The following is a 72,089-nucleotide window of genomic DNA, read 5'->3' as shown; positions in this document are numbered from 1 at the left end:
CTGACGTAGTTCAAAACTTTAAAGTTTTGAAACGTTGTGAACAAAGCGAACTCTACAGCCTTGAATCAATACTGATTGAGGATGAACGACATAAGTTAAATACGCAAATTACATCAAATGGAAAAGTAAAACTGTAAACAATTTATTAATAAACATATCTTTACTTAAGTTTTACTTGCTAAATCTCTAAATTTTGTGTTTATTTTAACTAATCGACCAAAATTTAAACCTCGTTATAAATAAACAAGAAAAATTGTTATTGCCCGTTTGTCAATGTCATTTGCAATTAAACTAACCTCTCGCTTATTTACGCACATTGTGTCTACAGAAAATATGCGTAAAAATACGAGATATCGTAAAGATACGAGAGGTACTAAAAATATTTACTATAATGGCTGTTTTTTGATATTGCTTCTAGTTAAAAGCAGACTGCGGACTTTCTCACTTTTAACAATTTGTTTACTTTATTTATAAATACGAAAACAAAAGATTAAACTATACGCATTTAAAAATAAAAGATTTAAGTTTATATAAAGTAATAATACTTGTACAAATGCTTTACTAATTTTAATAATAAGTACTTTTATCTTTATCTTTATTGTTTATATTTGATTTATTTTACATTTAACATTTTAATTCTATTTAAATTATCAGATTCAATTTATAATTAAGCATTTGTTTACAATTATAAAATGTTTTGATGTCTATATTAAATTTTTTTTATATAGCCTTTTACAAAAGTATGCATTTGATGCTGTTATGGATTTGTTCTTTTGATAAAAACTGTTTAATAAAATATGTTTATTTGACTACAACCTTTATTAGTTTTACCTTGCCTACATAAGGTTAAATTTGTCTTATACTTTCGTTATTTAACACAGTCATAATTCCTACAGAGTTTTAGTTTTATCTTTTATTATTAACAAAATTTTTGATATACTGAGGTTTAACTAAATGTTTATCAATTAGTCATGGAACATAAGTTTACAAAGTTTAAAGATATAGAGAGGCGAGTTAGCAATGAAAACATATTTTAAATTAAAAATATACAATAAACCTAATTTGTGAAATATTAAAAAATATTGTTTGTTTTTGAATTTTTTAGAATTCAAAAAAGCGTAACTAAACGAAAGTGCGTAACGTCATGAGTGCGTAAAGATATGAGAGGTTACTGTAGTATTCCCTAACACTCTAGATGTTAAAAATTTTCTTATCTAAATATTTTGATTGTTAAGTTTTTTTGTACTCCAAGTAGTTCTTTACTAAAAAGCTAAGTATGTTATAAAAATATTTGACATACTTTGTTGTTCTAAAATACTCTTTTTGAAAGAGAATTTTTTGTTTAAAATACTTTTTTGAATTCCTGATTCAGTTTAAAAATTATCTTGTTGTTAGAGATCATGAACTTTCAGAAAATTACAAATTTCCTCTTTTTCTAATTAACTTCTCATGGCACATTTTTTTATTGTTACTGTTAGAATTAAAAAAAAATATTAAGTAGAAAGTTTCTTTTACATAGTAAAATTATAGTAAAAAATGTAGTTTCTCAAACAAAGTAAAATTTAAAATATATTGGGGTTTATTTTTGACACCATGGTCTTTTAAAACAATGGTTATTTTTTGTTTTTCTGTATCTGTTAAAAAAATTTCTCTATAATTTGAATTTATTGGTTTTATCTTTAGGTTAAATATTTTTTATTCAATTTGAACTCCATGTTGAATATTTCGGCACATTTTTTTTCTTTGGCAGCACTTATGGCTACAAAATTTATTTGCAAAATTATGTCTCAAGTATCAAAAAAAATTGTTTGATCTTACTTTTATTTAGTTTGTTAAATACGTCCCTTGATAGTTAACCTTTTAAGACGGTATATCGCTTTTTTTCATCCAAAATAATAAACGGTACTTAAAGTTTTAAAAGTAAATGAAATAATAAATAATTTTGTATGGATTACTGTTCTTTTGACAAAATTATTATCAATTAACGTTTTAGAGTAGCATTATTTGTTGATTTTATGTTTGTACAAATGTAAATGTTTTATTATCAATTTATTTATTTGTTCTAGAGGAATATTAAAAATTATTTCAGTAAACAGCTTACATTTTTTCTGTAACGAAATTAATTAGGATACATTATTGAAACATACAGTTATTACTACAATTGTAAAATTTATAGATTCTAGTGATTTTACCAGCATTTTACATTTTTTGTACTTTTGAGACGAAGTTTTTACAATTTTAACTTAATTTTAACTTTATTGTATATGGTTATTTTAATGTTTTTTATAAAAGTTTATAGTTACAAAAACATTTGTATCTTTTAGCTTATTTTGATAAAAATTTTTATTATTTGGCAGATTATTTTTAAGTTAGAACTTATAATTAGTGTGATATGTATAAATAAAATTCTTTGATTTTTTATAAAGGTAAATAGTGGTTTGTAGATTGGTGACCAAAATGACATGTTTCACAAAAGGTTTGTTGACCAAACTACATGTGTTCTATTTTAACTGAGTTTAATTAAGTAAATTTTTACAAAAAAATGTGTCAATCTGAAGATTTTTTACCATCTTACATCTGATTAAGCAACAAACGTTGATGTGTTATCACCACCAGTTCGGGGCTTAATCAAGGGCAAGGTGCAAAGTTGTTAGACACTTTAAGTGGATTTCATGGGATTCGAACCCACAACTGATGGTTTACCAGCCTGGCACTCTAACACACAGAGCTAAACGGCCACTCAATTATTTACAACTTAGTGAGCTTATAAACACACAAATAACTAATGTTAAGTAGAAAGGAATAAAATAGAAGAGAAAAAAAAAGAGCAAAAGTTCTTAGAAGTACCTCACAAAATTTCAAATTAAATTTATTTGATATATTTTACTGTACACAGATCGACGTAAACTTTAAATGACATCTGTTGTGAGAAACATGCTTAGAACAAGTTAAAATTAAATATCCTACAATTTAAAATTATAAAAAACACCTCAAAAAAATTTTCAACAAAATTAAATAAGATATATATATAAGTTTTTTTGTATAGAGGTTTGTTAAGTTCTTTTTTTTTGTTTTTATTAAAAATGGTATGCTTTTTTTATAGTTCAATTTTTGCCTTAGAAAGTATTCAAAAAATAAAATTTTTAGATTTTTTTTATTTGATGTTGTTATTATTCAATGTTTTTTTTTAATTTTTAAGTGCATACTGTTTAAAGGTTACAGTACTTATTTTTATATTATTATTTATAAAAGTTAAGTTAAGTTTATGGTTCAACTCACCTCTTTAAAATGTACTAACAATTGCAAAGTATTTTTTTTATTTTTTCGTTCAAGTATAAACTTTTTTAAATATTTCAGTTAACTATTTAAAACAATAATAATTTTTAGCATTAAATACTGATAAAATTCAACTTATAACTTTTTTTAAGCTTATTACAATTTTACCTTCTTTGAAAAACTTGTGACCTATATTTCAAATATTTTAATGCATGCTTTAAATTTTGTTCATCTCGTTTTTTAAATAAGTTAAAGTTAATTTCTTTTTTAGAACTGCTAACTTAAAAAAAATTTAAACTTTGTTGTCAATTTATTTGAGGTGTTTTATAATAGATTAAATTCTCGAAATACCTAATTTTAACTTAGTTCGGACATGTTTATTTAAAGTTTATGTCGATCTATACCCAGTAAAATATATTAAATAAGTTTAATTTGTAATTTTGTGAGGTAATTTTAAGAACTTTTGCTTTTTTTTTTTACTTAATTCCTTTTTCCTTTTGATCAGTTACTTGTGTTTATTATTTATCAAGAGTTTTATTTTAGTTGTCAATCTACAGACTCCTAATTCACTGTTTTAGCTTCATAAAACCTTTATAAAAGAGAAAAAAACAAGAAGTTTTTTACACATATAAGAATAATTGTAAAAAATAACTTGATAGCAATTTACAAAGTAAAAAATCTCTACTAAATTGGCAAAAAATATAATTAGTTTTTGCCTATAAAATCTTCTAAAAAAACAGATACTAATGAGTTTAAACAATAAAAAATTAATATCAATAAGTGCAAATAACGTTAAATGCTGTTAAAAATATTTAAATCTTTTATTTTCACAAAGGATTTTAGTACTATACTGTCTCTTTTAGTAAAATATCAACCTAACTTTTAAGGGACGTATTTAACAAACCATCTCAAGTTAAGAAGAAAAAAACATTTAACATTCTGGTTAATCCTTAATAAGTAAATTATTAAATATTTGATATTTGAGTCAGAATTTGGAAAATAAATAGTGTATTCATAAGTTCTGCCAAATAAAAAGAACATGTCTTTGCTTTTTATTTAATTTGAAATGGATAATAATAAAAAAACATATAAACTAAGCATAAAATGAAAAACTTTGTTTTAAAGAACTATTTTTTTCGAGTTTTTTAAACAAAAACAGAATAAGAAGCCTAAATGACTTTTTTTTCAAACAGCCTTTGCATCAAAAATAAACTCAAGTACATTTTGAATTTTACTTTGTTTAAAATTCAATTAAATGTTCTATTGAACACAAAAAAAAACATATTGTCAGTAATAGTAAGAAATATATGCCATGGTGATGAGAGGCTAAATTAAAAAAGAGAAGTTTTGAAATCATCTGGGAATCCATGACTGTTGTTACTATAGTTTAGAAAATACTTTAATTTAATTTCCAATTTAGGGTATTTACAATACAAGCATACGCATATGCTATGCAATGCACCAATGCAAAGGCTCAACAATTTTTTTTACATTTACCAAATTTACCAGTTATCACAAATTTTCAGTTCAAAATCAACTAGAATGGCCATTTGAAATTATTATATGTTTAGAACCTTGAGTTTCGATCTTGCAATGTTCAAATAAGAGAGCTTTCAAGCTCATAAATCCAGTAAAAAAAAGTAATTTATTAAATTTAAATAATCTCTATAAATCACATTTTTCAAAGAGAGCAACATAGCTTTTAATTGGACAGTTGTCATTGATTCGAAAACAAAATGAAAAAATTGTTATAAAAATTTTATTCTCCCTGGATCTGAAAACTTCTTGCTTGAAGTCACTGAAAAGTGTTTGCATGATTGAATTGTCTATTTTTTTAATAGATTGTTAACTTTTATAGTTTTAGCATACGTATACAATACACTTTTATAGGGAATTAGAGCAGGTGTTGGAACACTGTGGCCTATGAAGAGTAAAAGAGCAGCTGGCAAACATTTTTATTTTAGGTTTAGCTGTGAAAAGTATAACCTGTGGTCTTCCAAATCTATGGAGCAAAAGTTGCCTTAACAAATTTGAAACTTACAGCACCTATTCTGAGGTTTTTATTTTAGCCTGAACAAACAAGAAGTAAAATATTAATACTTTGATTAATCCAACTCAAGTGATCAGAGTACAAGGCCTATAACTAAAAGTTACAGTGATACAAAAAGTTTTTGATCATTTTAAGTGTTTTTTAATTCACAAAATGCAAGTACTTGTCAAAACAAAAAAAAAAAACTTATCTTAAGGGAGTAAAAAGCTCACCTGATATTTTGGGTCTGCTATTAAGTATAAAAACTGAAATCTGTATTAGCATTTGAATTTTTTCAAAATTAATCATACAACCACCAAATGCCTGCTGAACTTTGCTCTATAATTTTCCTACATGTGGTTTTTGAGGTTTTGACCTTGTGACCAAATGACTTGCTCAAAACAGGATTGCCACAAACTCTGGATTACTAAGGATGTTTTTAAGATCTTAAGATGACTTGGGACAACTTGGGATGTTAACATTTCAAAATAAAAAATCAAGAGCCAGAGTAGTTTTGTTTTATTTATGTAAATCATTCAGGATAATTTTAAGATATTTTAAAATCACAAGCCAGTTTTTTTGGATCCTGAATAAGAATCGGTTGATGTAGTTTCAATTTTTTGAAATAATTATAATTTTGTTGACAAACTCGCTTTTTTTTTATTTCAATATGCTTATTTGGAATTTTATTTTGCTTTGCCTCTAACTCTTTACTACTTTTATAAATAACATTGTAGTTTTTATTTTGAGTATTTTAATTAACATTTGCACTTGTATTATACTAGAATAGGTAAGAAATATAAAAGTTTAACTAAGCATTATAATTTTTTAACAAAATGTGTAATGCATATTAATAACTTTTAAAGTTTAGTAAAATAATACTGTTTTATATGTCTTTAATTCATAGTGTTTCTTATACCTTATAGATACTTCTTTCAGTAAACAAAACTAAAATGAGTAAAGAAAGACTAGTGTATTTAAAAGAAAAAATAACTCAGGTTAATTCAGAATAGTTTGTGGCCACTCAAAACAGTTTTTAGTCACTCAAAATAGTATTTTTAGTCATAGAAGCGCAGCCATGTTAAAATGACCAAAAACAAAGCTGAAAAAACAAACAAAGTTTATAAAAGAATCTTTCAAAAAGTCCTAGATTGTTTCTTTTCTACTTCTGTTATATAGTTCATTCAAATAACTTTTAATATATTTGTTTTTTATGCCTTTTTATCTTTTTTTTTGTTCAATTGCTTTTAATTTATTTTATTTTATTCTTTGGTACTATGAAAAAACATTACTATGCTTAAAACATAGCTTGCAAAAACCTAAAAAACTTTTAAAATCAAAGTTTATGATTTTTTTTACTCTCTCTATTATATGTGCTCTAGCCTCAGAATAGAGTGAGTCTTTTTTTTTTTGAATTTTTGAGTTATAAGACCCTCAGTATACCTTAGGTTACCCAATACACCTTTGAGTTAACAAAAATACATGAAAAACATTAAAATGTTCAAGTCTTCAAATGACTTATTTGTTTTTTGATTGAAACTATACAATAAGAGATAAAAAACGTAAAAAGAATTGCTTCAGGAAATTTTGTGTACTTGTTAAAAGTAAGCTTTAACTTTGACATAAAATTTTTGTAAATTTCAAAATAATTTTTAACAGAAAATTAGCAAAAAATTCTTGTATTAAATTAACATAAATTTTGAAGTACTAGAAACATAAAATGAATAAAACCAGTTATAAAAAAAGAAAACTGTTTTATTTCTTAAAATATATAACTTTTAGTTTAGTTTATAGTCCTCAAAGTATTATTTACCACTTGCAGCCTACTTAGTATTCATATTAATAAAAAAAACATTTAATAAGTAGGTATTTTATTTTATAGTTCTAATTTGTTTTTAGTTTTGAAGTTACATCTCACTCACAGAATATTTAGGTCATTGAGTAAACATTTGAAGTTTTCAAAATTAAAAAACTTAAGTTATTATGAATATGTATTGATATTTTTTTAACTAGGAATTTCCAAGTAACCATTTTTGGAATAATAAAAACAAAGATAAGATAGACTTTTATATTTGAAATTAAATTAATTTCTTATGGAGAGTAAGGACCCTTTTATCACTAAAATAGCATTGGCACCTATATAAGTATAAACTATAAGTCACTTATATTACAAATGTTTTAGTTATCCTTTGATATATATATTTCTTGTAGAAATATTCAATACAAATGTATGGATTGCAATTTTGTGGTTGCTCTTTTAATTGTAAAACTCACTAAAATTTATTTACTTTTATTAATTTTTTAAGCTAAAAACTTTAACTTTTCCGTAAAATTTCTTTTTTAAGTTAAGAAAAAGAAATCTAAACTTAATAAACAATTCCTTTGATAATTGTTTAAATAATAATAATAGATTAAATTTAAACTTTGTAAAATAGTAGTTTTTTTGTGAAGCAATCATTTTACTTAACTTTTTCAGTTCTTCAAAGAACCTATTGAACTCACTGACTTTGATTACTTAAATTTTTAAAGTTACTCAGAATTTTGTTAAGCAGTAAAAAGTTATTGATAACTAATACAAAATTTTACAAGTTAAGATCAACTTTTAAAAAACAACAAAGACCTTTTAAGCTGTTAGAAAATTTATTTCTAAAAGTCTTTGTATAATTTTTAAACTTGATGAAAGATGATGTAAATATCTTGTTTACACTAACAGTTGTGCAGTTGATATGTTAATGTAATAACTAAAATGTTTTGCACATACTTAATTTTTCTTATGATGTTTACAAGCTTACAAAGTAGATACACCTTTTGAATAATTATATTTATATATGTGTGGTACTTAGTAATTAAAGGGATAACAACATAAATATTTGATAATTATATCAACATTTAAGACCAGAGTTTCCCAAGCTTTTTTTAAAATTTTCCACTTTATAGCAATTAAAAAGCTATTGCCCTCTCCAAGAAAAATATTCAAAAGCTACCATTTAAAACACTCAGACCTTTTTTTTTATCTTCATTTGAAACTTAAGAACATCTAGTATAAGTTTCAAAATTACTGATAAAAACACATGAGACGTTTTTTGCTCTCTAGTCTAAGTTTCGAAAATCCTAATAAAAACACCTAAAACCTTTCTTTTTTCTCTTCATCTGCAACTCAAGAATTTCTAGTGTAGGTTCCAAAATTTTAAAATTGCCCCCCTTTCGCCCCTTTACTAATTATTGCCTTCCCCCCCAACCTAGGGGCCCATATCGCCCACTTTGGGAAAAACCTGTTTTAGACTAATTTGCATCTCAGGATTTTTCGCTTCAAAAAGTAACAACCTTTTAACACATTGATAGAAAAAATTAAACTTTTTACTTGATACTAAATTTGATATTAAGTTTAAGATCCTAACATACTTTAAAGTTTTAATTGCAGACTAAAAGAAATAGTGGTTTAATTTATGCGTTATTTTAGTTATCTTTTAAGATACGATTTTGTACATATAGGAATTGTATAAGTAGCCTACTTCAAATGTACTTAAACTTAGAAGTTGTAAATGTCTTGAAGCATTTTATATTTTAAGTTTTTATAGAAAATATTTAATTGTTTAGTATAACACAAAATTTTAATTTTAAACTTTTTTAGTATAAACAGTCTTTTAGTATAAAATAATGTTTGAATTGGTGGAAAAGAAAAGCATAGAAAATAATTTGAAGTCTTTATGCATAAAAAAACTTGTTGACAAGTACTACGTTCTAAAAGATATTGCAACAGTACAGCGGCTCGACTTGCTCATTATTGCTTTTCAAAAAGTCACACCATTTCTATCAGCAAATTTCTATCCCAAATTCAAGCTCAATCACATTGGTGATTTTGAAAAATTCATATGGTTCGTGCACTATTTCGTTTGTAACTCTGATGAAGTAAACTTGTTTACAAAGGACTTCAACGCAACTACACTGACAAACCGCATTATAAAAAGCAAGGCACATGGGGAGGTTAAGTTCATTGGCCAAAAGTATTTGGGTGAGAACATAATTTTTGCTTTTTTACCCGTGGTTGAAAGATTTAATGACAGGATGCATCCTCTTCTGAATGTAGCTGACGGCCCAACAATCAACCAAATGTTCAAAACTAATAAAAAATTGCCAGCTAAAAAAAGGCACCTTAAATTTATGAGTGTGACAGTTGTTAACTGTGACTTTGTGCCTGATGTTATGTTTTGTTTAGTATTTTTTGATTTGCACAAAGGAACTTTGTTCAACTTTGGCCAAACATTGAAAGAATTGGGTTATCCAGGGATGATAATAGACAAGAATAGAACGTACAAAGGTTTGACAGAATGTTTAGTAGAATGCTTTTCTCAATATCTTTATTGTTTAAACTTTACAGGCATAAAAAATAACAGCCTTAACATCATTAGAATTGTTGAGAAAATAAAATGTAGTTCAAAAAAAGGTTGTGCTCTGAACAGAAAGACTTCTAAAGTTTTTGATAGGTCACTAAAACTCTATTCTCATCTAACAATAGCAGAAGTAAACATGCTTGATATATCAGATGAGCAAAAAAAGTCCCTTATTAAATGCTTGAACAAAAATCTAATCTTTCTCAAACTGACATTCATTCAACCGATAAGTTTTTTGTTGTACGTGGGTAAAAAACTGAAAAACCTTGAAAGGCTGCATGTTTATTACGTGGGTAATCAAGGAACCATACATTGGTTTGGTAGGGTTTTTTCAATTGAACGGAGTAAGTACTTTGATGAACTGAACGACAAGTGTTTGTCTGTTTTCAGCAACCTGAAGCACTTTGCCTTTGCCATCAGAAACCATGAAAAACTGACACAAGATAATCTATTGAAAACCATTTTGATCATATTGAAGTGTTGTAGAAAAACTTTGGTAACTTTTGAGTTTGAGTGTTATGGGCTTGATGACATCAAAGAACTAATTGATTTTATTTGTTCGAACTGCGGTACTTTGAAGGTCATCAGATTCAAAGATCTACCTTATTTGACTGACAATGATGTTATGAAGCTTGCTAAATTTGACAATGGCAATGAAATGTTAGTAAAAGTTCTGCAATGCGAAAAAGTTACTCAACAAGGTGAAGAGTCTGCTTTAAGGTATGTGGGAGAAAAAAAGTTGAACAAAAAGTTGATGTTTTATGAGAGGTACTGAACTGTCCACTGTACTGACACTGTAGATAATAAACTTGATATGGTTTTGTGAATATGCCAAGTATTGTTTTAATTAGAAAAATAATTGTAAAATATTTTTTAATGTTATGTTTAAAATGTATATAAAAAAAATAAGAGTAGTATGACTAAACTTCCTAGACTTTAAATTACTGAATCATGTAAAAATTAAAACAATTTTTTTGTATTGAGCTTCTACATATCAAATAAATTTAATTTTTTGAATTTACAAACTATAAAACAACATAAAAATAGTTTACTAAAAGAAACCATTCAGTTTTTACAAATATTTAAACATAAGTGATCCTATGTATGAAATGTAAAGTTTCAAACTAAATTTTTATTTCTTGATATATTACATTAGGGTGCTTATAAATATGACTACCTTTGAGTTTACAGTTTTTTGCAATCTGCAACTAATACATTAACGCTTTTTTAAAGTTTTCTTGTGTTTCCAGTTTCTTTTCAAAAGTCAAAAAGTGCCTTCATAAAAGTTTCATTAAATCATCCTATTTGTGTGTAATGTGTTTTTGTGGTAACTGTCACATGTAAAATAATTTCCAGCTAAAAACTCCAAGGTCGAATTTTGTGGGTCCCATACAGTTTCCATTGGAATGTTTTCAAAAAATCAAATTCTGTCAAGGGGAAATTTTGTTCAAATTGCTTTAAATTTGCACAAGGTGTTTTTGTGATAATTGCCAAATATAAAGTTATTTTTAGCTGAAAAATCAAAGGTAATTGTATTTATAAGCACCCTAATATATATTGTTCAGTATAAAATATAAGCAAAAAGTATGTTGTTTCAACTTTATCAATGCATAACAGATTCATTTTAGAATTATTAAAGTAAAAAATAGTTTTTGTTTTAATTGTTTTATAGCTTATTTAAACCACAGTTATTTTAACATTTAACAAAAGGGTTTAATTGAAATAATCATGATTTTTCAACTAGGGTATTGATTAACTACAATCAGTTTGTTAAAATAGTTTATAAACAGCTGCTATTTACAAACTAAGTTGAAAATTTAGTTTACAAATAATCATGATATAAAAGTAAAGTTCTTCTCCTCATCATTAAAAATATATTTTATGCTGCTATAAGTTTTATGGTACTAAGTAGTTAATTTAACTGTATAGAAATCTTTTTTATTGCATCAAACATAGTTATTTTTTGTTATAAATTGATAGAACTTTCTTCTGAGTGAAACTTGGTAATTACAACATACTTTCTTCAACATTTTAATTAATCTAACAAACTGATAGCACAATGTTTAGTCATTAACTGTTTTTCTCAAGTAAATCATAGTAGTAGTAGTAGTACAATGTTTAATCAACGACGGTTGTAAAACACTTTATCATTAGCAAAACATTCTTGAACATATATTGCAGTAGTTTTAGTTTCGTTTAATTTTCACATACTACTTTAGCTACACAATTACACGGTTCACTATTAAATACTCTGTCTAAATGTGCTTTTAATCATATGTCTATCTTGCAGAAGCGTTAGTATAATGTCTGAAAGTTTAAGTAAAACACTTTCATCATTTTGCTGTTGTTTTATACTGTTTTACAAAAATGGGGTTAAAGAGATTATATATAAAGCTTAAGTTTGTTCTCACAAACTTTAAAAAACAAAAACTTGGAAACCAAAGGAATTGTTTTCAATGCTTCAACACTGTATATAATGATTTTATACTTTTCTTGGTTCACTTGTATATTTTCTAATGCTGAACTCACTATACAACACAGATAGAACTAATAAAATATGAAACAAACATTTCACTTGCTCCTACAACTTGGTGTTTTCAAATCTGAAGATGACTTTTCGTTTGTTTGTTCTTCATAGAAAAGGTATGAGTTCTTTTGCTTGCAATACGATGAATTTTATCAGATACTGAAAATGGAGACTTAATTGAAATGTTAGTATTTTGTTACGTATCTTTTATGTAAGTAAAATACTCAAGGTTTTTTGTATAATCAAAAGTTAAATCATATAGGCCTAGCAAGTTTAATGTTTGTAGAACAAGTAATTTAAAAACTTTACTTACTAGTTTTGTAGTCATATGCATCATTTATAAATAAACTTTTGTATAGAAAAGTTTTATTTTTAGACAGTATTTAAAAATTTCAGATAAGATATTCAAATATATGATTTTTTTGTTTTTTTTAAATAAAACATTTTTATGGTTATATTTTTAAATTTACACACTTTTAACATACTGGTAAAATATAACAAAAATTTTTGGTAATTTTAGTTTAAATATTTTTAAACCATTTATAGTATAATTTATGTTGAAAAAGTTAAAGTTGTTTTAAAATTCTAAAAGTTAAAAATTAATTTTTCTATATGATACTATAAATAAAACGTAACTATGCTTAAAAATATAGCTTGCAAAAACCTAAAAAACGTATCAAATCCAAGTTCATGTTTTTTTTTCTTTGTTCATTCTCTATTATACGTGCTCTTGCCTCAAAACAGTGATTTTTTTTTGAATTTTTGTGTTATATGAACCTCAGTCTTGCCCAAAAACACTTTTGTTTTTACAAAAATGCGTAGTAACTTAAATAAGCAAAAAATAAATATGTTGAAATGTTACAATTCTTCAAATGCTTGTTTAGTTTTTTAATTAAAACTATACCACACCAGATAAAAAACAACCAAAGAACAGATGTACACAACTTCTTATGGAATTTTTGTGTACTTGTTAAAGGCAAGCGTTAACTTTGACATGAATTTCTAAAATATTTCAAAAAATTTTTAACAGAAAATTAGCAAAAAATTTCCGTATTAGACTTACATAACTTTTGAAATATTTGAAGCAGAAAAGAAATAGAATCAGTTATAAAAAGGAAACCTAGTTGTTTTTATCAATGAATAACTTTTAGTTTAATTTATAGTCCTAAGGATATTATTTTCTACTTGCAGTCCCGTTGGTGTTCATATTAATAAAAAACATTTTAAAAATAATCAAAATTTATTTTATATTTGTAATTTATAGTTTTGAAGTTACATCTCACTCTCAGAATGTCTAGGTCAATTTAGGAAAAGTTTGAAGTTTTAAAACTTTAAGAACTTAAGTTGTTATGAAAATGTATTGTTATTGTCTTCAAAAAGGAATTTTTGTGTAACAATTTTTGGATTGATAAAAACAAAGTTGAGATAAACTTTTATTTTTGAAACTATATTAAGGTCATATGGAGGGTTAGGACAATTTTAACAAAAAAGCAGTATTGACCCCTTGACCCCTATATATGTAAAAATATAAATTGCTTTTTATATACTACGAAAATTTTAGTTGTCTTTTGATAGGAGTATCCAATACAAATGTACAGGTTGCAATTTTTTGATTGCACTTTCTTGGAAAATTGGAGTTAATTAAAAGTTTATCTAATTTAAATTTGAGCTAGAAACCTAGATGTTTCCAAAAAAAAATCCTTTTATAGTCAAGAAAAATGAAATGTTGGAGTTAAAAAAATCAATTGTGAATTATTTAAATAGTAGTCACAGATTAAATTTAAATCTTTAAAAACATAAGTTAAAAAATTATAAATATTAGATTTTCAGTGAAATAATTATTTTTCTTTCTGTTTTCAGTTATTCAAGGAACCTATTAAATTCATTTACTTTGATTGCTTATATCTTAAAAGTTACTCAAAACTTTTTTAAGCAGTAAAACGTTATTGATAACTAAATTATAAAGTAGATATAAAATAAAATAATAAATATTTTTTAACAAATTAAGATCAACTTTTAAAACCAAGATAAACCTATCAAGCTGTTATTACGGTTGTGTAGTTATTATTTTATTAACTAAAAATCTTTTGCCAATACAAAGTTTTTCTTATGATGTTTACAAGCTTACAGTGTAGATAAATCTTTTAAATAATAAACTCTATGTATGTGTGGTATTTAGTAACTAAAGGGTAATATTTGATAGAGATAACAACATAAATATTTGATAACTCTATCAAAATTATAGACTAATTTGCGTCTCAGGCTTTTTTACTTCAAAAAGTAACAACATTTCAACACATTAATAGAAAAAAAATAAACTTTTTATTTGATACTACATCAATATATGAAGTGTAATAACCTAAAATACTTGTAGGTTTTAATGGAAGACTAAAAGAAATAATAGTTTAAACAGCATAATATTTTAATTATCTTTTGAGATAAAATTTTGCACATATAGAATTGTATAATTAGTCCACTTTTTAAGTACTTAAACTTAGAAGTTGCAAATGTCTTAAAACTTAATTTTTTTCTGATTTTTAAAGATTATGCTTAATTGTTTAAGTTTAATTAATACAAACTTTTAATTTTAGTCTTATGTTAAGTACACACAGTCTTTTAAGTGTAAAAAATGTTTCGGTTGCCACAAAAAAAAATCAAGAATAATTTGAAGTCTTTATGCATAAAAAAACTTGCTGACAAGTACTACTTTCTAAAAGACATTGCAACAGTACAGCGGCTCGACTTGCTCATTATTGCTTTTCAAAAAGTCACACCGTTTCTATCAGCAAATTTCTATCCCAAGTTCAAGCTCAATCACATTGGTGATTTTGAAAAGTTCATATGGTTCTTGCACTATTTTGTTTGTGACTCTGATGAAGTGAACTTGTTTACAAAAGACTTTAACGCAACTACACTGACAAACCGCATTATAAAAAGCAAGGGGCATGGGGAGGTTAAGTTCATTGGCCAAAAGTGTTTAGGTGAGAACATAATTTTTGCTTTTTTATCAACGGTTGAAAGATTCAATGATGTGATGCATCCTCTTCTGAAAGTAGCTGACGCCCCAATAATCAACCAAATGTTCAAAACCAATAAAAAATTGCCAGCTAAAAAAAGGCACCTTAAATTTATGAGTGTGACAGTTGTTAACTGTGACTTTGTGCCTGATGTTATGTTTTGTTTAGTATTTTTTGATTTGCACAAAGGAACTTTGTTCAACTTTGGCCAAACATTGAAAGAACTGGGTTATCCAGGGATGATAATAGACAAGAATAGAACGTACAAAGGTTTGACAGAATGTTTAGTGGAATGCTTTTCGCAATATCTTTATTGTTTAAACTTTACAGGCATAAAAAATAACAGCCTTAACATCATTAGAATTGTTGAGAAATGTAGTTCAAAAAAAGATTGTGCTCTGAACAGAAAGACTTCTAAAGTTTTTGACAGGTCACTCAAACTCTACTCTCATCTAACAACAGTAGAAGTAAACATGCTGGATATATCAGATGAGCAAAAAAAGTCCCTTATAAAATGCTTGAACAAAAATCTAACCTTTCTAAAACTGACATTCATCCGACCGATAAGATTTTTGTTGTACGTCGGTAAGAAACTCAAAAACCTTCAGAGGTTGCTTGTTTATTACGTGGGTAATCAAGGAACCATACATTGGTTTGGTAGGGTTTTTTAATTAAACCGAGCAAGTACTTTGATTAACTAAACAACAAAAGCTTGTCTGTTTTTAGAAACTTAAAACACTTTTTCTTTGCCATCAGAAACTATGAAAAACTAACACAAGATTATCTATTGAAAACCATTTTAATCATATTAAAGTGTTGCAGAAAAACTTTGGTGACTTTTGAGTTTGAGTGTTATGGGCTTGATGATATTAAAGAACTAATTGATTTTATTTGTTTGAACTGCGTGTCTTTGAAGGTCATCAGATTCAAAGATCTACCTTATTTGACTGACAATGATGTTATGAAGCTTGCTAAATTTGACAATGGCAATGAAATGTTAGTAAAAGTTCTGCAATGCGAAAAAGTTACTCAACAAGGTGAAGAGTCTGCTTTAAGGTATGTGGGAGAAAAAAAGTTGAACAAAAAGTTGATGTTTTATGAGAGGTACTGAACTGTCCACTGTACTGACACTGTAGATAATAAACTTGATATGGTTTCGTGAATATGCCAAGTATTGTTTTAATTAGAAAAATAATTGTAAAATTTTTTTTTAATGTTATGTTTAAAATGTATATAGAAAAAAATAAAAGTAGTATGACTAAACTTCCTAGGCTTCAAATTACTCAATTGTGTAAAAATTAAAACAATTTTTTTGTATTGAGCTTCTACATATCAAATAAATTTAATTTTTTGAATTTACAAACTATAAAACGACATAAAAATAGTTTACTAAAAGAAACCATTCAGTTTTTACAAATATTTAAACATAAGTGATCCTATGTATGAAATGTAAAGTTTCAAACTAAATTTTTATTTCTTGATATATTACATTAGGGTGCTTATAAATATGACTACCTTTGAGTTTACAGCTATTTTGCAATCTGCAACTAATACATTAACGCTTTTTTAAAGTTTTCTTGTGTTTCCAGTTTCTTTTCGAAAGTCAAAAAGTGCCTCCATAAAAACTTCTTTAAATCATCCTAAATTGTGTGTTTTTGTGCTAACTGTCACATGTTAAAAATTTCCAGCTAAAAACTCAAAGGTCGACTTTTGTGGGTCCCATACAGTTTCCATTGGAATGTTTTCAAAAAATCAAATTCTGTCAAGGGGAAATTTTGTTCAAATTGCATTAAATTTGCACAAGGTGTTTTTGTGGTATTTGCCAAATGTAAAGTTTTTTTTAGCAGAAAAGTCAAAGGTAATTGTATTTATCAGCACCCTAATGTATATTGTGCATTATAAAATATAAGCAAAAAGTATGTTTTTTCAACTTTATCAATGCATAACAGATTTATTTTAGAATTATTAAAGTAAAAAATAGTTTTTGTTATGATTGTTATATAGCTTATTAGAACCACAGTTATTTTAACATTCATAAAAGGGTTTAATTGAAATAATCATGATTTTTCAACTAGGATATTAATAAACTACTATCAGTTGCTAAAATAATATATAAAGAGCTGCTATTTGCATTTTTTGTAATTTTCAAATAATCATAATATAAAAGTAAAGTACTCTGCTCAGCTATAAAAATATATTTTATGTTGCTATAAGTTTTATGGTACTAAGTAGTTAATTGAACTGTATAGTAACATTTGTTATTACACCAAACACAATTATTTTTGCATTAAAAATTGATAACAATAGAACATTTTTCTGGGTGAAAGTTGGTAATTACAGCCAACTTTCTTCAACTTTTTAATATTACTGTGGTAGTACAATGTTTTAGTCATCAACTGTTTTTCTCAAGTAAATCATAATAGTAGTATAATTTTAAATCTCAACGGTGGTTGTAAAACATTTTATCATAAGCACCACATTTTTGAATGTATATTGCAGTAGTTTTAGTTTTTTTTTATTTTCACATACTACTTCAGCTACATAGTTACACGGTTCACTATTAAATACTCTGTTTAAATGTGCTTTTAATCATATGTCTATATTGCAGTAGCATTAACATCATGTCTAAAAGTTTAAGTAAAACACTTTCATCATTTTGCTGTATTTTTATGTTGTTTTAATTAATTTGGGTTAAAGAGATTATAAACTTTTAAGTTGCTGTTTTACACTCACAAACTTTAAAAAAAACTTGGAAACCAAAGAAATTGTTTTCAATGCTTCAATACTGTATATAATGATTTTTTACTTCTTTTTGTTCGTTAGTATATTTTTCGATGCTGAACTCACTATATGACACAGATAGAACTAATAAAATATGAAACAAACATTTCACTTGCTCCTACAACTTAGTACAGTGTTTTCAAATCTGAAGATGACTTTTAGTTTGTTTGTTTTTCATAGAAAAGGTATGAGTTCTTTTGCTTGCAATACGATGAATTTTATCAGATACTGAAAATCGAGACTTAATTGAAATGTAAGTATTTTATCAAGTATCTTATATGTAAATAAAATATTCAAGGTTTTTTTTATATATTCAAAAGTTAAATCATATAGGCCTAGCAAGTTTAATATTTTTTGAACAAGTAATTTAAAAACTTTACATACTAGTTTTGTTGTCATTTGCATTATTTATAAATAAACTATGTAAAGAAAAGTTTTATTTTTAGACAGTATTTAAAAATTCTAGTTTAGATATTCAAATGTATGATTTTTTTGTTTTTTGTAATAAAACATTTTTATGGTTATATTTTTAAATAAACTCATTCACAACATACTGGTAAAATATGACAAAAAATTATAGTAATTTTAGTTTAAATATTTTTTTAGCCATTTATGGTATAATTTATGTTCAAAAAAATTATAAGTTGTTTTCAAATTCAAAAGGTCAAAAATTTATTTTTCTATTTGATACTATAAATAAAACATAACTATGCTTAAAAATATAGCTTGCAAAAACCTAAAAAACGTATCAAATCCAAGCTCATGTTTTTCTTTGTTCATTATCTATTATACTAGCTCTTGCCTCAAAACAGTGATTTTTTTTGACTTTTTGTGTTATATGAACCTTAGTCTTGCCCAAAAACACTTTTGAGTTTACAAAAATGCGTAGTAACTTAAAAAATCGAAAAAAAAATTTGAAATGTTTCAAGTCTTCAAATGACTTGTTTTGTTTTTCAATTTAAACTATGCCACCTAAGTTAAAAGAACAGAAGTACACAACTCTTCAGGAATTTTTGTGTACTTGTTAAAAGCAAGCGTTAACTTTGACATGAGTTTCTGAAATATTTCAAGTAAATTTTTAACAGAAAATTAGTAAAAAAATTCCATATTAAACTTACATAATTTTTAAAGTACTCGAAGCAGAAAAGAGATAGAACCAGTTATAAAAAAAAGAAACCTAGTTGTTTTTGTCAATGTATAACTTTTAGTTTAATATATAGTCCTAAGAATATTATTTACCACTTGTAGTCCTGTTTGTGTTCATATTAATAGAAATCATTTCAAAAGTAATTATTTTATTTTGTATTTATCATTTATAATTTTGAAGTTACATCTGACTCTCAGGCTATTTAGGTCAGTTTAGGAAAAGTTTGAAGTTTTAAATATTTAATAACTTGAGTTATTATGAAAATGTATTAATATCGTTTTCAAAAAGGAATTTTCAAGTAAACATTTTTGGATTAAGAAAAACAAAGTTGAGATTAACTTTTATATTTGAAACTATACTAAGGTCATATGGAGGGTAAGGTCAATTTTAACAAAAAACAGTATTGACCCCTTGACCCCTATATTTGTAAAAGTATAAATTGATTTTATATAATACAAAGTTTTAGTTGTCTTTTGATATGTTATTGTAGGACTATTCAATACAAATGTACAGGTTGCAATTTTTTGATTGCACTTTTTCTTGGAAATTCAAAATCAATTAAAAACTTATCTAATTTTATATTTGAGCTAGAAACCTAGGTTTTTCCAAAAAAATTCTTTTAATAGTGAAGAAAAATGAGATGTTGGAGTTTAATAAATGTATTGTGAGTTATTTAAATAATAGTCACAGATTAATTTTAAATCTTTAAAAATATAAGTAAAAAAAGGAAGAAAAATATTAATTTTCAGTGAATTATTTATTTTTCTTTCTTTTATTCAAGGAACCTATTAAACCCATTGACTTTGGTTGCTTATATCTTTAAGGTTACTCAAAACTTTGTTAAGCAGTAAAACGTTATTGATAACTAAATTATAAAGTATTTATAATATAAAATTATGAATATTTTTTAACAAATTAAAATCAACTTTTAAAAAACAAGGTATACCTATCAAGCTGTTAGAACAGTTGTGTAATTATTATTTTATTATTAGCTAAAAATCTTTTGCGCATACCAAGTTTTTCTTATGATGTTTACAAGCTTACAGTGTAGATACACTTTTTAAATAATAGTTGTTATATATGTGTGGTACTTAGTAACCAAAGGTTAATAGTTGATAGAGATAACAACATAAATATTTGATAACTCTATCAACATTTTAGACTAATTTGTGTCTCAGGCTTTTTTGCTTAAAAAAGTAACAACATTTCAACACATTAATAGAAAAAAAAAAACTTTTTATTTGATACTAAATCATTATTTAAAGTATGAGATCCTAAAATACTTTCAAGTGTTAGTTGCAGACTAAAAAAATAATTGTTTAAGTTACACCTTTTTTAAATTATTTTTTTAGATAAAATTTTGTACATATAGAAGTTGTATAATTAGTCTGCTTCAAATGTACTTAAACTTAGAAGTTGTAAATGTCTTGAAGCATTTTATATTTTAAGTTTTTATAGAAAATATTTAATTGTTTAGTATAACACAAAATTTCAATTTTAGACTTTTTTTAGTATAAACAGTCTTTTAGTGTAAAAAAAATGTTTGAATTGGTAGAAAAGAAAAACATAGAGAATAATTTAAAGTCTTTATGCATAAAAAAACTTGTTGACAAGTACTATGTTCTAAACAATATTGCAACAGTACAGCGGCTCGACTTACTCATTATTGCTTTTCAAAAAGTCACACCGTTTCTATCAGCAAACTTTTATCCCAAATTCAAGCTAGATCACATTGGTGATTTTGAAAAGTTCATATGGTTCGTGCACTATTTTGTTTGTGACTCTGATGAAGTGAACTTGTTCACAAAAGACTTCAATGCAACTACACTGACAAACCGCATTATAAAAAGCAAGGCACATGGGGAGGTGAAGTTCATTGGCCCAAAGTATTTGGGTGAGAAAATAATTTTTGCTTTTTTACCAATGGTTGAAAGATTTAATGACATGATGCATCCTCTTCTGAATGTAGCTAACACCCCTACAATCAATCAAGTGTTCAAAATCAATAAAAAATTGCCTGCTAAAAAAAAAGACCTCAAATTTATGAGTGTGACAGTTGTTAACTGTGACTTTGTGCCTGATGTGATGTATTGTCTAGTATTTTTTGATTTGCACAAAGGAACTTTGTTTAACTTTGGCCAGACATTGAAGGAATTGGGTTATCCAGGGATGGTGATAGACAAGAATAGAACGTACAGAGTTTTGGCAGAAAGTTTCATGAAATGCTTTTCTCAATATCTTTATTGTTTTGACATTGAAGATGGCAACGTTAACTTCATTAGAAGTGTTGAGAAAACAAAAGGTAGTTCAAAAAATGTTTGTACTGTGAACAGAAAGACTTCTAAAGTTTTTAAAAGGTCACTCAAACTCTACTCTCATCTAACAATAGCTGAGGTAAACATGCTGGATCTATCAGATGAGCAAAAAAAGTCTGTTATTAAATGCCTGAACAAAAATTTAATCTTTCTAAAACTGACATTCATCCAACCGATAAGATTTTTGTTGTACGTCGGTAAGAAACTCAAAAACCTTCAAAGGCTGCATGTTTTTTATGTAGGTAATCGAGGAACCATACATTGGTTTGGTAGGGTTTTTTCAATTAAACCGAGCAAGTACTTCGATGAACTGAACAATAAGAGCTTGTCTGTTTTTAGCAACCTGAAGCACTTTGCCTTTGCCATCAGAAACCATGAAAAACTGACACAAGATAATCTATTAAAAACTATTTTGATAATATTGAAGTGTTGTAGAAAAACTTTGGTCACTTTTGAGTTTGAGTGTTACGGGCTTGATGACATCAAACAGGTAGTTGATTTTATTTGTTTGAACTGCGTGTCTTTAAAGTTCATCAGATTCAAAGATCTGCCTTTTTTGACTGATGATGATGTCATGAAACTTGCTAAATTTGACAATGGCAATGAAATGTTGATAAAAATTCTGCAATGCAAAAAAGTCACTCAACAAGGTGAAGAGGCTGCTTTAAGCTATGTGGGAGAAAAAAGTTTTAAGAAAAAGTTGATGTTTTATGAGAGGTGTTGAACTGTCCACTGTATTTAAACTGTAGATAATAGACTTGATATAGTTTTGTAACTATGCAAGTATTGTTTTAATTAGAAAAATAATTGTAGAATCTGTTTTAATGTTATGTTTAAAGTGTATATAAAAAATAAGAGTAATTTAACTAAACTTCCTAGGCTTCAAATTATTCAATTGTGTAAAAATTAAAACTATTGTTTTTTGTTAAAAGCTCCTACATATAAAATAGTTAAAAGATTAAAATTTTACAAAATATAATACAAAATATTTGTAATTTAGTACAAAATACCATTTAGTTTTTTACAAGCTTTTGTCATAAGTAACCTAAAGTAAGAAAAGTAAAATATTGAACTTTATTTTTATTTGTTCACATAATAAACTAGGGTGCTTATAAATACAGCACCTTTGAGTTTACAGCTAAATTCGTTTTTACTAATGCAAATATCACAAAAACACTTTTTATCACTTTTTATTTTATTTTCTTGAACTTCTACTTTTTTTCAAAAAATCAAGAAGTGCCAACATAAAAGTTTCTTAAAATCTTCTTAAATTGGCTGCAATTCGTTTTTGTTGTATTTGCCACATGTTTATAAGTTTCTAGCTAAAAACTCAACTGTAATTTTTTCGGGTCCCATACAGTTTCAATTGAAATGTCTACAAAAAATCGAATTCTACCAAGGTGAATGTTTCTTTAAATTTCTATGTTGTTTTTGTAATATTTGCCAATTGTAAATATTTTTTTAGCTGAAAACTTAAAAGTATTTATAAGCACCTTAATATTTATTGTGCAATATATAATAGTAAGTATGTTATATAAACTTATTAATGCATAACAGATTTCTTTTAGAAAGTATTTAAGTAAGACAAAAAAAGTTTTGTTTTAATTGTTTTATAGCTTATTAAAACCACAGTTATTTTAATTTTTAACAAAAGGGTTTATTTGAAATAATCATGATTTTCAACCTGAAAGTTAACAAACTACAATCAGTTCGTTAATTTAGTTTATAAACAGCTGCTATTTAAAAAAACTTAACTGAAAATGTAATTTTCAAATAATCATAACACAAAAGTAAAATTCTTCTGCTTATCTAAAAAAATATATTTTATGCTGCCATAGATTTTAGGGTACTAAGTAGTTGATTACACTGTATAGAAATATTTTGTATTACAACAAACACAATTATTTTTGCATTAAAAATTGATAACAGTAGAACATTTTTCTTGGTGAAACTTGGAACTTACAACAAATGTTTTTAATAAATAATAAAATAGTAAAATATTACTAAAATAATAGTAGTACAATGTTTAGTCATCAACTGTTTTTCTCAAGTAAATCATAATAGTAGTACAATTTTAAATCAACGACGGTTGTAAAACATTTTATCATAAGCACCACATTCTTGAACATATATTGCAGTAGTTTTAGTTTTTTTTTAGTTTTCACATACTACTTCAGCTACATAGTTACACGGTTCACTATTAAATGATCTGTATAAATGTGCCTTTATTCATATATCTATTTTAAAAAAGCGTTAACATCATGTCTGAAAGTTTAATTATTACACTTTTATCATTTTGCTGTTGTTTTATGTTGTTTCAAATAAGTTAGATTAAAGAAATTATATATAATTTTTTAAGTTGCCTGTTCACGCTCACAAACTTTAAAAAACAAAAACTTGGAAACCAAAGGAATTGTTTTCAATGCTTCAACACTGTATATAATGATTTTTTACTTCTTTTTGTTCGTTAGTATATTTTTCGATGCTGAACTCACTATATGACACAGATAGAACTAATAAAATATGAAACAAACATTTCACTTGCTCCTACAACTTAGTACAGTGTTTTCAAATCTGAAGATGACTTTTCGTTTGTTTGTTTTTCATAGAAAAGGTATGAGTTCTTTTGCTTGCAATACGATGAATTTTATCAGATACTGAAAATGGAGACTTAATTGAAATGTAAGTATTTTATCAAGTATCTTTTATGTAAATAAAATATTCAAGGTTTTTTTATATAATCAAAAGTTAAATCATATAGGCCTAGCAAGTTTAATATTTTTTGAACAAGTAATTTAAAAACTTTACATACTAGTTTTGTCATGAAGCTTGCCAAATTTGACAATGGCAATGAAATGGCGATAAAAGTTCTGCAATGCAAAAAAGTCACTCAACAAGGTGAAGAGTCTGCTTTAAGGTATGTGGGAAAAAAAAAATTTAAGAAAAAGTTGATGTTTTATGAGAGGTATTGAACTGTCCACTGTACTAACACTGTAGATAATAAACTTGATATAGTTTTGTAAATATACAAGTATTGTTTTATCTAGAAAAATAGTTGTAAAATCTGTTTTAATGTTATGTTTAAAGTGTATATAAAAAATAAGAGCAATTTAACTAAACTTCCGAGACTTCAAATTACTCAATTGTGTAAAAATTAAAACTGTTGTTTTTTGTTAAAAGCTGCTACATATAAAATGATTTAAAAGTTTAAATTATACAAACTTTAATACAAAATATTTGTAATTTAGTACAAATTACCATTCAGTTTTTTACAAACTTTTGTCATAAGTAACCTAAAGTATGAAAAGTAAAACATTGAACTATATTTTTATTTGTTCACATAATAAACTAGGGTGCTTATAAATACAGTACCTTTGAGTTTACAGCTAAATTCGTTTTTAATAATGCAAATATAACAAAAACACTTTTTATCACTCTTTTATATTTTTTTGAACTTCTACTTTTTTTTCAAAAAATCAAGAAGTGCCAACATAAAAGTTTCTTTAAATTTTCTTAAATTGGCTGCAATTCGTTTTTGTTGTATTTGCCACATGTTTAAAAGCTTTTAGCTAAAAACTCAACTGTAAATTTTTTGGGTCCCATACAGTTTCAATTGAAATGTCTTCAAAAAATCGAATTCTGCCAAAGTGAATATTTTTTTAAATCTCTATGTCGTTTTTGTAATATTTGCCAATTGTAAATATTTTTTAGCTGAAAACTTAAAAGTATTTATTTATAAGCAACTTAATATTTATTGTGCAATATAAAATATAATAATAAGTATGTTATATTAACTTATCAATGCATAACAGATTTCTTTTAGAAAGTGTTTAAGTACGACAAAAAAAAGTTTTGTTTTGATTGTTTTATAGCTTATTAAAACCACAGTTATTTTAATTTTTAACAAAAGGGTTTATTTAAAATAATCATGATTTTTCAACTAGGATGTTAATAAACTACAATCAGTTTGTTAATTTAGTTTATAAACAGCTGCTATTAAAAAAAATTTAACTAAAAGTGTAATTTTTAAATAATCATAACACAAAAGTAAAATTCTTCTGCTTATCTAAAAAAATATGTATTATGCTGCCATAGGTTTTAGGGTACTAAGTAGTTAATTATACTGTAAAGAAATATTTTGTATTACACCAAACACAATTATTTTTGCATTAAAAACTGATAACAGTAGAACATTTTTCTTGGTGAAACTTGGAACTTACAACAAATGTTTTTAATAAATAATAAAATAGTAAAATATTACTAAAATAATAGTAGTACAATGTTTATTCATCAACTGTTTTTCTCAAGTAAATCATAATAGTAGTACAATTTTAAATCAACGACGGTTGTAAAACATTTTATCATAAGCACCACATTCTTGAACATATATTGCAGTAGTTTTAGTTTTGTTTGATTTTCACATACTACTTCAGCTACATAGTTACACGGTTCACTGTTAAATACTCTGTTTAAATGTGCTTTTAATCATATGTCTATTTTAAAGTAACGTTAACATTATGTCTGAAAGTTTAAGTAAAACACTTTTATCATTTTGCTGTTGTTTTATGCTGTTTTAAATAAATGGGGTTAAAGAGATTATATATAATTTTTTAAGTTGCTGTTTTACACTCACAAACTTTAAAAAAACTTGGAAACCAAAGGAATTGTTTTCAATGCTTCAACACTGTACATAATGATTTTTTTACTTTTCTTGGATCACTTGTATATTTTTAAATACTGAACTCACTATACAACACAGATAGAACTAATAAAATATGAAACAAGAATTTCACTTGCTCCTACAACTTAGTACAGTTTTTTCAAACCTTGAGATGACTTTTCGTTTGTTTGTTCTTCATAGAAAAGGTATGAGTTCTTTTGCTTGCAATACGATGAATTTTATCAGATACTGAAAATGGAGACTTAATTGAAATGTTAGTATTTTGTTACGTATCTTTTATGTAAATAAAATACTCAAGGTTTTTTATATAATCAAAAGTTAAATCATATAGGCCTAGCAAGTTTAATGTTTGTAGAACAAGTAATTTAAAAACTTTACTTACTAGTTTTGTAGTCATATGCATCATTTATAAATAAACTTTTGTATAGAAAAGTTTTATTTTTAGACAGTATTTAAAAATTTCAGATAAGATATTCAAATATATGATTTTTTTGTTTTTTTTAATAAAACATTTTTATGGTTATATTTTTAAATTTACACACTTTTAACATACTGGTAAAATATAACAAAAAATTTTGGTAATTTTAGTTTAAATATTTTTAAACCATTTATAGTATAATTTATGTTGAAAAAGTTAAAGTTGTTTTAAAATTCTAAAAGTTAAAAATTAATTTTTCTATATGATACTATAAATAAAACGTAACTATGCTTAAAAATATAGCTTGCAAAACCTAAAAAACGTATCAAATCCAAGTTCATGTTTTTTTTTCTTTGTTCATTCTCTATTATACGTGCTCTTGCCTCAAAACAGTGATTTTTTTTGAATTTTTGTGTTATATGAACCTTAGTCTTGCCCAAAAACACTTTTGTTTTTACAAAAATGCGTAGTAACTTAAATAAGCAAAAAATAAATATGTTGAAATGTTACAATTCTTCAAATGCTTGTTTAGTTTTTTAATTGAAACTATACCACACCAGATAAAAAACAACCAAAGAACAGATGTACACAACTTCTTATGGAATTTTTGTGTACTTGTTAAAAGCAAGCGTTAACTTTGACATGAATTTCTAAAATATTTCAAAAAATTTTTAACAGAAAATTAGCAAAAAATTTCCGTATTAGACTTACATAACTTTTGAAATATTTGAAGCAGAAAAGAAATAGAATCAGTTATAAAAAGAGAAACCTAGTTGTTTTTGTCAATGAATAACTTTTAGTTTAATTTATAGTCCTAAGGATATTATTTTCTACTTGCAGTTCCGTTGGTGTTCATATTAATAAAAAACATTTTAAAAATAATCAAAATTTATTTTATATTTGTAATTTATAGTTTTGAAGTTACATCTCACTCTCAGAATGTCTAGGTCAATTTAGGAAAAGTTTGAAGTTTTAAAACTTTAAGAACTTAAGTTGTTATGAAAATGTATTGTTATTGTCTTCAAAAAGGAATTTTTGTGTAACAATTTTTAGATTGATAAAAACAAAGTTGAGATAAACTTTTATTTTTGAAACTGTATTAAGGTCATATGGAGGGTTAGGACAATTTTAACAAAAAAGCAGTATTGACCCCTTGACCCTTATACATGTAAAAATATAAACTACTTTTTATATACTACGAAAATTTTAGTTGTCTTTTGATAGGAGTATCCAATACAAATGTACAGGTTGCAATTTTTCGATTGCACTTTCTTGGAAAATCGGAGTTAATTAAAAGTTTATCTTATTTAAATTTGAGCTAGAAACCTAGATGTTTCCGAAAAAAATCCTTTTATAGTCAAGAAAAATGAGATGTTGGAGTTAAAAAAATCAATTGTGAATTATTTAAATAGTAGTCACAGATTAAATTTAAATCTTTAAAAACATAAGTTAAAAAATTATAAATATTAGATTTTCAGTGAAATAATTATTTTTCTTTCTGTTTTCAGTTATTCAAGGAACCTATTAAATTCATTTATTTTGATTGCTTATATCTTAAAGTTACTCAAAACTTTTTTAAGCAGTAAAACGTTATTGATAACTAAATTATAAAGTAGATATAATATAAAATTATAAATATTTTTTAACAAATTAAGATCAACTTTTAAAACCATGATAAACCTATCAAGCTGTTATTACGGTTGTGTAGTTATTATTTTATTAACTAAAAATCTTTTGCCAATACAAAGTTTTTCTTATGATGTTTACAAGCTTACAGTGTAGATACACCTTTTAAATAATAGTTGTTATATATGTGTGGTATTTAGTAACTAAAGGGTAATATTTGATAGAGATAACAACATAAATATTTGATAACTGTATCAAAATTTTAGACTAATTTGCGTCTCAGGCTTTTTTACTTCAAAAAGTATCAACGTTTCAGCGCATTGATAGAAAAAATGAAACTTTATACTTGATACTAAATTAATATATGAAGTGTAAGATCCTAAAATACTTATAAGTATTAATAGAAAGCTAAAAGAAATAATAGTTTAAACAGCATAATATTTTAATTATCTTTTGAGATAAAATTTTGCACATATAGAAATTGTATAATTAGTCTACTTTAAATGTACTTAAACTTAGAAGTTGTAAATGTCTTAAAACTTAAGTTTTTTCTGATTTTTATAGATTATGCTTAATTGTTTAAGTTTAATTAGTACAAACTTTTAATTTTAGCCTTTTGTTAAGTACAAACAGTTTTTAAAGTGTAAAAAATGTTTCGGTTGTCACAAAAAAAAATCAAGAATAATTTGAAGTATTTATGTGTAAAAAAACTTGCTGACAAGTACTACTTTCTAAAAGATATTGCAACAGTACAGCGGCTCGACTTGCTCGTAATTGCTTTTCAAAAGGTCACACCGTTTTTATCAGCAAATTTCTATCCCAAGTTCAAGCTCAATCACATTGGTGATTTTGAAAAGTTCATATGGTTCGTGCACTATTTTGTTTGTGACTCTGATGAAGTGAACTTGTTTACCAAAGACTATAACGCATTATAAAAAGCAAGGGGCATGGGGAAGTAAAGTTCATTGGCCAAAATTATTTGGGTGAGAACATAATTTTTGCTTTTTTACCAACGGTTGAAAGATTTAATGACATGATGCATCCTCTTCTGAATGTAGCTAACACCCCTACAATCAATCAAATGTTCAAAACCAATAAAATTTTGCCTGCTCAAAAAAAGACCTCAAATATATGAGTGTGACAGTTGTTAATTGTGACTTTGTGCCTGATGTGATGGATTGTCTAGTATTTTTTGATTTGCACAAAGGAACTTTGTTTAACTTTGGCCAGACATTGAAGGAATTGGGTTATCCAGGGATGGTGATAGAAAAGAATACTACTTACAAAGATTTGACAGAATGTTTGCTGGAATGCTTTTCTGAATATCTTTATTGTTTAAACTTTACAGGCATAAAAAATAACAGCCTTAACATCATTAGAATTGTTGAGAAGTGTAGTTCAAAAAAAGATTGTGCTCTGAACAGAAAGACTTCTAAAGTTTTTAACAGGTCACTCAAACTCTACTCTCATCTAACAACAGCAGAAGTAAACATGCTGGATATATCAGATGAGCAAAAAAAGTCTGTTATTAAATGCTTGAACAAAAATTTAATCTATCTCAAACTGACATTCATCCAACCGATAAATTTTCTCTTGTATGTCGGTAAAAAACTCAAAAACCTTCAGAGGCTACATGTTTATTATGTAGGTAATCAAGGAACCATACATTGGTTAGGTAGGTTTTTTTCAATTGAACCGAGCAAGTACTTTGATGAACTCAATGACAAGAGCTTGTCTGTTTTTAGCAACCTGAAGCACTTTGCATTTGCCATCAGAAACCATGAAAAACTGACACAAGATAATCTATTAAAAACTTTTTTGATCATATTGAAGTGTTGTAGAAAAACTTTGGTCACTTTTGAGTTTGAGTGTTATGGGCTTGATGACATCAAAGAAGTAATTGATTTTATTTGTTTGAACTGCGTGTCTTTAAGGTTCATCAGATTTGAAGATCTGCCTTTTTTGACTGATGATGATGTTATGAAACTTGCTAAATTTGACAATGGCAATGAAATGGCGATAAAAGTTCCGAAATGCAATTATATCACTCAACAAGGGAAAGAGGCTGCTTTAAGGTATGTGGGAGAAAAAAAGTTGAAGAAAAAGTTGATGTTTTATCAGAGATACTGAACTGTCCACCTAATACTGTAGATAATAAATTTGATATGGTTTTGTGAATATGTCAAGTATTGTTTTAATTAGGAAAATAATTGTAAAATCTGTTTTGTTAAGTTTTGTTAATGTTATGTTTGAAATGTATACAAAATTAAGAGTAGTATGACTAAACTTCCTAGACTTCAAATTACTGAATCGTGTAAATTAAAACAATTCCATTGTTAAAAGCTTTACATATCAAATAAATTTAATTTTTTGAATTTACATACTATAAAGCAACATAAATATAATTTACTAAAAGATAACATTCAGTTTTTACAAATTTTTAACATAAGTGATCCTATGTATGAAATGTAAAGTTTCAAACTAAATTTTTATTTGTTGATATATTACATTAGGGTGCTTATAAATACCTTTGAAAAAACTACATTTAAGTTTACAGTTATTTTTTTTGTATCCTACAAATAATATATTAACAGTTTTTCTTAAGTTTTCTTGTGTTTCTTTTCAAAAATAAAAAGTGCCTCCATAAAAACTTCTTTAAATCATCCTAAATTGTGCGTAATGTGTTTTTGTGGTAACTGACACATGTTAAGGGCATAGGGGGGGGGTAAACACCCTTTTTTGGTTTTTGATCTTATTTTATATAGTTTTTACTAAGCTACAAGATGCTTTTTACAGATTTAACAAATTCAAAATAATTTTTGAGATATAGCCGGTCAAAGTCGGAGGCAACAATAGGATCCTTATGGGAGGCGCAAACTAAAACGGCAAATAACTAGAAATTACTAAAAATCTATCTCCTCCTAGGTTTTTTGAGATTACTACCTCAAACTTTCAGGAAATGTTCCTTGCAGTATTTAGAAAATTCTGTCAGAACAGAATTTGAAAAAATTAAAAAATAAAAATTTTATAACAAATAAACAAAAAAAAAACTGTTTTTTTTGTTTATTTTTTATATAAAACTTTTATTTTTTCTTTTTTTCAAAATTCCTTCCGACAGAATTTTCTAAATATATCAAGGAACATTTCCTGAAAGTTTGAAGTAGTTATCTCAAAAAATGTTGAGAAGATAGATTTTTAGTGAAATAGTCTATTTTTGCCGTTTTAGTTTGCGCCTCCTATAAGGATCCTATTGTTGCCTCCGACTTTGACCGGCTATATCTCAAAAATTATTTTGAATTTTTTAAATCTGTAAAAAGCATCTTGTAGCTTAGTAAAAACAATATAAAATAAGATAAAAAACCAAAAAAGGGTGTTTACCCCCCCCCTATGCCCTTAAATAATTTCCAGCTAAAAACTCAGGTCGAATTTTGTGGGTCCCATACAGTTTCCATTGGAGTGTTTTCAAAAAATCAAATTCTGTCAAGGGGAAATTTTGTTCAAATTGCCTTAAATTTGCACAAGGTGTTTTTGTGATATTTGCCAAATGTAAAGTTTTTTTAGCAGAAAAGTCAAAGGTAATTGTATTTATAAGCACCCTAATATATATTGTGCAGTATATAATATAAGTAAAAAGTATGTTTTTTCAACTTTATCTATGCATAACAGATTTATTTTAGAACTATTAAAGTAGAAAATAGTTTTTGTTTTGATTGTTCTGTAGCTTTTTAAAACCACAGTTATTTTATTAACATTTAACAAAATGGTTTAATTGAAATTATCATGATTTTTCAACTAGGATATTAATGAACTACAATAAGTTTGTTAAAATAGTTTATAAACAGCTGCTATTTACAAACTTAGTCGAAAATGTAATTTTCAAATAATCATAATATAAAAGTAAAGTTCTACTGCTCATCTATAAAAATATATTTTATCATTTATGCTGCTATAAGTTTTAGGGTACTAAGTAGTTAATTTAACTGTATAGAAATATTTTTTTTTTCATCAAACATAGTTATTTTTTGTTATAAATTGATAGAACTTTCTTTATTAGTGAAATTTGGTAATTACAGCCAACTTTCTTCAACTTTTTAATATTACTGTGGTAGCACAATGTTTAGTCATTAACTGTTTTTCTCAACTAAATCATAATAGTAGAACAATTTTAAATCAACGACGGTTGTAAAACATTTTATCATTAGCGAAACATTCTTGAATGTATATTGCAGTAATTTTAGTTTTTTTTTTAATTTTCACATACTACTTCAGCTACATAGTTACACGGTTCACTATTAAATACTCTGTTTAAATGTGCTTTTAATCATTTGCTTATCTTGCAGAAACGTTAACATCATGTCTGAAAGTTTAAGTAAAACACTTTTATTATTTTGTTGTTGTTTTATACTGTTTTAAATAAATGGGGTTAAATAGATTATATATAAAGCTTAAGTTTCTTATCTCACAAACTTTAAAACCAAAAACTTGGAAACCAAAGGAATTGTTTTCAATGCCTCAATACTGTATATAATGATTTTTTTACTCTTTTTTGTTCACTTGTATATTTTTTAATGCTGAACTCACTATACAACACAGATAGAACTAATAAAATATGAAACAAACATTACACTTGCTCCTACAACTTAGTACAGTTTTTTCAAACCTTTATATGACTTTTCGTTTGTTTGTTCTTCATAGAAAAAGTATGAGTTCTTTTGCTTGCAATACGATGAATTTTATCAGATACTGAAAATGGAGACTTAATTGAAATGTAAGTATTTTGTTAAGTATCTTCTATGTAAAGAAAATACTCAAGGTTTTTTATTTAATCAAAAATTAAATCATATAGATCTAGTAATTTTAATATTTTTTGAACAAGTAATTTAAAAACTTTACTTACTAGTTTTGTTGCCATTTGCATTATTCATAAATAGACTTTTGTATAGAAAAGTTTTATTTTTAAACATTATCTAAAAATTTTAGTTAAGATATTCAAATATACAATTTTTTTGTTTTTTGTAATAAAACATTTTTATGGTTATATTTTGAAATTAACTCTTTCACAACATATTGGTAAAATATGACAAAATATTATGGTTAATTTTGTTCAAAAAAGTTATAAGTTGTTTTAAAGTTCATAAAAAAAAAATTCTATTTGATACTATAAATAAAGCATAACTATGCTTAAAAACAAACTTGCATAAACCTAAAAAATGTATCAAATCAAAGTTTATGTTTTTTTGTTTATTCTCTTTTATACGTGCTCTTGCCTCAAAACAATGATTTTTTTTTGGACTTTTTGAGTTATATTAACTATAGTTTTGCCAAAAAGCACTTTTGAGTTTACAGAAATGCGTAGTAACTTAAATAAGCAAAAAATAAATATATTGAAATGTTACAAATCTTCAAATGACTTGTTTTGTTTTTCAATTTAAACTATACCACACCAGTTAAAAAACACCCAAAGAACAGATGTACACAACTTCTTATGGAATTTTTGTGTACTTGTTAAAAGCAAGCGTTAACTTTGACATGAATTTCTAAAATATTTCAAGTAAATTTTTAACAGAAAATTAGTAAAAAAATTCCATACTAAACTTACATAATTTTTAAAGTACTCGAAGCAGAAAAGAGATAGAACCAGTTATAAAAAAAAGAAACCTAGTTGTTTTTGTCAATGTATAACTTTTAGTTTAATATACAGTCCTAAGAATATTATTTACCACTTGTAGTCCTGTTTGTGTTCATATTAATAGAAATCATTTCAAAAGTAATTATTTTATTTTGTATTTATCATTTATAATTTTGAAGTTACATCTGACTCTCAGGCTATTTAGGTCAGTTTAGGAAAAGTTTGAAGTTTTAAATATTTAATAACTTGAGTTATTATGAAAATGTATTACTATCGTTTTCAAAAAGGAATTTTCAAGTAACCATTTTTGGATTAAGAAAAACAAAGTTGAGATTAACTTTTATATTTGAAACTATACTAAGGTCATATGGAGGGTAAGGTCAATTTTAACAAAAAAACAGTATTGACCCCTTGACCCCTATATTTGTAAAAATATAAATTGATTTTAAATAATACAAAGTTTTAGTTGTCTTTTGATATGTTATTGTAGGACTATTCAATACAAATGTACAGGTTGCAATTTTTTGATTGCACTTTTTCTTGGAAATTCAAAATCAATTAAAAGTTTATTTAATTTTATATTTGAGCTAGAAACCTAGGTTTTTCCAAAAAAATTCTTTTAATAGTGAAGAAAAATGAGATGTTGGAGTTTAATAAATGTATTGTGAGTTATTTAAATAATAGTCACAGATTAATTTTAAATCTTTAAAAATATAAGTAAAAAAAGGAAGAAAAATACTAATTTTCAGTGAATTATTTATTTTTCTTTCTTTTATTCAAGGAACCTATTAAACCCATTGACTTTGGTTGCTTATATCTTTAAGGTTACTCAAAACTTTGTTGAGCAGTAAAACGTTATTGATAACTAAATTATAAAGTATTTATAATATAAAATTATGAATATTTTTTAACAAATTAAAATCAACTTTTAAAAAACAAGGTATACCTATCAAGCTGTTAGAACAGTTGTGTAATTATTATTTTATTATTAGCTAAAAATCTTTTGCGCATACCAAGTTTTTCTTATGATGTTTACAAGCTTACAGTGTAGATACACCTTTTAAATAATAGTTGTTATATATGTGTGGTACTTAGTAACCAAAGGGTAATAGTTAATAGAGATAACAACATGAATATTTGATAACTCTATCAACATTTTAGACTAATTTGTGTCGCAGGCTTTTTTGCTTAAAAAAGTAACAACATTTTAACACATTAATAGAAAAAAAATAAACTTTTTATTTGATACTAAATTATTATTTAAAGTATAAGATCCTAAAATATTTTCAAGTGTTAGTTGCAGACTAAAAAAATAATTGTTTAAGTTACATCTTATTTTAATTATCTTTTTAGATAAAATTTTACACATATAGAAAGTCTGCTTCAAATGTACTTAAACTTAGAAGTTGTAAATGTCTAAAAGCTTTTTATAGTTTAAATTTTTATAGAAAGTATTTAATTGTTTAAATTAAAAAAAATATTTTATGTTTCAGTATAAACAATATAAAATAATGTTTGAGTGGGAAGAAAAAAAAATCAAGAATAATTTGAAGTCTTTATGCATAAAAAAACTTGTTGACAAGTACTACTTTCTAAAAGATATTGCAACAGTACAGCGGCTCGACTTGCTCATAATTGCTTTTCAAAAAGTCACACCGTTTTTATCAGCAAATTTCTATCCCAAGTTCAAGCTAGATTACATTGGTGATTTTGAAAAGTTCATATGGTTCGTGCACTATTTTGTTTGTGACTCTGATGAAGTGAACTTGTTTACAAAGGACTTCAACGCAACTACACTGACAAACCGCATTATAAAAAGCAAGGCACATGGGGAGGTTAAGTTCATTGGCCAAAAGTATTTGGGTGAGAACATAATTTTTGCTTTTTTACCAACGGTTGAAAGATTCAATGATATGATGGATCCTCTTCTGAAAGTAGCTGACGCCCCAACAATCAACCAAATGTTCAAAACCAATAAAAAGTTGCCTGCTAAAAAAAAGCACCACAAATATATGAGTGTGACAGTTGTTAATTGTGACTTTGTGCCTGATGTGTTGTTTTGTCTAGTATTTTTTGATTTGCACAAAGGAACTTTGTTCAACTTTGGCCAGACATTGAAGGAATTGGGTTATCCAGGGATAGTGATAGACAAGAATAGTACATACAAAGCTTTGGCTGAGTGTATCTTGCGATGCTTTTCTCAATATTTATATTGTTTAAGCTTTATAGGCATTAAAAATAACAGCCTTAACATCATAAGAATTGTTGAGAAAATGAAATGTAATTCAAAAAAAGATGCTCTGAACAGAAAGACTTCTAAAGTTTTTAACAGGTCACTCAAACTCTACTCTCATCTAACAACAGCAGAAATAAACATGCTTGATATATCAAATGAGCAAAAAAAGTCTATCATAAAATGCTTGAACAAAAATCTAACCTTTCTAAAACTGACATTTATCCAACCAATAAGCTTTTTGTTGTACGTGGGTAAGAAACTCAAAAACCTTTGGAGGTTGCATGTTTATTATGTAGGTAACCAAGGAACCATACATTGGTTTGGTAGGATTTTTTCAGTTGAACCAAGCAAGTACTTTGATGAACTGAACGACAAAAGCTTGTCTGTTTTTAGCAACTTAAAACATTATAAGTTTGCCATCAGAAACCATGAAAAACTGACACAAGATTTTCTATTGAAAACTATTTTGATCATACTGAAGTGTTGTAGGAAAACTTTGGTAACTTTTGAGTTTGAGTGTTATACGCTTGATGATATCAAAGAAGTAATTGATTTTATTTGTTCGAACTGCGTATCTTTGAAGGTTATCAGATTCAAAGATCTACCTTATTTGACTGACAATGATGTTATGAAGCTTGCTAAATTTGACAATGGCAATGAAATGTTAGTAAAAGTTCTGCAATGCGAAAAAGTCACTCAACAAGGTGAAGAGTCTGCTTTAAGGTATGTGGGAGAAAAAAAGTTGAAGAAAAAGTTGATGTTTTATGAGAGTTATTGAAATATACTTTGTATACACACTGTAGATAATAAAGTTGATATGGTTTTTAAATATGCAAGTATTGTTTTACTTAAGAAAATAATTGTAAAAACTGTATTAATAACTTGTTTTGAATGTATATAAAAAATAAGAATAATGTGAACAAAATTTCTAGGCTTCAAATTACTGAATTTTGTATAGAAATTAAAATAAATTGTTTTGTTAAAAGCTTCTACATCTCAAAGAGTTATATAGTTTTAATTTTACAAACAAACAAAAAAAGATTTATTGTTTTGTAAACTGTTTTTAAGTGTAAGTAACCCAAAGTTTGAAAGGTAATATATCAAGTTTTAATTTTTTAGATATATATATCTATAATATGCAGTAAAACATTAACAAAATTTATGCATTTTTAATTTATCAATACATAACAGATTTCTTTTAAAAGTATTTAAGTAAAATAAAATGTTGTGATTTTTAATAGCTTAATTAAACCACAGTTGTTTAAACATTTAACATAAGCTTTAATTTAAGTTAATCATGATTTTCAACTTGAATCTCAATAAACTACAATCAGTTATTTAAAATAGTTTTAAAGTATGTTCACAAAGCTGCTATTTAAAAAAATTTGAATCAATAAATAATTTTCAAATAATCATAATATAAAAGTAAAGTTCTTCTGCTCAGCTATAAAAATATATTTTATGCTGCCATAAGTTTTATGGTACTAAGTAGTTAATTTAAGTGTATAGAAACATTTTTTATTTCATCAAACATAGTTATTTTTTGTTATAAATTGATAGAACTTTCTTTATTAGTGAAATTTGGTAAATACAACAAATTTTCTTCAACTTTTTAATTAATCTAACAAACTGATAGCAAAATGTTTAGTCATTAACTGTTTTTCTCAACTAAATCATAATAGTATAATTTTAAATCAACGGTGGTTGTAAAACATGTTATCATAAGCGAAACATTCTTGAATGTATATTGCAGTAGTTTTAGTTTTTTTTTTTAATTTTCACATCCTACTTCAGCTACATATTTACTTTGATTTTACACGGTTCACTATTAAATGCTCTGTCTGAATGTGCTTTTAATCATATGTCTATCTTTGAGAAATGTTAAAATTATGTCTGAAAGTTTAATTAAAACACTTTTATCATTTTGCTGTATTTTTATGTCGTTTTAAATGAATTGGGTTAAAGAGATTGTATATAAAGTTTAATCTGTTGTTTCACAATTACAAACTTTTTTTTAAATACTTGGAGACTGAAAAAATTATTTTCTATGATTCAACACTGTATATAATAACTGTTTACTTCAATTGGTCCACTGTTTATTTTCAATGCTGAACTCACTATATGACACAGATAAAATTAACAAAATATGATATAAACTTTTTACTTGGTGCCCCCTACAACTTAGCACAGTCTTTTCACATCTGGATATGACTTCCATTTGTTTGTATACACATAGAAAAGAAAAGTATACATAGAAAAAGTACGAGCAGTTTTGCTTGTAATACTGTTAATTTTATCAATCACTAAAAATGAAGACTTTCAGTGCATGAGTTTTCTAAAAGGTAAGCATTTTAAACTATATGTTATTGTATAAATCAAAAATCAATATGGTTTTTTATATAATAAAATGGTAAACAATATAAACTTAGCAAATTCAATGATATTTTGAACAAGTCAGTTGTAAAACTTTACTTACATACTAGTTTTTTTGTCATATGCAAAATTTATAAATAATTTTTTGTGTAGAAAATTTTTATTTTCTAACAGTATCTAAAAATATCAGTTAAAATATTCAAATATACTATTTAATGTTTTTTTAATGAAATTACCAAGGTTTTATCCCTAAGTAGTTTGAGTAAAAGTTTATACAAGTTCTATATTTCAGCCCCTTCCAGTATGTTACTTGTGTGCAGTCATTTGGAACGACTACCCTATATCTTGTGACGTCACAAAAATGAATTCATGACATCACAAGCTAAAAGTTTACTGTTTAAAACACAAGTTGACAGAATCAACAAAATGTATGCATGACAGTGCTACAGGTTTTTGTTTTAAAGTTAGCTTTCTATATGTCTTTGTTACACACTCTGTTTGTCAGCTAACTGATACAACTCTTAGTATGGTTTACACAGTGTAAAGAAATTACATGATTTGTAAAAAGAGTTTTTTTTAAGTTAAAAACTTACACCATGTTTTTCGATTGTTTCTAGATATAAATTTTAATTATAACTTTGTACGTATTTTACTGTTCCTTATGTTAAGTTATCTGTCTCGAGGCGAGCTCTACTTAAAAAAACTGATAAGACTTTTATTTGTGTGCCGAAAATAATATTTAAGGCTTGAAAAAACGATGTTGCAAAGCTGCTTAGGCTTATTACTTTAATATTTGTTTCGATTAGAAAGGTTAAAAGTAGAAAAAGATTTTTGTATTATTTGAATTTGAGCATGTAGTTATAAACAAACATGTATATTCAAGATTCTGCATAAATTAAAAAAAAACCCTAAATGGTTTAAGTCTACAAAGATTTTAGGATTAAAAAAGTATTTATAGCTATTTCGAGGTACAAAGTACAAAAATATATAAATTTTCACTCTATAAGTGGTTTCAAAATACAGAAAAATTTTATTGAAATGCAAGGCATAAATTGCACCTAGTAAGCAAACTTTTATTTTGAAACATATCCTGACTGACTCAGTCTACTTAGTTCGCCTTAAAGAAAGCATTTGCCTCTCTGTTTACACGCTTTAAATAAAAAAATACATTTATTTGAAAAAAAAATGGCTATACAAACATCAATATTGTAAAACATCAATATCTGATATCCAATTGTGTAAAAAAACTAATTTATTTTTAGTCTTTTGAGGTAAAACTAATTTAAAATACCTTATATTAGTTTTTAAAACAGCGATATAAACACTAAATGAGTAATACTATTGTAAATTAATCATTAAAAATTAGTAAAATAAAAATGATAGTTATTTGTTCAGGATGATTGAAATCAGAATATGTCACGTGTCATGTCCACACTGTTTAGGGAAATTCCCTACACATCCTGGACTTTATGTGGTTTGCCATGTGTGGTGGATGCTGCTAAAACTATTTATCGAAATTTACCGAAAGGCAATTGTATTTTTTGTTTGCTGTGATATTATATTATAATATTTTAATAATTGTATAAAATTCATAATTACTTTTTTTTAATGCTTGTAACTTTTACAAAGTTGTTTCTATTTTTTAAATTTCCTGTTAAAAATGATTTAGTTATTGAGTAAATTTATTTTATTTATTTATTTGCTATTTAGTTTAAGAAAATTTTTATTTATATCCATATAAGTTCTAAGTTTGATCAATAAATAGTAATCAAATGTTTTATTTATTTGTCAGCTTTTTTTCTTTTTTTAATTTTATTTTTAGTCTGTCTATGACTCAGTATCTCATATTATTAGGAAGCTAAAGTATTTTAACCGTTTTGTAGTTTGTATCAAAATACTTATTTTTTGTGGATACATTTAGTATTAAGTACAGTTTTTATCTAAAAAGTGTTTAAGATTTCTTTTAATCAATCAAAAATTCTCTTAAATTCCATCATAAACTAATTATAAGTTACATGCTATAATTTTCTGGTAGTTATGAATTTTTTTTTTTTGAATTCTGCTCATTTTTGGTTTGTTAACATTTTAGTAAAGATTAGTATCATTAAATAAATGATAATCCTTTTTTTTAAATTTTATATTTTAAGAAATATTTATATCTCTTTGACACTATTAAATATTGAAATATGAATTAATTTTTCATCATTAAACTCACTTTATTGTTTTATTTAATTCCGTTCATATTTTTTATATTTACTAATAATAAGTATATTTAGTTGTGTTATTTTGTTTTATAATTTAAGTATCTTAACAAAAAAGTTAAGAATAAAAACAAAATAAGTTGATTTTCAACTAAACTAATTTGTTACTTTTTATAAATCAAAAATATTGTACAACAAAAAAAATATTTATTTTTAGTAACTCGTTTGTAAAATTATAACTCATAAATATAATTTATTGAAAGTTTACTCATATGATATGTTTTTTTACATTGCGGTTTTTAAGTTTATATATTAATATAATAAAGATTTTATAAAAAGTTCTGGTCGCTAGTGCTCGACAAATTGAATTGGAGCTAAATATATTTTTACTTTTATCAAAAACAATAGTTTAGACAGCTGTTTTGTACATGAAATATAAAACTTCAGGTACACCTCAGTAAGCTACAGTTTATTACATTTGTAAAAATAAACTTAGATTTTAAATTTTTCTATAATATTTATGAAGTAGTAGAAGTTTTATTTTTCATGTACGAAACAGCTGTCGAAACTATTGTTTTATATATAAGTACAAAAATAAATATATATATAAGATGTAACGTTAAAAGGCGTTAAATCCTGGAGATCCTGATAAGCTAAGCTTATCGAATTGTATACCACAGATGTTCTTGTGTTAAAACTTTATTCCTACTAACGGCGTTTCACTGCTCTCAAATAAATTTAAAGACAGATCTGCGGAGTATCAAAAAAGCTTTAAGAATAGAGAGCTATTTCTATTCTTAGAGCTTTTTTGAGACTCCGTAGATATCATGTTAAATTTATTTGAGAGCAGTGAAACAGGAAAAATCGGAATAAAGTTTTGGCACAAAAACATCTGTGGCAAATAAATATATATAGAATTTTCTTTTACCCTTCATTAACTTAACATTACAAGTAGTGCTTTAAAGTAACTTTTTTATACTGATAATAGATCAAATGCCGGTTTAATAAAAGCTCAACTTTTTTGTCTTGTAAGATTTGTTTTCAAACCAAAAGTTCAATATTTCGTAGGACAAATATTTATTTCGGCGGGTATTAATATTACCCACCCAAACGTTAAGCTTTATATTCTCCTAAACTTATTTTCACAATTGCCCCCTTTATCACGAATTTGAAAACAAACGCCCTTATGTATTAGATATCGCCCTTAACTAGTTGAGTCATTCTAATTTTCATGCCCTTAGTATATACTATCAACCAAGGTATAACTAAGTTACTTTTTAGGAAATTTTAGGTAACTCACAACAAATTTTTAATATCTAGAAAATACCTTATTATTAGATCATCTGGTTTGAATTGGTTTTTATACTATGTTATAAATTTGATGCATCAGAAGTTTAATTTTATAAGAGATAACTTACTTTTCCAAGTGCTTCCGATTCTAATTAGGAGATAAGTCAAATTATTGAAATAGTTAGACTTATTTCAAATATGAAGGCTTTTTTAATAAGTATTTTTAGTAAATTATTTTAGTAAGCTTTCATTATATACAGTTTTTATAAGAATCTAAAATCATCTGCCATAAATAAAAAATAAAGGTTTTTTGTTTGTAAAAAACTAAGTCTCTTTTGTAGTATGCGAATACAGAGTCAATTAAATTTAAAATAAATATTGTCTGCCTAACTTTCGAAATATATAAAAAATTATCTAATTAAATAGAAATTTTAAGTTTTATTTTTCAAAAACTAAAGTTTTATTATTCAAAATATCCACCTTAAACCTTATGGACTTAAAAACTCCAAATTGTAACATTAATCTAAATTTAGTTAAAAGAGCAGGTGGTTTTAAATAAATTTAGTCAAGTTTTATTTATTATCAAAAAACAAGTAACTTTTTAATTAGCCATTTAATTTTCAGAAGCTTATAAATACTTTTGAACACAGTATTTGTATTAAATTTTTACCGTTTTCAAAAGATTTTTATCTTTAAAAATTAGACTGACTTGTTGCAAATATGACAAAAGCAAGAAGTTCATCTTTTTTCATACTTTATTTTCTTTACATATTATTTTATATACTTTATAAAATACTCAGTGGTCGTCAAACCGTAGATCAAATGAAAACGGCGACACGCGTGGAACCTTTCGAAATACTTCCTACTTCAAAAGCTAAACTGACTTATTACATAAAGTAGGAAAGTTATATTTTTTGTAACATTGTGATTTAACTTCTTGATAAGAACATACTGATTTTTATTGTTTTCTTCAATCTAAGACCCCATGGTCGGCAAACTGTGGGTCAAATTTGCAAAGCAAAGTTCTGCGACACGCGGGGTACCTTTTAACCAGAACTATATTTTTTGAAACAATTAGTAATTTTTCTAGTAGAAATTTACGTATAGGCTCGTAACTTAATGATTTAACAATATTATTGCTTATTGTACAACATTTAAATTTAAAAGAAGGATGGTATACCGGTCAGTGTTTTAAATGAATCTAAACGCTCATCCATCGCAGAACATTTGCTTAATAACTTAACAAGTGCAAACAATTATAAACTTAATAGATTTAATACTATTAAAACTAGAAGTTATATTTTCTATTTAATTAAACTACAAGTTATTTGTGTTTCATTAAGGAAACCTGTTTTAAGATAGCAAAAAGATTTCGATTATTTTTTTTTTCGTAATACTTTGTAAGGCGTGTTATTGTTACTATATTTGCGCATATTTTTACTGTAGGTTGATTATAACGTAAGTAGTCTTAAATGGTTTCAATTGTTACTAATTGCATTTGTCACTCTTTTGATTACTTGGTTATTATATAAAAATGTAAAACTTTATCTCTTGTTAGCTTTGTACTCTATTGATGAGAACAGCTCGAAATATATTTAGTTTTACTAAAATCGTTTGTCTTGTATATCTTATTGTATGATCACTGGTCAGTTATGTTCCAAAATTTTAGTTTAAAACATCATTTTTATATTGGTTGCTACAGTTATTTTGAAATAATTGCGGCGCAAGAGAAGGGAAAATTGGGCAACGACTTATAATAGGCTGCTCTGAATATACAATATTTATTTTGATTTTATCATTTCTCTTCATAAAAAACTACCTTGTATGAGTTTTGTTTTGAACTAGATTAAGGAGTATTTGTTATAAATACATTGTTATAGTTGACAAAATTAGACTAGATAAAAGTTATTAAACTAAATTAACTGGTGTCAAAAATGGACTAGAGTTACTTTTGTAATAATTTTATAAAGGTTCATTGAAATTAATTTTGATTTTTATTCAGTTTAGCTAGTTATTGATTATCAATTGATAAGACTAAACTTTATCTGGGTTTATTTTAGTTATAACAGAATTGAAGGTAAATTATAAATTAGATTAAAAATTTAACCCGTCCCCATTTTAACATACCCATAAGGACTATCCTTAAGTATATAAAACTAGTAACTAATTAGTTTCAGATACTTCTTGATCATCTTTTTTTACGATTAGTCAAAAATTCTTCTGTATACAATTTTTAGTATTTTCGAACTTCCTAATTAACGTAATGGTTAGCAATTTCAAATATGTTATTACGGTTTTTCGGTTAAACGAATATTTGTAGCTTAAGAGTTAAACGTCTTTTATTTAACGCTTCTTTTTATTTTTAAAATATTTCCTTAATATTTATTTAACGTTATCACTAATAGTTTTAAGATTTCTCGATGGGAATTACATTAACTACTTGTATAAAAAATAAATTGAAAAACTTTTTATTTTATCTATAATTAATTGTGAAATCAACTTTTAGTCTGGAAATTTAGTATTTAGTAGATAAATATTTTTATTTTTTGTTATAACTTCTGTTTTTTATTTCTTCGTACTTATCTAAAATTAAACTGTATATTATGACTTTTCTCAGGAAAAAAAGTTGTATTTTACTGTTCTATTATCCAAGATCTAAGCAATTATACCAAGTTGCATCAACGTAGTATTTTTTTTTTGTTAAAGTCATTCGAAAACTAAATTTTCATATCATGTACTATAAATCAATAGTCTTAAAGCTAATCAAAACTTCTGTACTTTAAACAAAAAACACATCTGTGAACCCGAAGTTGTAGTTTTATGCACTGCTAGTGCTTTTATTCTCTTTATCAAAAACTCTAAAACATCTAGCGTAAATTATTTAAAATTCAACGCCCTAAAAATATAGTGCTAGTCCCAAATCAGTCTCCTTGAGTCTTTTTTATTTTATATACTTCATTACAAGAATATCTGGTGTAGATTTTAAGAAGTCAAGTAACCGAATGTCTGCAAGACTGGTAGAAAATGAAAAATAAATTTTTAGTTATCAGGGATAGATTAAACTTAATCTTTATATACAGAGTTGAAAAACGGTTTTGGCAAACTTTTTCCAGGTTTTCAAAATGTTTTTTTTTTAATTACACGTTTTAGAATCGATTTTTAGTTTTGAATAAAGTTTAAATTTTTACCCATACGATTGATTTTTTGTGTCAAACCGAAATTTTACTACTTAATATTTAAAAGTTGTTTAAATACTTTCTCAAACTCCAGTCTTTTTGGCAACCCTGTATATACATATCGCTTAATTAAATATGTACATGTAAAAAAAAACTTTAACTGACTTGTTGTGCATACATAAACAAGTTTTGTACGCACTGAAAATTTTCACCACTTCAAAAAAAAGCTTACTAGTGTACACCCATGCATGACGGCGGGTGGTACTTTTGTGTATAAAACTTTGAACGTCAAAAAAAAACTACTATGACGCAAGAAGAGACTTTAAAGACAGTTTTAGCAAAAAACACTTCGGAAATTTTTAAAGCGGACTTTAAAGTCAAATTTGGCTTTGGAAGTCGGTGATTTATTAAAATATTCTGCTTTAATAATTTCCATACTTAAAACTTAATGTTCATAACTTTCGTTTTAAAAAGCTGCAGCTCAATTTAACAACAGTAATTTTTTAACTCAATTTTTTAACGCATAACGAATCTTTCGAATATTAAGTGAAAAAAACGAAAAATAAGGCAGGGACAATAGTGACACTTTTATAATTACAACAGTTTTATTGAAAACTTATTTTAAAAGTGCTTAGCTTTTACAACCACAAGTGGTCAAAATTTTTTTCAAATATACGTTTTATTTTGGCTGTATCAAACTTGAATGTGTTTGTAAAATACAATAAGATTTTAATTTATAATAAATGAACTAAAATTAAAACAAACAATTATTCGAAAATGTTAATAATTTTAGCTTATCACAATAGTAACAATCAAAGTTGTCAACTTGCATACAAGGAGAAAATAAAACTTTTAGTTATTAATTAATTTAATAACTATTTAATATATTTGTTATACATAAAACTAGGGGAAGCATTGCTTCATAAATCAATTTACAAAAAGTCAAATAGTTTACTTTCAACAGCTGTACAAAAAACCTAAACAAATTTTAAGTTTTGTTAATATTTAAACCACTAGTCTAAACATTTAATGTAAATTATTAAAAAATTATTATATAATTATAAAATACTTATTATCGACTATGCATTCTTGGTAATACAATGGAAAAATGGTGCTTTTATTAGCTAGAAATAAAAATAGATAAATGACCTTTTAAGAACTTTTTAAGTTTCAACTTAGTTTTAATTTAGCAAAAAACTCAAAGAAATAAGGTAGAAATTAGTCACAAAAACACAGAAATTAAAATAATGTTTTTTAAAGAAAAAATATTAGACAAAAAAACACTCTATTTTTAGTAAGATGCATAATTAGAAAACGAAAAAACTCAAAAGTTTAATTTTAACAAAATAAAATGCATCATTTAAAAAACATTATTTTGCAAACATATTTTTTATGAGCCTGATTTATTTAAAAATTCAAAATTTGTACAATAACCTGAACTAATTAATTTATATGTTAGAATTTAAATTACAAGTGTAAAAGTTTGTTAGGAACACAAAAACTTTTTTTTTTGTATTATCGACTACTCACTCTTGATATCACAATGAAAAAAGTTGAAAATTTTAGTAATATCAGCAAATAAATAAAACATATTATTTGAAAATTAAAAATCGTAATGTCTCAATAAAACAAAAAATTAAAGTAAATGAGAGTTCTCTATATGGGACTAATTGTAACAAAATAAAATTTATAATTTAATAAAACTAAATTGTAAACATGTAAAGTATTTTTATACAAAATTTATTTTTTTCGAGAAATTACAAAAATTTATAATTTTTTTTAAACCAGAGCTAGTTTAAATCACCAATGAGCGTGGTGCATTTCAACTACTTTCTCAACAAACTGTTTGTGGTTGGCGTACAACTTCATAGTGACGTCACAATCGACCCACCTGACACTGGAGGCGTCGTCGCCCGATTGCAACGGTAATCTGAGAGAAAATAAATTTTTAATCTATTTTACATTAGAATAAATAAAAAATACTTGTGTGCATATAGATTTAAATAGAAAACTTGAAATCTGAAAAAAATCTGTGAAAAAATTTATTATTTTAAATTGAAAACAGTCTGATTTTAGATCAGATCCTCGGCCAGTTTGATATGGAAATATTTTTTTCTTGATAACTTTGCCAACACAATTTTCATGATATTTACCGGATAGTATTAGTACAATGATTTTTATACATTTTAAAAATATACCTTGTTAACACTGGTACTACTTTTAGTTATTTATTTAACCAATAAATTTACCTTGCAACATTAGTCCCATCATCATCATGGTAATTATAAGCAGCAGATATTATCATAATATTTATACTTATTTACAACTTATTAACTAATTTTACCTTGCAACATTAGTCCCATCATCATCATGGTAATTATAAGCAGCAGATATTATCATAATATTTATACTTATTTACAACTTATTAACTAATTTTACCTTGCTACATTAGTCCATCGTCATCATGGTAATTATATGCAGCATAAAATTATCATAATATTTATACTTATTTACAACTTATTAATTTAGTTACCTGGCTACATTAGTCCCATCATCATAATTATATGCAGCAGAAAATTATCATAATATTTATATTTATTTACAACATATTAATTTAGTTACCTGGCTACATTAGTCCCATCATCATAACTATATGCAGCAGCAAAACTATCATAATATTCATGTTTATTTACTATTTATTAATTTAATTACCTTGCTACATTAGTACCATCGTCATCATGGTAATTATAAGCAGCATAAAATTATCATAATATTTATATTTATTTACAACTTATTAATTTAATTACCTGGCAACATTAGTCCCATCATCATCGTGGTAATTATAAGCAGCAGTCTCCATCCAGCAATTGTCTGTGTTCCTCGGATCGTCTACTATCCCTTTGTATACCTGGAATAAATTGAAAATATTTTTCACATAATGTTGAAAATTGTTTACATAATTAAAGATGTGTAAATCATAGACTAAAAACTCACTTAATAGAAAAAAATACAGAAGCAACTGTTAATTTATGTAAACATAACTTAATAAATCTTACACATTACACGAATTAATAGGTAACAATTTTGATTTTGTTCAAGTTTTATCTAAAAACGAAAAACACGATCGTCACAAATGCAACAAACTATAAATTTTTAGAAAAATAAAGTTTTAGACTAAAAATTTGAACAAGTGCCAACTTTGACAGAAAACACTCATATAAGAAAACACTCAAAAAGTCGACGAACCAGAACGCCGTTGTCGAAAACTCGTCCAATGAGAGCGGATAGTTTCTGTTTGTCTTCTGCTGATTGTTCAATACTATTCAAAGCTTCCTCACCGAACTCTCTTTTGAGCGTTGCAGACACTTGCTCACCGCTGTCAACCATCCCCTGGAAAAAATTAAATGTATGAATCAAAATGTATTGAAATATATATAAAAACTTTATTACGTATACTAATCCCTTGAATTTAAAACATATATATTTGTATATATATTTATAAGATGTAACGTTAAAAGGCGTTAAATCCTGGAGATCCTGATAGTTAAGCTTATCGGAATATATACCACAGATGTTTTGTGTTAAAACTTTATTCCGACTAACGGCGTTTCACTGCTCTCAAATAAATTTAAGAACAGATCTACGGAGTATCAAAACTATGGAGTCTTTAGAGCTTTTTTGATACTCCGTAGATCTGTTCTTAAATTTATTTGAGAGCAGTGAAACGCCGTTAGTCGGAATAAAGTTTTAACACAAAACATCTGTGGTATATTTTCCGATAAGCTTAACTTATCAGGATCTCCGGGATTTAACGCCTTTTAACGTTACACCTTACATATATACAAATATATATATATACAAACTTTAATTATTCTATTTTAAAAATATTTATATTTATTTCTTACTCCCAACTGTCTACCATTTCCTGTGGTCCATAATAAAATACATTTTATTTCTTAATATTTTTAACCTATTTACAAATAATTGTTTCTTACCCTACCATTCTCTTGAAATAAAGGAATATTTGTAGTAGACATTTTATTTCTTTTAACTACTACTTACTTGTGATTATTATCATTGCTTTGATTTAGAAAAAATAAATTTTATAAACCTTTAATAATCGTATACCGTTCTCTTTGAACTAAAAAGCATGTATATTAAGCAAGAATGCCTTTACAGTGCCTCAGTTTAAAAATGCATTGTAAAAAATCCTTGTGAGATAAGGAAAAAAACATTCAGGATTAAATGGTCTTAAAATGTGGCAACCCTGGTTTATTTTTACAAACTAAACGTACATTTTAAAAATAATTTGCTTTTGTAAAACTTTTTTTTTTTATTTTACTGAAATGGTTTTATCACACATTTTCTCCAGTCCAATCGAAGTTTTGTTTATTTATAAAAAAGCTTATACTAATAAGTAAAAAAATTATTAATAATGTTATGTTTAAACATAACTTATATTCAAAAGTAATTAATTGTTGCATAATATTTCTTTCAACAATTCCCATTCAAAAACAAACAAGCATTACCTCAATTAAGCATTGAACAAATCATTAAAGTAAATAAATTTTGGGCGTGATAAAGGAATATTTCAAACTTCAAATGTTTAAACTTGGTGTTTGTATTAGGCGTAGTAAGCGTAAAATATGTAAAAGCTTTATTGACAATTATAGATTGTTAAAAAATAAGTTGAAATTCATTGCCTAGTTCGACTTGAAAAATTCATTTATTCATATTATGTTATACCAAATGTCATTACAATATATTTTTTGTCAAATGTAGAAGTATTTACTGGTTATAGTTTACTAAATTTTATTGAATTCTGGATTGTTGAATTACATAGAATTTAAAATCAAAGTGATGAACATAAAACATATTTCATTTTGAATTTCTATAACAGAAAACATCTTAACTATTTAGAAGTTGAATTTCAAGTTACATAAAATCTATATACTAAGTAAAATAATTAAATTGAGCCTAAGGTATGTTAGTATAATTAACTTACTAAAGGTTTATTAACTTTAATCTACTTAATTGTATACATAAAACTAATATAACTATTAATTAAATAGTTATTTATACAACATATACCAACTACACTAAGTGTCATATATTAAAAACAAAATTCTTATGCATTACAAATTTATTTAATTTCATGACACAAAGTTAAGTAAAAGGTTTATTAGTATTTAGTTGTTTACTTTATTAATCTCACACGTGCTATTTAAGTAATTTCTATTTAAATATTTTCATCTGAGAAAATATATAATAATTCTCTACTTATCTTACCCCTGGTAGAATACATTGTTTTGAAACTATTTATTATACTTATTTTACATTTTATACAACTAATTATTTTTTCATCAACCCCTGCTATAAACTTAACTTTTATTTTAATCTTAAAACAAGACTAATTTTTACATATATCTTACCCCTAATATCTAAGTAATATTTAAGTAAGTTTTGTTACAATTTGTCTAACTATTTTTTTCACTTATTAACCCTAGTAAACTATTGTTTATATACACAACTAGTTCTACCTCTAGTAAATAAACAATTATTTTTAAATAACTTAATATATAGTTATTATTTACAAATATATTACCCCTGATTTATAAAATATTTTAAATTACTTACCCCAGGTATGGCCCATTGTTTGGAGTCTTTTCTTTCGATGGCAACAAACTGCAATATTGGCTTCTTGCTAGCTTCATGAACTATTTTTTCATTCTTATCATCTCTTTTCCACCTGTTTATAATGATTACTGGTTTATTTAACTAAAAACTAGTTAAAGTGTAGCTATAATTCAAATAAATATTCAAAAAAATAAAGTTTTTGAACAAAATTAAATTGACCAAAGTAAATTTAAAATTTTATGACTGTATAGCACAAACAATATGTTGAAAAGGATTATGGGTATAAATAAAATGTTAAAAAAGCACGAATAATCAAAAAACAGAAAAACAAAGAATATTCAACAAATATGTAAAAAAGTAAGTTGCTTTTAATCAACAACAACATTTTTACTAAATAACCATATCTTATTACACAGTTGCCAAATGTTTTTATCAAATTTTCTCTAGGATTTTCAAAGTACACATTTTTTGGTATATTTTTAGTTTTTAGTTAAGTTTAAGGTGAAAAATTGTGTTAAATAGCATAAAAACACTGAAAAAATACTGTAAAGCTACTTTAAATGTGTTTTTGAATAATTATAAACTTTGATGATGACAAAAACTTTTTGTGTCAAATCAAAATTTTATTACCTAATATGTGATAAATGTTTAAAATTCTAGGTTTTTAGTGATTTTTGTTCAAAATTCCAGGTTTTTCCACAATTCCAGGTTTTTTGGCAACCCTGTTATTATTAAAACACACAATAGTATAATCAAAACCACAGTATTAAAAAACTTAATTGATTTCAATCAGGGTTGCCAAATGTTTTTCGCAAATTTTGTCCAGATTTTCAAATTTCTTAAAGGTTTTTAAAATTACATATTTTAAGGTGTATTTTTAGTTTAAAATTAATTTAAAGGTAAAAACTGTGTTAAATAGTATAAAAAAATTGAAAGGATATCTTAAAGATTCTTAAAATGTGATTATTAATAAATAATATATATGATGATGACAAAACATTTTTATCTATACAATAGATTTTTTGAGTGAATGAAATTGAAGTTTTACTACTTAGTATCAAAAGTTGTTAAAAATTCCAGGTTTTTTAGTAATTTTTGATTAAAATTCCAGGCTTTTATCAAAATTTCTCAAATTCCAGGTTTTTTAGTCTAAGTTGTCAAACTTCAAGTTTTTTGGCAACCCTTTTTAATGTAAAGTTGTTAAATAACCTGTTAAAAATTTGTCTCCTTGTAGTTAATTTTGAAACAAAATTATAATTTAAAATGGTATAAAATAGCATCTTTTATTTTTTATGTATGTACAATATCTGACCAATCAATTTTACTTGTTTTGGTTGGCCTTTCAAACACAATTTAGTTTCGGAAGGAATTATGTCAAATTTACTATATTATAAGTAAACCCTTAATTCCTTACATTGTATGAGCTTGTTTATTTCTAAGTACTATAGAAAAAATGGATATAAGGCTGAAATTCTACATGTTAGAAAAATCAAAAAACTTATACTAAAGCTGCATATCTAACATTTTTTTTGCACCTGATAAACATGATTATAGTTACCTAGTACTAAACTACAAATTTAAGGGAATAGGGGGGTCCGTCTTTATTTTTTTAACTCGACCTTATTTTATAGAGTTTTATCTGAGCTAATAGACAGTTTTAACCGCTTGAAAAAAGTCAAAGTTTAAGATATGAGCGATCAAAGTCAGAGACCTCAATAGGTTCCTAATGGAATACGCAAACTAAAAAAAAAAAACAAAAAAAAGACCATTTCATTTAAAATCTATCTTCTCTTTCATTTTTTAAGCAATCTTAAAACTTTCACAGAAAGTGTATTTTTAAATTTTAAAAAGGCTGAACGCAGAAAATTAAATTTTTACAAAAAAAAAAACACTTATTTTTTTTGTTTTTTCAATCTAAAATTTTTATTTCCAAAATTCCAACATTCAAAGTTTTTTAAACTATAAAAGGAATTAAAAGTTTAAGGTCTCTAGCTCAAAAAATGAAGGGGAAGATAGATTTTTAGTGATTTTATAAATTTCTGAGAAAATTGACCCTGAAAAATTTGTGGTCCATATGTTTGTATTAGAAACTTTTAATAAAAATTACAATATCTTAAAAGTTGAATAAGATTCATTAATTCCATAAAAACTGGTTTGTAGTTTTTACTTTAAGCGTTCATATAAGATACAATGTTATTTTTAGTAAATAAAAGTCAACCCCCCTATGCCCTTAATTTGTTACAAATTAAATAACAACAGTTACCTAGTAACAATGGGGTCCGCAGCATGATTTGGTCCCCACCTCCCCAAAAGTCCCTGACCACGGATTCCAGTCCTTCCCTGGGGGTTCAAGGGGATTTTTCCATCCATGACCTGGAAAAATACTTATTTTATAACCAAATTTATAAAAATAAAACTTTTAAAAAAGTAATCAAGTTGCATATAAGTACTTTATTTAACAAAAAAAAAATTACATAAGAAAAAATATTTTAAAAGATCATAAAAGTGTTTTGTTAAATTATAAACCAAAAATTTTGTCAACTGGAAACTAACTAAAAAACAATAGCTTGAAACAATAATATGGATCAATCAATAAAACATTTTCAATATCACTTAGAACCTTTAGACATAGTGCTAAATATCAATTTAGTTCAAAATAAATAAACAAATAAGTTATTTTTAACTAATAAACCTCATACGTTCCTTCATAACTGATTCTGTTTATCTTCCCATCCATTTTGTTGTAGCTTGGATTGAAGTTTTCCATTTTGCTAAAAAACAAACAATTTTGAATTTGTAATATAAAGTTGCAAACTTTCAGTTTGAAACTTGTGCAACTTAGCTAAACTTAGCTATAATATTATGAATCAAAAAGACTTTTATTTTTAACAAAAACATAATAGGGTTTTTTTTTGTATCAAAATAATACAGTAATTAGTAATACTGTGAAGTATTTTTTTATAATTTCATTTTTCAAAATACAAAAAATATGCATAAAGAAATTAGCAACAATTTTTAAACTAGAAAAAAAAAATCAACAAGGTTTAAAAAAGTCTATAAAAACTAATTATGTGAAAAATTTTTAGCAGATAACTCATAAAAATTGGCTTACTAGAATAAAATTATTATGTAAAATAAAACTATACAGATGATAAGAAAATTTCAGCAGGGTCTGACAAACTGGTAAATGAAATTAATTTTATATAAAAAACAATGATTGTTCATATTAAAAATAAACAAACTTTTAGCCAAAACTGGTGAAATAAATTATTTTTATTTAAAAAATGATGATTATTTATATTAAAAATAAACAAACTTTGCAGTAGGGTCAGCCCACACAGGAGAGTTCAACACAGGTTTTGAGGTGTAGCATGGTGGGTTGTAACCTTTTAATTATATATTTTAGTTTTTATTTTATTTTTAAAAAATAAGTGTATATATAAATCAAGTATAAAGACAAGATGTAAAAAATGTGGGTTTTATCCTGTAATAAGAACAATGTAAAAAAATGTAGTTTGTAACCTTAAACATTAAAATAAACAACAATGTAAGCTGTATTCTAAGACATCTAGATAAAAGAACAAGTTTGAGTACAGAAATCTAGTATATAACCACATAAGTCAACAATTATAAAAAATACAAGCTGTATCCTTAGATCTAGAAACTGGTTAGGAAAGGTTGATACAAAATTTTGGATTTTACCCTTTTAATTCAACAAAAACTAACAAAATTTAATTAGAAAAACAACATTATTATTTTTAACCTTGGAAGTCAACTTTCCAGGCCTTCTTGTCTCCAGGCACATCAGTTCTTTCAATGCTGGATTGCGGGTAAATCATTGTTGGAGAATTAGTAGAAAAAGCTGTATCAAAAATACAAGATAAAATAAAAGTGTATCGAGTTTTTGTGAAATAAATTTAAATTGTTGTATAGGACTTTGTCGTAAATGCTATATAAAACACACATACTAGAAATAATGTGCCAAGCAACTGTTGTAAAAAAACATTGTCAGTGAATTAACACACAGATTCAAAAAAAAAAGTATTAACCACTTTTAAAATATTAAAACTATTGTAATTTAATTTGTCGTTAAAGCTGTTTTGTATTATACAATTCATTGATAAAGTGCATTTCAACTAAATGGTCAAAAACTTCAAAAACACTGGGTGAACCATAAGTTGTTTGAATGTTAACAAAAACTGTTTATTTACAATAACTACAACACATAAAACCAATGCTAAAACGTAATAAGTAAGGAAACTTTAAATAAGTTAAAACAAATATTTACTATGAGATGTATTTTCATTTCAATTAATTGTTTCTATGAAATAACTTCATGCAGTGTTTTCTGTGGTGTTGTAGTTGATTATCTCAAAAATTCAGGAAGGAACTGTTTCAGAGATCTTTTTTTGTTTACATTTTTGAGTAGTGAAGGATTTCATGCTCAAACAATGATAATTTTAGTAAAACATGCATGGGTCATGTCTTACATTATAAGAGTTTGAAAAAAAAAAGTGTGGACCATTTAAAATAGTCATAATTAAGTGTATTTTAAAAATGTTAAGACTTTTTTTTGCTACAGTGATCATCAGAAAATTGAAGGTCTAATTTGGAAATTTACAATCAAAGATATTTGTATAAATTATAAAAAATTTGAAAATTGAAAACAAAACATCAACCCTGGAAAACACAGCAAAGTAAGAATATTAAAAATAATAATAATATTTTCTGGCTAAAACATTGGTTGGAGTAAAAATATCAAAAAACAAAAATTTCTCTAAGGGAGATAACTCAAAAAGTCAAAACCTAATCCAATAGATTTTTAAGCAAATGAGTGTTCTTTAGAATAAAAATAAATATTAGTTACATTTAAAGATAAGGAAAATAATTGGATCTAAACTTTGGAATTTTTTAAGAATTGCAAAAAATGCTAATCAAGCTAACTTAACATTCCTAAGATTTAGCTCAAAAACTAGCCTGATATTTAGGAAAGTATTCCAATAAGCCCAAGTTTTTGAAACATTTCAAATAAGCCTGCGGTGCAACATAACAAACTTCAAAAATTTAAATATTTTCTTAAAATTTCAAATAACCTATTATATTCAAAAACTTTTAATTATAAGTAACTTTATTATTAATTATAAGTAACTATTTATACAGTGATACAAAGATTAAAAATTTAACAGTGTTTGATTGCAAAATAATTTAAAATTGCTAAAAATTTAATTATAGGTTAAAAGGCTACCTGGCTTATCGGTGCACTATGAGTTGTGAAAGTTCTGTATAAATAAGTCTAACTTGAAGACAATAAAAAATGGAAAATATGTATTTAATTGGGACTTCAAAACTAATGACCAAACATTTTTTAAATTTTCATTAAATATATATAAAAAGTTGGAATATTATATTTAAATAAATAAAGACAAAACAATTTAACATACATTTTTGAAATTTACTGAGCAAATTATTTCTAGTTGGAATTTTTGTTGTTAGTTGACAGGTTGCTAAAAACATGAATAAAATTTGTTTTGTTCCATTCATCAGCTATTGAGCAAATAGAAATTAAAATAAACATGGTTCAATTCACTAACTAGGGGACTTTTTATTTGTAGTATATCAATTCACATCACATCTTAACCAGTCAGTTATAAATTCAAGACATTTCTGATTGATTATGTTTCATATACTTTTATTTTAAGTTTTATTTAAGATTTTTTTGATTTTCACGTTCTAAGGTTTCATATAATTTTATTTTAAGTTTTATTTAAGGTTTTTTTGACTTGCTTTAAAATATTAAATTAAGGTGGATAGGGATATAAAATACATTGAAAATTTAGGGTAAAATTGTATAAAAGGAGTTAAGACTTAAGATTTTATTAAAACATAAAATTTAATATATAACTTATAAAAAAAAAAGACAAATTGATAAAAACAGTGTTTTTTGTTTAAAAAACTTTGTTAAAATTGAAAGTAAATGTAAATTTCAAAGTTAAATGGTTTTCTAACTTTTAAAAATAAGCTAAACATACAATTCAATTTTTACTGTATACAATTGGTAACAATTATTAATATTAGGTAATTTGTAAACACTTAAAAAGGGATATTGATGTTACATAAAATACCACATACTAAGTATCATTAACTTAAACCACATAAAATAAATGATATATTTTAATACTTTAGTTTAATTACAAATAAGCTGGCTTGAACAGCTTGTTGAAGTTTGTTCGGATTATAATATGATTAAAAATGTTGTCATCGACAAATAAAAATTTAACTTGAAAGTTTAAAACTTGTTGATTGATATTGTTATTTTATTTCAGTCATTTCTTATTTTTGTTTAGTTGAAGGTTAAAGAAAATAAACTAAAAGGCCAGTTGTCATACAGTCACTCAGTATGATAGTCAGAATAATAGTTACTCATATTTGCTGAGTCAGCAAAATTAACTTATTTTTTATTTTGTTGGTGTTTTTAGTTTTAACTATTAAAACTTTACTTTTTTGCTAAATTATTAATATTTAGAGTAGGGTAGATGAGGAATAAGGATATAAAAGATATAACAAAAGCTTTAAAAAATATATCTGACTTAGCAAATTAGCAAATCAAATTGACCTTTACTTGGTTTACTTTCCAAAATAATCGAGTTTCACTGAGTTATTGTTCAAGATTTTTTGTTATTCCAGTATAGTGTCCGGAAACCTATCTAAAATTTTTAACAATTTAACCAAGTATGAAATTTTAAGGAAAGTCAAACAAATTTTTATTTAATGTTCAGATCTCTTAACTTTACTAATTTTGTTTACATGCAAAAACTAAACTAAAAGATAAGTTGAAAAAAAAAGTTACTGACCGAGAGTAAGGGTAGGGGTAACAAACAGTGATAATAAAAAAAAGATAATTAATAAGTTTTAATATTAATATACAAAAAAATGAACAAACAAAAATAAACTATTAAAAAAAAATCTACTGAGTACAGACCGATGGTATAGGTTAGGGGTAAAAGCAGTAGTGAAATTTAAAAAAGTGTTTAAAAAAATTAATTAACAACAAAAAAATAAAAGACTACCTACCGAGGGTAAGTATTAAGAGTAAAAGTGATAGTAAAACAAAATAAATAAGTAAACTGCATTAACAAAAAAATTAAAATATATAAGATATCAAAAAAAAAAAATTCAACTAATGCAAAAGTGTTTAGTGCAGTTTTATCTTTTTACAATTTAGTCCCCTCGTAAAAAGTGTCTTCATGCAAAAGTATCGTCGTGCAATTTGGTTCCCTCATGCAATTTTGTCTGCTCGTAAAATTTTGACACCTACCCTAATTTTTTTTGGTCGCGCAAAAACTTAATTCAAGTATTCTTTAAATTCTTTTTACATTTAAGAAATATTCAACTTTGATGTCTCATTTTCTTTTTTCTTATTGACTATTGTGTTGATAAAAAAACGACCAGTTTTGTCCTGTTCTAGATGGGCTGAATATTCTACACATGTGTTGACACATTAAAAATTTATAAATAAACTAATTTGTATAAACTAATATTTGAACATAAAAATTGTTTCAACCTAAAAATTTAAAATAAATTGTATTTCAAATGAGTTAAAAATATAAAAGGTAGAAATAACATCATGGTTGTCACATACTACTGTTTCTCAGGATCATTCAGACTAGCTTAAAGTTTTAATAAACTTAGACCAACTCAGGCTTTTTTTGATATTTAAGCTCAGCATGACTGCGGCTAGTTTAAGTTGCTTGTAGAACTTAAGTTTATTTGGATATCCTTTTAAATCTAACTGTTTAATAACTTTAAATATTTTATTTTGTAATTGCTTTAATATTTTAGGAAATCTAAGCTTTATTGGAATATTTATATTTTTTTTGCTCATATTTAATTATTTCTCTATTAAAAAAAAGACTATTTTGACACTTGTGAAGTTTAGTCACCCAGTTTTACTTTCTTACTTTAAGAGAGGTAAACATGTTTCAGTGTCTATGTTAATTAACAGATTCTAAATACAACTTTTTTGCTTCGTTCAGGGTTTTCACACACCAGGGTTGCCACTTTACCTGGTATCGTGGAAAACCCTGGATTTTGACAACTTAGGCAAAAAAGAAACCTGGAACTTAGGAAATTATGAAAAATACTTTGAAAAACCTGGAATTTTGAACAAAAATTACTAAAACACCTGGAAAAGTCTGGAATTTTAACAATTTTTACATTATCAGTAGTAAAATTTTGACTTGACTCATAAGTTCTATGATATAAAAAATCTTTTGTCCTCATCAAAATTTTTTTTATCTAAAAACATATATAAAGTAGCTTTTTGGTATATTTTCAATGTTTTTATACTATTTAACATAATTCCGTACCTAAAACTTAATTTTAACTAAAAATAGACCCAAAAATGTATACTTTTGAAAACCTGGAGGAAATTTGGGAAAACTGTAAAAACATTTTGAAAAAACGAGTGGCAACCCTGACACACTCAAAATACTATGTACACTAAGTATAACTAAGTGCAGTTTAAACTTTATTGGAAAACTCTGGTTGACCCAAACTTGTTTCAAGTCCCTTGCAGAACTAATTATAGTCTGGTAATTTTTCTGAAATTTCAAGCTAGTATTTATGACTTATATTAAAAAAAAAGAGTTTTAATTTAAAAGTTATCTAATTTGTTTTCACAAGTATTTTTCTATTTGTAGATACTTTGTTGACCACATAATTTTTTGTATTTTAGTTAAAAACAAAGGATTATGATGTTTTAACTTGGTCACTGAGAAAGAATATCTTACATTAGTCTACAGAGTGTTTGTTTGTAAGCCGTATCAATAATAAGTTTTAGTATATTTCAGGATTAACACATAATTAGACTTATGTTTTGAAATTAGGTTAACTCTAGCTAGTTTTAAGTCTCATGATATTTTTTTTAAACCAGACTAGTTAAATTTTTAGAATATTGAATGTTAGTCTAGAAATTATCCCTAAATTTTAGACTTTTTGGCAGAAATAAATATACATGGTTCACATATATTTAAAAGCTAGTTGTAAAAAGTTTTATAATAAAATGGTATTTTTTTTATAGTACGTTTAATATTGTAGATGGATTAATTTTTTATAAAGTATTTTAACAATGAAGTTGTTTTAGTAATGATATTTTTAGTTCTTAATAATAGAAAGGTTTTGTAATATAAAAAAGTAAATTTCTGTTGAAGCTGAAATTAAAGCATTAGTTGAGTCCTCCAAAATTGGGAAACAGCTGAAAGAAAAACTGATTGCCATTGGAAGCAAGAAGGACAATGAATTTAGTTGTTTTCAAGCTGAGATGCTTAAATTGAAGAAAGATTATAATGAAAAAAGTAGAATTATTGAAAATAACATTGATCAGATTCAAAAAGATGAATTCAGCAGTAAGAGAATAGACAATATAGAAAATAGAATTACAGAATTACAAAAAAGTTTCTCAGAATTTAAGTCTGATTTTTCTTCTAAATTTAACAAGTTTGAAGCTAAATTCTCCAAATATGCTGATGCTATGCAGAAAAGTGAACCAACAGAAATTATCACAAACATTAGTACCAAATTAAATTTAGTAGCAGAAAAAGTAGATGCTGAAAATGAACAAAAACTGAAAGAAAAGAAGGCTTTAAATGTAATAATATTTAACATTCCAGAAAGTAAAAATCCAACTCATAATGCACTAGAAAGTTGCAAAAATGATCTAAAAATAATTCAACAAGTATTAGGAGAAAATAAAATGAAAAAAGAAGAATTTAAGTCACTTTATCGAGTTGGTAAAATTGCAGCTAACAAAATCAGACCAATTATAGTCAAATTAAATAGTTTAGCATCCAAACACAGACTGTTAAGAATGAGAGATTTGAAAATGTTTAATGGTGAAATTGAATCAAAAGTCTACATCAACCCTGACAGAACACTCTTGGAAATTGAAGCTTTCAGAAAATTGAGAAAAGAAGTTAAAATAAAGCAAGCCATCGCTGATGAGAATAAATTGGACATAAAATATGTTATAAGGAACAACAAGATAGTTGAACTGACAAAACAGCCCTTTCGTTACCGCTCCCAGGACATCTGGGATTAGTGGAGGAAATCGTGAGTCAACGGGTATAAACTTATTAAGTGATAGGATTAATTTTAACACTAACAAGTTTTCCTATATAAATTGTAACAACAACTATTTAAAAGTTTGTTACACTAATATAAGATCTGTTTTAAATAAATTTTATATTTTAGAGAACTATATAAATTTGAATAACATTGATTTATTTTTTTTGACTGAAACATGGTTGACTAATAAGGTCAACGATGCCACAGTGTGTCCTTTTAACTATAACATTTACCGAAGTGATAGGTCTAGTAGGGGTGGAGGTGTTGCTATCCTTTTCAAAAATTCGCTTAAAGTTATTAAAATTAAAAACGATTCTATCTCTACTAGCAACATCAATTTTGAATACCTATGTGTAGATGTAATTTTTAAAAAGATAAAATTAAGATTTTGTTGTGTCTACCTTCCTCCACTGTCTGCTAGATGCGCACTGACTGTTCAAAATGTAATCAAAATGATTAAAATGGTTTTTCCAAAAGAGTGTTCTTTTTATGTTCTTGGTGATTTTAATATGCCAAATATAGATTGGAGGATTCCTAGCACAGATTTCAATAAACCCCATGAGTGTTTTCTTAATTTTTGTACAGACAATTTTTTAACCCAAGTAATTGAAAATCCAACCCATAAGAATGGTAACATTCTTGATCTCATAATTTGCAATCATTTTGGTCTAGATAGAATCATATCACACTCAACTAATTTTCCATTAACAAACACTTGTGACCATAACTTGCTTTCACTAAAAATTAAAATTGAAAATAAAATAGTACCTATTGCTAAAGAAGTCTCATATGACTATAAAAAAGCAGATTTTGAAAGCATCAATGATTTCCTGTCAAAAATTAATTGGACCTCTTTATTTAAAAATTCAGAAAATCTCCAGCATTTCTACGATCAATTCATCAGCTCAATCCAAATCTCAATCAAACGTTTTGTTCCAATTTTTTCTAAAAATAACAAAAGTAAAAAATATCCATCTCATATTAAAAAGTTATTAAAAGAAAAAGCGAATCTATACAAAAAAAGTAAGACAAATAAATCACTTTTGATAAAATACAAAAACAAGTCTAAAGAATATCAATTAGCTGTTAAAAAAAACAACTTTGAATATGAAAACAAATTCTGCAAAAACCCAAATTTGAAAAAGTTTTATAGCTACGTGAAATCTAGACTTAAGTTAAATAATTCCATACATCTCTTATATGATAATGATAAAAACAAAACAGTAACCTCAGATTTTGAAATAGCAACACTTTTTAACATAAATTTTCAAAAAGTTTTTAAAAAAGACGAGAGTTACCAGTCTTTTAAGCTACCCCAAAAGAATTGTAGTAAGATGCAAAATTTTTTCATAACCTATGAAGACATTATAAGTTCAATTAACCACTTAAAAGATAAAATCATAAGAACGCCAGAAAACATTCCACCCTATTATATCAAGCATGTTATCCAATCAATAATATTTCCACTTTCATTAATATTTAATTGCTCTCTAGAACTATCTGATGTTCCTAAACAATGGAAAACATCTTTTATTATTCCTGTGCACAAGAAAGGTAATATACACGATGCATTAAATTACAGACCAATATCTCTAACAAGTGGCTTTTCAAGAATTTATGAACATATTGTATCTGTAAAAATTCTCAATCACCTCTTTGATAACAAATTGGTAACTAACAAACAGTTTGGTTTTGTTCCAAACCGCTCATCAACCATTCAACTGTTAACATGCTTACATTCTTGGTTAGTTCCTTATCTCAAAAATGAATTTACTAAAGTAGTTTATACGGATATTCAAAAAGCCTTTGATTCAGTATCACACAAAAGATTATTAAAAATTTTAAATCAGTATGGGCTACATGAAAGCTTAATTGATTGGTTTGATAACTATTTAAATAATAGATCACAAAGAGTACTCATCAATAATACGCTTTCTGACTCTTTAACAATCTACAGTGGAGTACCACAAGGTGGTGTAGTTGGTCCCCTTCTCTTTTTAATTTATATTAATGATATTTGTTTAAACATTGATATTAAAAGTGAGTTAAGCTTATTTGCAGATGATGCCAAAATCTTTAGTCAGTCAAATACTTCATTACAACTATCTTTAGATAATATTTACATATGGTTAAAAACAAGAAAACTAAACTTAAATCCTAGCAAATGTAAAATTCTAACCATTAACAAAAAAGAATCTTCTCCAACTGACCTCTTAATCAATAACATCAAGTTACCAGATATTAAAGTTTTTAAAGATTTAGGAATTTATATTTCCAAAGATTTGAAATGGAATGAACATATCAACTATTTATATAAGATTGCAAAAACTACATGTTATCAAATATTGAAAAGTTTTAAAACTAATTCTGCTTCAATTCTGACAAAACTATTTAAAACATACGTTCGCCCTAAACTTGAGTTTAGTACCCAAATTTGGTCACCCCATTTAAAAAAGGATATTAACAAAATTGAATCTGTGCAAAGGAGTTTTACCCGTCATATTTGTAATCGTTGCAACATATCTTACACGTCATATAATGATAGAATGATTAAATTTGGATTGAAATCACTGGAATATAGAAGATGGGAATTTGATTTATTAATTATTTACAAAATTATCAATGGCAAATATAAAAGTTTTTTTAACCAGTTTTTTAATTTTTCCCAAAATAAATATCAACTAAGAGGAAATAATTTGAAAATAAAATGTAAACATGATTTTCAAAACAGTCAGTGGCAAGGCGCATTTTTTCACAGAGCAAAAGCTATGTGGAACAGACTACCTCAGGATATAGTATCTTGTGAGAGGGTAGAACAATTTCGTTTAAAGCTAAAAAGATTTGACTTAAATACGATAAATACCAGTAAAATTAACTAATTTTCCACTGTAACAAAAGGAAAAATATTCGTTTCCCTACGCCTCCCCCCTACAAACTATTAGTTTACTTATATATTTTGTAGTTATGAATATTGTTTTATAAGCCATGATTTTAGACAAACTTCTTTATTGTGTGTACTAAGTAATATATAAATTTGAATTTTTTGAACTGAATTTTCAATTTAGTTCATTTGTTTATCATATTGTGTTTAACTTTGTGTTTCCATTTAAATTATGTTTGTATATATATATATGTATAATTTATCTTAAAGTTTTGAATATAAGTTTATTTTCTTTTTCTCTTTTTGTGTGTCCTGTTTAAGTGGCTCAGGTTTTGATGCCTGAGTCCAACATTGCACAATAAACAATATAATAATAATAATAATAATAATATTGCATCTTTTTTGATATTACTTTAAGCTATTTTTATATTTTAAATGACATTGTTTTTGCATAAGCTATAATGTTTTTAAAAAAAAGATGCTTAAAAATTTTAATTTTATATGGTTAGATTTACAGCAAAAATTTTAGGAGAACTCAAGCCAACTCAGTTAAGTATTGAATTTTTACAAAAATTCAGGCTGACTGAGGCTAGTTTTAATTTTCTTAGTAACTTAAGCTTGATTTGAAATGGTTTCAAACATCTGGTCATTCTTTTTACCTTAGATTTTTTTTCTCAGTTGTTTTTATCAAGTTATTTTGTTATTTTTTAGATTTTATAAGTATCTAAGCATCATTAACAGTATTCTGTGAGATTTTGACATAAATATATACTTCTCAATTCTTATGTAATTTAAAACAATCCTAGGCTATTTTTATGTAATTCAGTGTAATTTTTAGTCACTTAATATTCCTTTTTGCCTTAAAGACTGGCAACTGAATAGTATTCTATCTAATGATAAAGTTATATTTCAAATAACTATGTTTGCTTTAAAAATCAGTTTTTATAATTCTTTTAGTTAAAATAAAACTTACAACACATAACTTTAATTAATGTTTTAGGGTTCACAGATTTGAACTAGCTTGAAAACCACTGGTTTAAAGTATAGAAAAACTTTTACACATAGTTGCATACAAAAGTAAAGGCGGCTAAGTTATTTTTGGTATTAGTTCAAAATCTTTTTAGATGTTTTTGTGACTTTAAATGAAGTTTTTTTCAAAATATGATACTACTTATTATATAAGCAACATAAGCTATTTTTTATTTAAAGTTTTTATATTTTAATAACTAAACAATGATGTGCTAAAGTATTTAATTTTTTGTAAGAAATATAATGTGCTCATTCACAGTAAATTTAGTTATTCAAGGTAAAAATTAGCTATTTTACAAATTATTTTAATGACTTTTTATAGTTTACTCATATCTAGTCTTCTTTGTTTAAACTGAAGAACAGTTAGATAAATATGATAGTTTAAAGAACATTTTGAATTTGAATTTAGTATACATTGATATATTGCTTAGCTGCATGGTATACTTATTAAATTTTATTGTGATCTATACGGCAGTTCTCACTTTTTCAAAAGACATCAAAGAATATATGCTTTATACAATAAATTTCTCAAAAAAATAAATGTTAATTTCTATTTGAATAAAGTTTTGTAATATAAAAAAGTAAATGTCTGTTGAAGCTGAAATCAAAGCATTGGTTGAATCCTCCAAAGTTGGAAAACAGCTGAAAGAAAAACTGATTGCAATTGGAAATAAAAGGACAATGAATTTAGTCGTTTTCAAGCTGAGATGCTTAAATTGAAGGAAGATTATAATGAAAAAAGTAAAATCATTGAAAATAACATTAATCAGATTCAAAAAGATGAATTCAGCGGTAATAGAATAGACAATATAGAAAATAGAATTACAGAATTACAAAAAAGTTTCTCAGAATTTAAGTCTGAATTTTCTTCTAAGTTTGACAAGTTTGAAACTAAATTCTCAAAATATGCTGATGCTATGAAAGTGAACCAACAGAAATAATCACAAACATTAGTACCAAATTAAATTTAGTAGCAGAAAAAATAGAGGCTGAAAATGAATAAAGAAAAGCTTTAAATGTCATAATATTTAACATTTCAGAAAGAGAAAATCCAACTAGTAGTGCACTAGAAAATTGCAAAAATGATCTAAAAATTATTCAACAAGTATTAGGAGAAAATAAAATGAAAAAAGATAAGTTTAAGTCACTTTATCGAGTTGGTAAAATTTCAAATAACAAAATCGGACCCATTATAATAAAATTAAACAATTTAGCATCCAAACACAGTCTGTTAGAGCTGAGAGATTTGAAAATATTTAATGGTGAAATTGAATCAAAAGTCTACATCAACCCTGACAGAACTTTCTTGGAAGTTGAAGCCTTCAGAGCATTTAAAAAAGAAGTTAAAATAAAGCAAGCCATCGCTGATCAAAAAAAGTTGAACATAAAATATGTTATAAGGAACAAAAGATAGTTTAATTAACAAGACAGCCCTTTCGTTACCGATCGCAGGATATCTGGGATTAGTGTAGGAAATCGTGAGTCAACAGATATAAATTTATTAACTGATAGAATTAATTTCTAACACTAACAGTTTTCCTATATCAATTGTAACAAAAACTATTTAAAAGTTGGTTACACTAATATAAGATCTGTTTTAAATAAATTTTATATTTTAGAGAACTATATAAATTTGAATTTATTTTGATTTATTTTTTTTGACTGAAACATGGTTGACTAATAAGGTCAACGATGCCACAGTGTGTCCTTCTAACTATAACATTTACCGAAATGATAAGTCTAGTAGGGGTGGAGGTGTTGCTATCATTTTCAAAAATTCGCTTAAAGCTATCAAAGTTAAAATCCATTCTATCTTTACTAGCAACATTAATTTTGAATAACTATGTGTAGATTTAATTTTAAAAAAGATAAAATTAAGATTTTGTTGTGTCTACCTTCCTCCACTGTCTGCGAGATGCGCACTGACTGTTCAAAATGTAATAAAAATGATTAAAATGGTTTTTCCAAAAGAAAGTTCTTTTTATGTTCTTGGTGATTTTAATATGCCAAACATAGACTGGAGAATTCCTAGCACAGATTTCAATAAACCCCATGAGTGTTTACTTAATTTTTGTTACAGACAATTTTTAACCCAATTAATTGAAAGTCCAACCCATAAGAATGGTAACATTCTCGATCTCATAATTTGCAATCATTTTGGTCTAGATAGAATTATATCACACTCAACTAATTTTCCATTAACAAACACTTGTGACCATAACTTGCTTTCACTAAAAATTAATATTGAAAATAAAATAGTACCTATTGCTAAAAAGTCTCATATGACTATAAAAAATCAGATTTTGAAAGCATCAATGATTTCTTGTCAAAAAGTAATTGGACCTCTTTATTTAAAAATCCAGAAAGTCTCCAGCTTTTTTATGATCAATTCATTAGCTTAGTCCGAATCAGACATGTTAAAAAGCTCTGCTTTGTTTACTCGAGCGTGAAATTACTAACTTAAAACAAACCAAAGTTTATACGCTTCATTGCTGAATTACCATAGTAACTATTAGCATTTTACCAACTCTGGTCCGAATCTCTATTAAACGTTTTATTCCTATTTTTTCTAAAAATAACAAAAGTAAAAACTATCCATCTCATATTAAAACGTTGTTAAAAGAAAAATCTAATCTATACAAAAATGTAAGACAAATAAATCACTTTTGATAAAATACAAAAAAAAAGTCTAAATATATCAATTAGCTGTTAAAAAATACAACTTTGAATATGAAAATAAATTCTGCAAAAACCCAAGTTTAAAACAGTTTTATAGCTACGTGAAATCTAAACTTAAGTTAAATAGTTCTATACATCTTTTATATGATAATGATAAAAACAAAACAGTAACCTTAGATTTTGAAATAGCCACACTTTTTAACATAAATTTTCAAAAAGTTTTTAAAAAAGATGAGAGTTAACAATTTTTTAAGCTACCCCAAAAGAATTGTAGTAAACTGCATAAAATTTTCTTTACCTATGAAGACATTAAAATTTCAATTAACCACCTAAAAGATAAAATCATTAGAACGCCAGAAAACATTCCACCCTATTATATCAAGCATGTTATCCAATCAATAATTTTTCCACTATCATTAATATTTAATAGATCTCTAGAACTATCTGATGTTCCTAAACAATGGAAAACATGTTTTATTATTCCAGTGCACAAGAAAGGTAATATACACGATGCGTTAAATTGCAGACCAATATTTCTAACAAGTGGCTTTTCAAGAACTTATGAACATATTGTATCTGTAAAAATTCTCAATCACCTCTTGATACCAAATTGGTAACTAACAAACAGTTTGGTTTTGTCCCAAACCACTCATCAACCATTCAACTGTTAATATGCTTACATTCATGGTTAGTTCCTTATCTCAAAAATTAATTTACTAAAGTAGTTTATACAGATATCAAAAAGCCTTTGATTCAGTATCACACAAAAGATTATTAAAAATTTTAAATCAGTATGGGCTTTAGAAAACTTAATTGATTGGTTTGATAACTATTTAAACAATAAATCACAAAGAGTACTCATTAAAAATACGCTTTCTGACTCTTTTACAATCTACAGTGGAGTACCACAAGGTGGTGTAGTTGGACTCCTTCTCTTTTTAATTTATGTTAATGATATTTGTTCAAACATTGATATTAAAAGTGAGTTAAGCTTGTTGGCAGATGATGCCAAAATCTTTAGTCAGTCAAATACTTCATTGCAACTATCTTTAGATAATATTTACATATGGTTAAAAACAAGAAAGCTAAACTTAAATCCTAGCAAATGTAAAATTCTAACCATTAACAAAAAAAATCTTCTCCAACTGACCTCTTAATCAATAAAACCAAGTTACCAGAAGTTAAAGTTTTTAAAGATTTAGGAATTTATATTTTCAAAAATTTAAAATGGAAAAAACATATCAACTATATATATAAGGTTGCACTAACTTCATGTTATCAAATATTAAAAAGTTTTAAAAATAATTCTGCTTCAATTCTGACAAAACTATTTAAAACATACGTTCGCCTTAAACTTGAGTTTAATACCCAAACTTGGTCCCCCAATAAAAAAGGATATTAATAAAATTGAATCTGTGCAAAGGAGTTTTACCCGTCTTATTTGTGGTCGTTGCAACATATCTTACACATCATATAATGATAGAATGATCAAATTTGGCTTATATTCACTGGAATATAGAAGATGGGAATTTGATCTATTAACTCTTTACAAAATTATCAATGGCAAATATAAAAGTTTTTTTAACCAGTTTTTTAGTTTTTCCCAAAATAAATATCAACTAAGAGGAAATACTTTGAAAATAAAATATAAACATGATTTTCAAAATAGTCAGTGCCAAGGCGCATTTTTTCACAGAGCAAAAGCTATGTGGAACAGACTACATCAGGATATAGTATCTTGTGAGGGGGTTGTACAATTTCGTTTAAAGCTAAAAAGATTTGATTTAAATGCAATAAATACCAGTAAAATTCACTAATTTTCAACTATAAAAAAAAAAAAATTCTTTTCCCTACGCCTCCCCCCTACAAACTATTAGCTTACTTATTTACTTTGTAATTATCAATTTTAATTTATAAGCGATGATTTTAGACAAACTTCTTTATTGTGTGTACTAAGTAATATATAAGTTTGAACTTTTTGAATTGATTCTTTTAAAATTTAGTTCATTTGTATATCATATTTTGAATAACTTGTGTTTTCATTTAAATTATGTTTTATATATATGTATATATATATATATCTTAAAACAATGAATATAAATTTATTTTCTTTTTCTCTTTTTGTGTGTCCTGTTTAAGTGGCTCAGGTTTTGATGCCTGAGTCCAACATTGCACAATAAACAATATGATAATAGTAATAGTTACACAAAGGACCCTTTTTTTTTATCTTCACCGTCAACACGGTAATATCATGTGTGAGTTTCAAACTATAGCCTTAATTTAGTCTCCCCATATAAGCTTATTTCTGTATTGACCGCAAAGAAAGTCATACTGCCAATTTTCGTAAATTTTGGTTTAAATCTATAAACAATTAAATTTTTGTATTAATATTCTGTTATATAACCAATTTACTAAATTAAATCAACAAACTAAGCTTAATACACTTTTAAATTATGTTTTATTTAAAGTAATACTTAAACTAATAATATTAATATTAGAAGTAATGAAAATTTAAAAACTTATATTTAAAAACTTGAAATAAAGTTTTAGCAAGCATGATAAAGTAATTTTATATCCTGTGAATTACAATGATAAATAAGTTGTTCTAGAATTTCAAAATTAAATGTTTTAGTTGATGGAACACCTTATGAAAACAATAAAATTTGTATATTTTTTAAGCTTTCATTGGATAAAGTTTAAATATATGAAAAAATACTTTCATAACTATCTATTATATTATAATTTATAAAACTAATTTTTCACTGTTGTTATATATAAGTACTTTTGAAAGTAAAAAACTCAGTTTGAACTGGGTTTATTTTGATAACAACAAGAAAAAAAGAATCTAAGATTAACTTTAACTTTATATAAGTATACTGATTTAAAATGTTTGCTATGAGTTATAAATGTTTTTAATGTTCTAGTTAAATAATTAAGTAATTAACAAATTAAATTCTGAAAACCCTAAACTAAAGCTATTCAAAGATGTTTAAAACTATTTGAAATTATTTTTTAAACTTCTGAAGACTAAGGATAATTTTTGTTTTAAAACAAAAAACCTAATTTGAAAATTTTAGTAAATCCCAGGCTAGTTTAATTTTTAGTGAAATTTAGTCTAGTTTAAACATATCTATCTTCCATAAAGCTAAATATTTAACTTTAAACATTTTCCTAAAAAACTGTTTGTATGATTTTTTTGTATTTTAAGCATGTTTTATTTTGGAACAGTAATTTTGCTTAGTTTTAGAAACTTTCTAAAAGTTGTTTTGTTTTTACCAATTTGACTCAGACTAGTTTTGATACCTTTTCTTAATTTCATGAATTACCTATTAAGTATAGATGATCTTTTGTTACTTCATTTTTGTTATTACTTTGATAATTTTAAGTTCCTAATCGTAGGCTAGCTTTAATTGCTGCTTAGATTAAAAAAATTAGATTTTAGTTTTGTCTAAAATTAATAATTTAATTCAACTTTATCAAAGCTCAGAAAAACTCATGCTAGCTTAATCTATTTTTTTTAGTTACTCATACTGAACAAAACTTTTTTTCTCAAGACGTTGCAATTCTAATTTTAATAGAATTTAAATTTTTGTTACTTGTAAAAAAAAAAGTTTTTATTTTATACTTGTGTATATTGAAATGACTATGTATTTTTTTTAGGTTTTATCAAATAATTTTTTATCAGTTGTAAAAGAAAATGATAAAAACGTTAAATACAAAAAACTAAAATTTCTTTTAAGTTGAGCTGATTTAAATTTAAAAACTTATTTTGTAATGAGTTATTGATATAAATTAACATACAAAATTTTCAAATTTTAAATGTAATACGGCATAATATTTTTATTTTCTTTATTCATATTCTTTTACGAAAGTTAGATGGTTTTTTATTAAACTAGAAAGAGGCATGAATCTATTAAAAATGTTTAAAATTTAAATTGTTTAGTTTTAATTAAAAATAATTTATTCTTACTTATTTGTTAGACTGAAAACAAATAAGAAACCAAAATTAAAATTTAATTCTAAAGTTGTATTTTAAAAAAGAAATACAAACAGATTTTATTTAAAAATGAATTTAACAAACAACAAAATGTCACATGAAAGTCAGCTTAGTAGCTGTGAAAAAGAGGAAAGAAAGCTTGATGTTGTAGAACAAAATCTACTTAATAATAGTGGTTCTTGTACAAGTAATTGTAGAATTAAATATGTCAGTTCTTGCAAAGAAAATTTCATTGCTCGCAATTGTACTGTTAATACAGGTTAGAGTTGTTTTTATTTGTAGTTGTATAATTGTATCAACAAAAATATTTTGTTTAACATGTTCTAATAAGGAATCTAAACAAATAGACTTAAATTTTTATTGATTATATGTTTAGTATATAAATTAAACAAAGACTTGAAATTCCTCTGTATAAGTAAAGTCTGATTTCACGTTTAAGACATTAGTTTTACAAAAAAATTGTTTTTATAAAATGATAAATTTAACAAAAAGTTGTTCGAAAACTTTTAAACTTTTATTTAAAATATAAAAAATGAAATAAAATGACAACAAAAAAATATATTTAAGTTTTTTTAATTTCATTATAGACATTTAAATCAATTTAGTTTGAGTATTAACAAATATTAAAAAT

The 72,089-nt window shown here is 25.5% G+C and overlaps 1 protein-coding gene and 1 long non-coding RNA gene across 2 annotated transcripts; one reads left to right on the top strand and one right to left on the bottom strand.

Annotated features, from left to right (window-relative positions):
- Positions 1-38,290: 38,290 nt before the first annotated feature.
- LOC145841076 (uncharacterized) lies at positions 38,291-40,056 on the top strand. Its single transcript, XR_014370144.1, has 3 exons — positions 38,291-38,415; positions 38,739-38,895; positions 39,842-40,056. It is a non-coding gene; the product is annotated as an uncharacterized LOC145841076 (long non-coding RNA).
- A 6,682-nt stretch (positions 40,057-46,738) lies between these two features.
- Positions 46,739-56,291, bottom strand: LOC145840203 (ADP-ribose pyrophosphatase-like). Its single transcript, XM_082947372.1, has 9 exons — positions 56,192-56,291; positions 54,514-54,612; positions 54,067-54,136; positions 53,443-53,521; positions 53,014-53,123; positions 50,751-50,862; positions 48,360-48,503; positions 47,921-48,021; positions 46,739-47,043 (listed from the first exon to the last, which is right to left on the bottom strand). The coding sequence occupies exons 1-9, from the start codon at positions 56,289-56,291 to the stop codon at positions 46,914-46,916; spliced, it is 945 nt and encodes a 314-aa protein (XP_082803498.1). The 3' UTR covers positions 46,739-46,913.
- Positions 56,292-72,089: the final 15,798 nt, after the last annotated feature.

This window comes from Thalia democratica, chromosome 7, assembly GCF_965202585.1.
Source record: "Thalia democratica chromosome 7, ktThaDemo2.hap1.1, whole genome shotgun sequence".
Taxonomy (NCBI): domain Eukaryota; kingdom Metazoa; phylum Chordata; class Thaliacea; order Salpida; family Salpidae; genus Thalia; species Thalia democratica.
Note: the sequence above shows the minus strand (reverse complement) of the source record. Positions and strands in the feature narration are given on the sequence as shown.

Bases quoted from the DNA above. Each gene is read 5' to 3' on its own strand.
- LOC145840203 (XM_082947372.1), bottom strand. From the start codon at position 56,291: ATGAATGGAACAAAACAAATTTTATTCATGTTTTTAGCAACCTGTCAA. The intron at 54,613-56,191 runs GTATGTTAAATT...TTTTTGATACAG, and splicing joins GCTCAGTAAATTTCAAAAAT to CTTTTTCTACTAATTCTCCA. The intron at 53,522-54,066 runs GTTTGTTTATTT...TTTGTTTTTTAG, and splicing joins TGGGCTGACCCTACTGCAAA to CAAAATGGAAAACTTCAATC.